This window comes from Miscanthus floridulus, chromosome 1 (assembly GCF_019320115.1).
Source record: "Miscanthus floridulus cultivar M001 chromosome 1, ASM1932011v1, whole genome shotgun sequence".
Classification (NCBI taxonomy): Eukaryota; Viridiplantae; Streptophyta; class Magnoliopsida; order Poales; family Poaceae; genus Miscanthus; species Miscanthus floridulus.
In genome coordinates, this window is record NC_089580.1 from 92476882 (window position 1) to 92548333 (window position 71452).

A 71452-nucleotide genomic window follows, 5' to 3' on the forward strand; every position below is an offset into this window, starting at 1 on the left:
CGTGCAGCATGGCATAGCTCTTGATTTTGAAGAAGACGACTAGCGCTCCTAGAAGCCAGCAGCAGGAAACACAGATGTATATGCTAATCCGATGTGCTCGGCTACAGATTTGCAAAGGAGCAATTTCAGAACGTCCAGGAGGAGACCAACACAGATAACAGAGGTGGTGAAGAGCTTGGGCGTGTGCTCACCGGCATTAGAAGAAGATCGGCGGCGTCGTGCGTCCAGGGAAGATGCATGTCCATGGAGCGGCCACGGTGGCACGGTAGCAACGTTGGCTCCCAGATACGTGGGGCGGCAACAATTCTCCGGTGGTGGCGTCGATCGGTTTGCTCTGGCGTTACCTGGCTTCCTGCAATTCGCGACGATGGCCGAGAAGCAGCGAGGATGACCGGGCTGGGCAGCGCGGCGGCGACGGCGACGGCGAGAGGAGAAAAATATAATTTACTACATTAGGGATTTTCCAAACTAGGGGCTCCCCTTACGGTAGTTTTGGTGTGCTTTGCCCAAGGAGTTGGTAGATATATATAGGAAGAAAAACTCACCACATCCACGTCAACTAGCGATATGGTACTAATTGACGTTGCACCATCCGCCTGCACTAATGGGCCTAAATAATCATTAAAGCCCATTAGTAAATAAATGCATGGGCCTTTATGATTTATTAGGAATATTGCACATGGGCTTTGAGCGTCGTGAAAAATGAGATTTATTATTTTCGGAATTAATTAATTTCATGGATAAAATAATTCTAGAAAAGTCCAGAATTGATATTTAAGCCACGAAAAATACTCAAGACCTCCAAAAATTTGGGGAAAATTCTCAGAGCCACTTTGGAACATGATGAACCCAAATAAAGTATTTGGAGCTCATAAAAATATTGTTGGGAACTTAGAACATAAAGATTAAAGTGAAGGAGGTAGGAATTAATTTCCAGAAAGAAGCTGAAAAATTCCTAGAGATAGATATACGTCTCCTAAACCTAAAAAACACATATTTTACACATAGAAACACGAGTTGCGACCGGCATGAATGCAACAAACATGTTTCTACCTTATGATAAATTTTAATTTAAAAAAAATCCTATGTTTTTATGTGCACAAAAATTCACAAATAAATCATTTTAACTCTATTTTTAAAAGTGGCAAATTTTAGGGTGTTACACGTGCACGCGTGGCCACACTTGGCCTGCTGCGGCCGGCACATGGCCCTACCCGCACCGTTGCCTTGCTGCATGTGGGGTTGCTCCCCTCGCTGTCGCTGCTACGCGCGCCCGCTGCACCATCATGTGGCCTGGCCGCTGTCGTCTTGTGAGTCAAAGCGATGCGGTCACACATCATCGTGCCGTTGTCCTCTTCCATTTAGTGACTACGCCACGCCATGCTCCTATCGCAGTCACCTTGAATGGCGTCGTGCCGGTCAGCTGAGCCGCGCTAAGGCCAACCCGCGTAGCCTAGGCCCATCCGTGTAATTGCGTACGCCTGGAGCTTGAATTAGAGCCAAGCTTCGTGCCAAGCCTACCACTGTTGTAGTCGTACGGTGTCGGGTTTCAATTTGAGGTTTCCCCCGTCGTCGACCACCTTAAGACCAAACGGCATCGTCCACCCAATTGGCCTCACACCGTCCACCTCCGTCCAATTGACCGTGCACCCAACTAGCCCTGGTGGTTAGCTCACGATTGGAGTCGACCCAACGAGCTTTCATCCTCTAGTGAGGTACTACAGAGCTTTTCCCTCGCGGTGGTCCGCCATGGCCGTCGGGGTGGGTGCTCGGCCAGGGCGTTGTTCCATGCCCCTTTGTCTCAATTAAGCGGTGCTTTTGTGACATGTTGACTTGGTTGCCTCGCCCATGTAGTAGTTTCGCCGATAGAGCAGCAGGTCGCCTGGGACGCCATCGTCGCGCTTGCCGTGAACCAAAGCAACCCCACGCTCATGGCCAACCACCTTGCCGAGCCTCATGATTTCGTCCAGGCCGTCCTCCATGTCTCTAGTGAGGCACCTCCACTCCTAGGGTAGACGGTTGAACCAGTTGAGGTCTAGGATTGCGCGGGACGTGTTCGCTGCCATCGGTGAACTAGGTTTGATGTCGTTCCCATGGCCAGTGCATTTGGGTGTAGTAGCGGTTCACATAGGGCTTCTATCTTGTTGCTCGTAGTCTATAGATGGATAAAAGGGTAGCGGTAGAGGCATTGGGCAAGGTGATTTCGCCGGTGTCAGTGTTGCCATGACCAGACCTCGCCGTGGCGCATGGCCACGTCTTCGTGCTACACCATTTGTGGTGTTTGATACCTCGATCGGTTGCGCTTTGCACGTAGAGTGTCATGGTGGTGCTGGTTGATGCTGGGGAGGTCCATGCTCGCCGGTGTTTGGCCGTAGATGCCACGGCCTTTCTTAGTTTTGGCTAGGGACCTTGAAAACAGGAATTGGATTAAGGATAGGGTGCTAGATGCAAATCCATGACTCAGATAAATAGTGTTTGAGTTAGCTTCGCAAATAGGAAAGAGAACGGGGGCTCTTTAGCAAAAGAGTCAGCTCGCGCGCGGGCTCCGCCGTGGGCCGTGCCGGTGGCTCGTAGTGCGCACGCGCAAGCACCGGTGTGGGCCGAGCCGCTCGCGCAGTGGGCCGCACGGGTGGATTCGGTTTCCCTTTTTCCAGTGAATTAACAAATGTTTATTCAATTTAGTTTTGAGCTAATCTTGGTAAAATTATAGTAAATTCTGTAGGTGTCCAAAAATAGTGAAACAAAATTTGTTAGGTTCACAAAAATGTTATCTATCTGTTGGTGTAGTTAGTTTATAATTAACTATGATAATGATAGACTCATAAATTTAATTTAGAAAGCTTAGTATTAGTTAGCTTAATATTTGTATGAATTTTTGTGGTAAATCGGTGATAGCTTTAGCCATAAAATTTTTACAGTAGACTCATTAGATTATTATATGCTCACTGTAATTTTTATATCCCTAGAGTAGGTTGATAAATAGAATAGCTAGTACTTCCTGTTTTATCTTATATAGAGTAAATCGATATTAAGAATAGGGATTCCTTTAGTTGCTAAGTTAATACATAAAATGTTGCATACCTGTTTAGTGGGAATGATAGGTAACGTAGCGTCTTAGTCGGTAGAGCTAGTTCAGTAGCTTGACGGATGTATTTTTATTTTAAGAGTTGTTGTTATCGTATTACTAAGTGTTGCATTATTATTTCATGCATGTAGATCACGAGTTGGTAGAGTTCGTGCTTGTGGACAAATAGTACTATGAGAAGATTATTGAGGAGTACGAGGAGTAGGTTCTCGTACAGGAGGAAGTCCCGGAGCCATTCGTTGTTGACTTTATTGACACACCGCCTGTCCAAGGCAAGCCCCGGTGCATAACCCTTATTTTGAATGATCACTGAATATATATATATATATATATATATATATGATGTGCATTTACGTACATGCATTTTATGGAAACTACATGCAAAGATATACTTACCTATGAGTCCTAATAGTATAGGTCGAGTAGTTGCTATTCTTAGGATTTCGGTAGCATGAGTAATCTGCCGTTACTCACAATAGGTGATAATTATGATCACTCATGATAAAATGGTGGAAAGGAAAAATGGTGATCAGACAGGGATATGGTTTGAGTATTGGTGGGTGTAAGAGGTTGTATCCTGCGGCCAACAGGGCATAGCTTGGTTACACTTTTTCCCTGTCTGTGTCGGTTAAGAATCGACCGTTGCAATAGACGCTAGGCAAGTCACAGATTTATTATCCCGAGCATATACTTGGGTATGGGCATAGGGAAAGCTTGTTGCTCTCTTGTCGTGGGTTCCGGCTCTTTCTAGACCGACTGATTGGAGGCGGGGATGGCGGAGGTCTAAGCACCGCACTGAGTCCAGAACTTAGGAGCAGGGGTTTGGAGTCCAAGTTGGACGAAGATCTAGACCCCGTGATAGGAGAGTGATGGGTTAGTCCTGCTTGTGCCTAGGATACAAGCGAAGAGTATGTTTTTGGGGTACCCAGCTGGGTACATTGATTCGCGAATCGCCGAGCAATCCGGTATGGCTTGTCTAAACTCTAGCATCGTAGAAAGAACTAAATGGTGAAAGGTGATGAAATAGAACTATTTGCTCAACCCTTGCTTGAAAATAGAACAGGTGCTTACATAGAATGGCTAGATAATAAATTAATCATGACTGCTAATAAGAACATAAATAAGGACTCACTATTAGAATTGCTTTCTGTCAAAAAGAAACTCAGCAAACTATAAAGCTTATCATATCCCTAGTCGGATAAGTCTTGCGGGTACATTGTGTACTTAGGGTTTATTTACCTCTGTTGTATGTACTGCTTGAGGAGTAGTCATTGTGTGAAGGATTCTTTTAGTGGGCACAGACAGATCCTTGTTCATTATCGATAGATGTTTATTTTCATTTCGCTGTTTAATATTCCACACTCTGAATTTGGTAATGTAATAATGTATTTCTAAGAACTCTGGATGTATGAATGGACTAAGTATTGTAACTCGTTCTCATTATTGGATCCTTAGGGAAAAATGTGGACTATTCGGGCTCTCCCTTAGCGTGGGCCTGATGGAACCCGCCCGCTGTAGCTTGCTTTCGGGGTGCTTAGTGTCTGGTGGAAGACGAGTGCCTCCGTAAGTGCGTTATTTTGGACAGTTCTGCCACATTCTTACATGTTGAACCGGATTGTTGGTTAACTTAATTGCACTCTCATTGTCACATAGCAATGGCACTTTCTTGAACTTGATTCCAAAGTCACTCAAAGTAGCCTTCATCCAAAGTAATTGAGCACAACAACTACCGGCTGAAATGTACTCCGCTTCAGCGATTGAAAGTGCTACACTATTTTGCTTCTTTGATGACCAAGACATAAGTAATCTTCCCAATAACTGACGTGTGTCTGATGTGCTCTTTCTCTCAACTTTGCATCCCGCATAATCTGAGTCCGAATATCCAATCAACTCAAATCTTGCTCTTTTGGGATACCACCAAGAGCAACAAGCGAATCCCACAGCGAAACACGAACACCAAGTGCATCTAGATGCAATCACTCAAGCAATGCACTTGGATTCTCTCCCAATCTCACAAAGATGATGAATCAATTATGGAGATGAGTGGGAGGGCTTTGGCTAAGCTCACAAGGTTGCTATGTCAATGCAAATGACCAAGAGAGTGAGCTTAAGCCGGCCATAGGGCTTAAATAGAAGCCCCCACGAAATAGAGCCGTTGGCTCCTCAGTCCACTGAAAAACGGGGTGACCGGACGTGCCGGTTAGATCGACCGGACGCTAGACCCCAGCGTCCGGTCGCACGATGCATGCCGCGTGGCACCTGCTTCAAGCGCTGATCGTCCGATCTTAACGGTCATCAGTACATTTAAGTTGTGACCAGACGCGCTGCTTTGAAGTGACCGGACGCACCAACACCAGTGTCCGATCGTTTCTAGTAAGGTTCCACTCACGACCGGACGCGTCTGGTCATGCCCGACCAGACGCAGGACCCCAGCGTCCGGTCACTTCTAATAAGATTCTAGAGGTGGAAATTCGTGACCGGACGCGTCTGGTCAGTCACGATCGGACACAGCATCAGCATCTGGACCTTTCTCCTCTTTTCTGTGCTGCCACGTCAGTGGGACCGGACGCACCCCGTCAGCGTCTGGTCATGAAGGGACCCAGCATTCGGTTGAAGACCGACACCAGCGTCTTCACTGCTTCCACTGACCGGACGCTCCGGTCCAGTTGAGGCCAGCATCCGGTGCGCTCTGTGAAACCCTGCCTTTTCTGTACATGGCACCGGTGGCACCATCGGACTGTCCGCACTCTACGGACGAACACTCCGTCGGTGAAGTTTTTTACCCTTGCTCCCAAGTGCTAAACACAATGTGTATTATCTTTGTGCATGTGTGTTAGCATATTTTCACAAATATTTTCAAGGGTGTTAGCACTCCACTAGATTTTAAATGCATATGCAATGAGTTAAAGCATCTAGTGGCACTTTGATAACCGCATTTTGATATGAGTTTCACCCCTCTTAATAGTACGACTATCGATCCTAAATGTGATCACACTCACTAAGTGTCTCGATCACTAGAACGAAAAGCTCATATCAAGTTTCACCTTTGCCTTGAGCTTTTTGTTTTTCTTTCTCCTTTTTCAAGTTCAAGCATTTGATCATCACCGTGGCATCATCATCATCATGTCATGATCTTCATTTGCTTCACCATTTGTAATGTACCACTTATCTCATAATCACTTTGATAAACTAGGTTAACACTTAGGGTTTTATCAATTTACCAAAACCAAACTAGAGCTCTCAGATGAGAGCATGGGCGGGCGGGCGGGCAGCGAGCTCGCGTGCGGAGGGAGGGAGGGAGGTCACGGAGGAGAGAGGGACGGAGAGACGAAGGGAGTGAGGGAGCTCGCGCGGCGACAGCGCGAAGAGTGGGCAGGAAAGCAGCGCGGATAGCGAGTGCAGAAGAGAGCGAGGGTGGGGGAACGGGCAGAGTGCGACTACGGGAGAGAGCGACTGCGGGGCAGCGGGGGGAGCGGGTGAAGTGCGAGTGCGGGGGGAGCGGCTGAAGTGAAGTGGCGTCGGGCGGGCGGATATGACGAGGCGCGGTCGGTGGAGTCGCGAATGGTAGTCTGACGCGCGTCCGGTGCGTGGGACGTACGCGTCATAGCATTTCCGCAAAAAAGAGCTAAAAAAGTGTGGCCCTGTAACTGTTTTGATGCGAAAAGAAAACAAAAGCTTATATTGATAAAATGTACCGTGGTCGTTGTTTTGATGCGTAAAGAAAACAAAAGTTTATATTGATAAAATGTACCGTGGTCGTCAGCAGGATTCTAACCTGCGCGGGCAAAGCCCACATGATTTCTAGTCATGCCCAATAACCACTCCGGCACGACCACTGCTTGACGCTCGAAGTTTCTGTTTTTCCTTACTAAACCACACCACGTATTACCAGCGATTTATACACATCGATATGACGATATGCAAATGCAATGGCATTGTCACTAGCAGAGCAACACATCCACAACACCAGAGATGAAAGCCAAGTGATCTGTCCAGCTCGCGTGCACACATGCAGTCCCATTCCAGCTTCTGCATTTGGGTGGGCTTTCGGAACGCTGGCAGCACGGTGGGCGGGTGACGGGCGGTTCTCGGTCTCGAGCTCAGCCCCAGCGTCTCCTATGAATTTTAGGCAAAATTCTATAGTGTATAGGATTGAGACTTAAGATCGAACATCAGTGTTGTTCAGCCCCCTAAAATATTTTCTGGGTCCGCCGTTGTTTGTAGCAAAATCGGCGGTGATAAGGCTTTTGGAACCGGACGCGAGGAGTACTCTATAGTAGTGTAATGAAACCAATCCAATTAAACTTTAAAAATTCACAGTCTACACTGTGGTTTGTCCACCTAAGCTCATTTACTTTGTTCAATATACTCAAACCTTTCACTTTTCTAAAACTATAATTGCTTGCGTATCTCCCTAGAATTGCAAACCTTGACTTAGATACATGATGTTCGTGCTTGTTTTTTTGGGGTTTAATTGTGTTTTAACGATTGTTTTGATTCTACACTTTTGTTAATTAAGTCTTGATAGAAACTTAAGACCATCTCTATAGTCGCCCTCTGTGATCCTATATAGTGGAAGATGAATTGTGGAATCGCCAAAATGAGAGAGAAAGAGAGATCATTAAAAGGTCGATTCTAAAAGTGAGCATGTTTAGATTATCTGAAGTTTTAGATTAAAAGCTACTTCCTCGAACCGTCATGTCTTGTTCAACTAAACTTTAACTGATTCAAATAACCCTTAAGTGTTAGCAACTTCTAGTCTTTATCTGAAACAAAAATTTCTACATGTTATTTCTTTGTACTTTTCTATTCTCATTTTTTTTACCTTTTGCTTAACTACTTTTGTCCTTTTTTTTGAAAATCAAACAAGTTTTTTTTTTTTTTTGAGGAGGGGACATGTGCCTATCCATTGTATACCTCACTATAGGAGCACGATCGCTTCAGCTGCCATTAACAAAGCCACAAAGCGACTGCACGAGAAAATAGATACGTAATAAAGAATTAGTATGGCGTAGAATTTTTGTTTTTGTTGTACTTATTTTGTATCGGTTTGTTAAATGGATGACACTGAAGAAAATGTTACTATTCTCATATTTCTTTGATTGTTTGTCCAGTATTTGAAGATTGCACTAATAATTAGACAACAAGGGAAAGAAACAACCTTAAACAGTCACCACACATTACTTTAAAATTTGTAAAAACAACTCCTTGTTATCGATGAGTTTTATTTCCTTTTTTGAGAAGTGTCTAATATAAGATCACTCGTTGTATCATGCAATTTTTTATCTCACGTCTCAACTACTAAGGATCCCTTTGGATGGGAAGATTGGCAAAAGAATTTTATAGGATTCAACTTCCAAAGGATTTTTTTCCTACACTTCCTTTTGGTTCACAGGAAAGGAAATGAAATATTTCATAGGATTGCATTCCTAAACAAGAGCCCACACCTCTTGGAAAGTTTCCCGGCGCCAAGAGAGAGCATTCGCACACTCTCACCATCTGTCTGTGCTGATCTTTATGGGTGTCTTGACCACAGCATTTTGCTTTGAATGCACCACACATAGCTTCAGATTTACAAAAGGAAGCATCAAGTTCCTTTGTTTCACCCGAGCAGCTACCAAAGGCTTCCTGATGTTTTCAATTTCTTGGGATTAGGAAAACATGCCAACTCAATTCCTGCATTTCTCCTATCCATATTCCAAAGAGGCCCTAAAAAGCTGAACCATAAATTATATGGGCCAATCTGACATGGCTTTTCTAGAGGCTTCTTGTGTGGTGTAACTTGGGGCTCCGAAAAAAATACTTGGAATCAACGGCCCATGATGAAGACAAAAAAAATAGAAACCTAGGTTATTTTAGTACCACGCACATCAAGCCACAAAAGTGTATGAACCGCTGAATATATTTTCGAATCAACTTATTCACAAATACAAATATTGTTAACAAGTTTTAAAAATTTATTTGAATTTAAAAAAATTAATCAGCACAAACTCTATAGCGAGGAAAGTATCTACGAACGAGTAAAATGAATAAGAGTACTATAGACATTTTGACCTTTTTCTCACATTCCTGAAAACACCAAAATTGTTTCGAGAAGACTCGGGCCTCTTTTGGCACAACTCAACTTAATCAGTGAGCTGTTTTTTTTTAAGAAATAGCTTCATAAGTAGCTTTCTCGGTGAAGTTGAGCTGATTTAGAAAAATCTATTCGACAAAACAGCTTCATCAATGACTTCGTTGAGAGAGAAATGAGGAGGACAGATGTAAAAAAACTACTCTTTTTAGCTTCACCTCTCTCCGTTCCTTTGTGAGAGTATAAAAAAGAAACTTCACCTCATAAGCTATTTAAAAAAAAGGATGTTTAACCAAAAAAAAAACTCATAAAGTTATCGGGGCGTGATTGGATGGCGCACACGGATAGACCAGGCTGCGCAGCAGAGCCAGACCAAGCGTGGCTAGGTTCGACGGACGCAAACGCCGGCCATTGTTTGGTTTGTGTCACCGTGCGGGCAAGGTTGAACGCAGCTGGTGATCGGTTGCCCATGCATACGCTTGTATACTATATACTATACACGCACGTGGCACCACGCGAGCCAGGCTCGCGGGAAACGGACCTCATTCCATTTCCGTAGAGCCTGGCTTGGGAGCCGCATTTGCACCAGCTGGACCAGGCTCAAGCCTGCATCCAGCTAACCAATCAGCGTGTCATGAGAACCGAACTGGCTAGCTGAGCCAGGTGCGCTCGCTGCCGGCGTGGGTTCGAATCCTGGATTCGACTCACGTCTCTCACCGGGATTTATTCCCAAACAATTCTACAGCCTCTATCATATGAAACTACAAAGCGATTGCGACGCGCTCGTCGCCTACGGAGCCGTAGATAGTTCTGGTGATCTCAAAAAGGACGCGGTCTTCATATTTGCGTGTAGTTGTAGATCTGTTTGTGTACGCATGGTGTGTGTAGTGTGTGTGGTGTGTGTGGGTGTGTGTTCGTACATGAACAGATTCTACAGCTGTACCCAGAGTAGAGGCTAAAAAAAATAAAAAATCAGCGTGTCATGCATCCCAGGAGCTAGGCTGTGGTTTCTTCTCGACCAATCATGTTCTTGATGAAGCTGTGCCAAACATGCCTTTTAAAAAAAACACACGAAATATTTTCGAGAAGCTACTACATCTCTAGAGAAAAGCTCGAGCGGAACGGCTACAGGAAGTCGGCGGCTTATCGCGGAAGCGCCTGAACGAAGTCCACGCATGCAACCGAGTCTGGCGATATAAACCCAGTTCATCAGTCCCGTCTGTACACCAGCGGATGCGACCCTCCGGCCCACGTTTATTGACCCCACATGTCAGTAACACGCACTCTCCCTGCAAGGCTGCAAGAGGCATACAACACAGCCGCGTCACCGTACGCACGAGCTCGTCGGCGGTGAAGGAAGTTGAGGGGAGAAAGCCTAGGTTGTCGCCGCGGGGCGGCGCCCCCTGTTGGGATGGGGATCTCGTTCAAGCTGTCGAAGGTCGGGGTCCGCGTGCAACCGGCCGCGCGCTCGGCGTCCGCGGCGCTGGCACAGGCGGCGGAGGCGGAAAAGCCGGGCGCGGGGGAGAAGGAGGGGTCCCTGTCTGAGTCGAGACGCGAGGTGAGGCGCTCGTGCTTTCTATCGCTTGCTCGCTTGGGTTTGTGTCTCGCTTCGAGATGGTCTGGGTAGCAACAGTGGGGGTGGGGATCTGGGAGCGGAAAGCAATTTGTGCGGGGAACTGATGAAAAATCTGATCTTTGTTTCGAATTTGGTGTTTTTCAGGCGAATTTCGTTAATTCGCTACAAGGTTTAATATATTTTGGGTGATTTCGGCTCGAAAGCTTGTGTTGGACACTCAATCGCGTTTTCGTTCGGAGTGGTCAAATCCTTCTGAGGGATTGAACATTCAAAGACTGAATTTTGGCGTGTGTGTTCTTCGTTGCCGATTGAACTCTGCAGGAGTTTGAGGCAGTTGGTGTTAGGCTCGGTTTTTTGGATGGCTGTGTGTGGCAGTTCGGCTATGGCAGCTGAATTAAGAGGATGGCCATTTGGGCTGCTTGAACTCAGTATCTACCGAAGAGCTTTTTATCTTGTGAAATACTCTAGCTAATTGCTTGTTGTCAATTACCTTAATTTTGATTGTCCGTTGGGTCTAGGGCATTTTGGGTGCGGTTTCCAAGGATTTTCCCAGACGTATTTGCCACGAAGCAAGGGCAATGCTCCTACCTTCCAATTAACATAAGAACACCAATACTGGAGATTCTTTTTGAGTTGTACTAGTATCTGTTGAGACCAGGGATGTTATCTTGTCCAGCTCTTTCTGTCGCACCATCCATGGATTGTTGCTCTAGTGTTCAAGTAGCTTCTAATTTTTGTTGGGAGACAAGCCATACCAATTGGAGTTCTTTGTGGTATAGCAATGTAAAATTACCAAGTATTGGCATGTATTGTACCTGGAATGTTAAACTTCAAGTGGACAGTAGATGGTCCAAACCTTCTTGCCAGATCTTCTGTTAGCTTAAAATGATTGGAGAGAAGATACTTACAACATGTTTAAAAAATTATATATTTTGTTTTTCTGGTTTTCTCTTTGTATTTGCTTTTATTAATTTGACTTTGACATGCAATTCTCTTTTCTTCATAATAACTTGGTTTGCTATGATGGAATGCTCATTTAATCTCTTTGTGCAGGACAACTTCGTTGAGAGAGGAAAAGATGTCAATGGCATCAAAATTTTACCAGCGTGCTCCAAGGAAATTTTGCCAGGTATTTTGAACAGTTGAAGATTTTTTATTTGTATCAGTTTTTGTATTTACACTGCTTTATATTATGCACTCAACATTGTATTGCAGATCATGAGGTTTCTTTCACATTTAGCCTCTATGAGAGAGGTTATCTCATTTCAAAGTCAGCATCTGTGAGTTTTTCATCTGGAAATTTATGTAGTGAATTTCAATTACTATTCTTGTTGGCATTGGTTTTTCTGGAACTCGAGAGAAAGGCATTCAACTATGAATATACTGCTGACATAAAATACATATATGTTCAGATGGATCCGAGTCAGATCTCAATTCAGGACGGCAAAACACTGCATCCCTATGATAGAGCATCGGAAAAGTTATTCTCTGTAAGTATGGTATCACTTGCTTGCAAGTTTTGTTTTAGTTGTGTCCTTGGATGACATTTCCATAGTGCATGCAATGTCATACCCAAAAATTGGAGCCAAATTAGGTGTGAAAACCAACCAATTTGGTTCATACCGCATTTACTATTTATGAACACAAATTGGAATTGCTTGAAATATGAATTATTGTATGTTGTAATATGGATAGAGTTGGGGCGATGTTTAAGGCCTGTTTGGAACGCAGGAATTTTGTAGGAGGAATAGGGAAAATTCTTGTGTTTGGAACACAGGAATTTCATAGGAGGAATAGGGAAAAATTCTTGTGTTCCAAACAGGGCCTTATACTTTCCAGTAAGATGCAAAAACTTGGGCAATTGTAAGATACCACTGAGATTCTATCCAATTATAGTCATTCCCATTTATCTATCTCATCGAAAGAAACTGGAGTTCACATTAAATTTGTTGAACACTTCAAAATAAGGCTTATAACACTGACAGTGAAATATGTATATTTCTTTACCAAATTCAAATATAAATAGCTGGGATAACCTAAAACTTTGGAGGGGAAAAAGTCTACATATTTGCATCAATATTATTTATGTATACTTGAAATAGTATCAGGTTGGTGCAAAATTATGAAATTGGGTTGGATTTGAATAAAAAAAAATCATTGCCAATATCCTATTGAGAAAGGTATAGTTTACGCATATTTCTTTTGCGATCTCAACCAAGAATGTCGAGTCCCATCTGAAAAAACAAAAACGAGAAGTTTTCAGATCAGCGCCTCTTACATAGTGATGAATTTCTATTCTTCTATAAGACCATATACGATTACAACATTGGTGTGACCCTATAGTTTGACCTTAGCAACCTGTAGCCCAAGAGCCCAAGTTTCCTGTGCATGATCATTTTCATATACTACCATATTATGAGTGGCAATTTTCTCTGAAATGTGCAGACGTTTTGAGTACAAGACAGTAGACAAATATTTTTGCTTTGCTTTTTTGAGCTTCCTAACTGATTGACCAGGTTTATCCATTTAGCTGGCTAAAAATAATATGTTAAATATTGATCTACATGACTCTAATCATAGTTAAATGAGTTTCCTCATGATCTCAAGGCCATTGAAGCTGGGAGGCTACCTGGCGATATTCTTGATGAGATACCAAGCAAGTACTATAATGGATCAGTTGTTTGTGAGGTAAGTTGTTTTATCATACTTAAGAAATGCTATCCATGCAATGCTATTGAACTGCAACATGCTGAAACCTTTCTGAAATCTATTCTCTTATAAGTAATAAGTTGTGCTTGGTTTCTCTGATACATGGTTCAAAAAGCATACTGTCACAATTTCTGTACTGAGGTTTTACGCTATATGGGAGAAATCCTTCTTTAAAAGAAAAAACTAAGTTTGGGAGCTTTACTGCCAACATGTTCTACAATATGCCAACCTACCAGTACTGTACCAACCTTTTTCCTAACACTTTTTTCAGAAACAATGGTTATGCATTATCGTGAACCATCATGCTGTGTCATGCACTCATGGTCATGTGTTACTGTACCTTATTGATAAGAGACCACTGAGTCTTTAGCAGTACTTCATACTTCATTGTCCTACATCGATATAAGTAATGAGATCTCTTTCTAGATACGTGACTACCGAAAGCATGTGTCCAACGAAGCGCCTGCATCATCTGCTGAGCTAGGATTACCTATTGTGAATAAAGTACGACTGCGAATGACCTTTGAGAATGTTGTAAAGGACATTACCCTTCTATCTGATGATTCCTGGACTTACAGGGATTTTGTGGTAAGTATGCTGTGGTAACATCTACTCTATTAGTTGGAATTTCAACATGGCTCATTTTGGCATCTGTACTTGCAGTTTTTATACTCTAGTATCTATAGGAAATTGTTTATTTGAGAATGTATTAACTGAATTTAATCATTTGTGTAGCTAATACTTAGCAATTGCAAGTTAGTTCTTCAATAACTGATTAGTAACACTGGAATAGCATGATACAGTAATAGAAATGTAAAATATATGTATGGTTGGATATCTAAATGAACTTCTGTAATAGAGTAACCTGAAATTTCAGTTAATGCAATTCAATTTGCTTTCCCGAACCATATGGGCTATTGTGATATGCATGTTTCTCTAGGAAGCTGAGGCTCGCATTGTGAGAGCTCTACAACCAGAACTTTGCTTAGACCCTACACCTAAACTGGATCGACTTTGTCAGGATCCTGTTCCGCATAAGGTATGGACACATGCTGAACAGAAAATATTATCATGATAGGTATATGTCTCAAGCTAAGCCTCTTATGTTACTTGCAGTTGAGCCTCGGTATAGGAAAAAAGAGGAGGCTGAGGCAAAATCCTGAAGTTGTTGTCACATCCAGTAACATGTCTCATGGTAAAAAGGTTTGCATTGATAGGTTACCTGAAAATGCCAAAGTTGATGAGATGGGCATCACTAGCAGTAATGCAGCTCAGCAGGTTGGTGATAACATTACCATCCAAAATATCTCGGTCTTGGGTGGTTCTCAGACACCTAGACCAAATAATTCTTCACAAGATGCCGCCAGAATGCATTTGTCCCAATCTGGTCTACAGCAAGCCTTAAGTTATTCTGCTGCTGGTAATGATCGTATGGCAGGACTGCCTGCGAATTTTTCTGGAATCAATTCAAGCATTTCATCTCCTCAGAGCATGATTGGTTACAATGACACTGTGGCTGCCAATGGCCTTCTATCTGTGAAGAGGGAAATGCAAGATGCCCCGCTTCAAGATCCTAAGAGAATAAAGCCAACTGGTGGCATTGATCATGTACAGCAGCAGCAGATAAGGCCTCAACCCCTTGGTGGGCAGGAGATGCAATGGAAGAACCATCAACTACATCCACAATTAGATGTCAAGGGGATGCAGTATGCATCTTCACTGAGTGGTCAGAGATATCCTTCTTCGATGATGAGCAACATGCAAGATCCAGGATCTTCCTTATATTTCAATCATCAGCATAATTTGAGATACGGTGCTAAGCAAGAGCAGATGGATGGTTCTGATAAGTCGAAAGACGCCTTGCAGTCTATGGCACCTGAAAGTTCCATGCTGGATCAGCAGCAATCCCAGGCTCAACATTTACCACAGCAATCAGCGGCAAGAAACAATGTTCCAAACATGGGACAGTGGCAAAATACTCGGTTCGCAGCTGAGAAGGACTTGAAAAAAGAAGAAATAATTCCAAGAAGAAAATTAGCACCTAGCTCTCGTGCCCCTTCTGGGCCTATGGTTCAGTCTCCAGTGTCCTCGAAATCTGGAGAGATATCAAGCAGTTCAATGGGTGGCCAGTTTGGTTCTGCTGTGACATCAGCTGTAATAGGGGTACAGAAAGATAAATTTGCTGCAAATTCCAATGCTGCAGTTGGATTTCCTTCTGTAGCTTCCAGTCCTAGTGATTCCATGCACCGAATACAACAGCCAGCTGTTGCTTCCTCCAAGAGGAAAACAAATTCTGTCCCCAAAACTCAACCGCCTGTGAGTGCTGTTGGGTCTCCAGCCAGTGTTTCAAACATGCATGCTCCGCTGAATGCGAGCAGCCCATCGATTGGAACCACACCTATGGGAGACCAAGCAATCCTTGATAAATTTGCAAAAATTGATAATATTTCCCATCGGTATGGCATAATTTCCACATCTGCTCTCTCCCTTCACGAAATTTTTTCCCCTTCTATTCTTAGTTTCTTTGGAAGTCTGTCATGGGAGGCACTTTTTTAGGAAGTTTTGGGTTGCACGTCGTGAATTTGACATGTAGGCTATTTTAAAGTTGAGATTCAGCTCTATTACTTCCTATGGTCACACAAAAAAGTGTCAGGCTAAAATGTGCAAATGAACTGTTTCAATTCTTTACCAAAGTTATCAACATTTTAACCTAAATAACTAGTCCCTCCATTCCAAATTGTAAGGTATTTTGGCTTCTTTAAACTATGTATCTAGATATAGCGCGTATCTAGGTACATAGCAAAAGCTATGTGCCTATAAAAGTCAAAACAACTTACAATTTGGAATTGAGGGAGTACCTAACAAAATGAAAGGGTAAAGAATTAAAACATCTTTTTTAGGACTGGAGTTTCTCAGCTAACTAAAATCCTGAAGAAAGCCTTGCGAGTCTAAAATGTTTTTGTAGTACTGAATCTCATGTACAAAGTGCATTGGTACCTTTTCAGCCTGTTCGTTTCGGCTTAAACGATCGTGGATTATTACTGCTGGCTGGTTTGGTGTGAGAGAAAAATACTATTCTGGCTTATAATCCACGATCGTTTACGACCAAGCGAATAGGCTGTTTATCAGTTGTTACAAGTGTGGACTATAATTTAGTCAATTTTTCCTGTATATATTTGCCCTTAAGTTTGTTTAAATATAGAATTCCGTGAAGTGAAGTCAGCAATGCATATACAACAGCAACAAAGCCTTTTAGTCCCAAGTAAGTTGGGGGTAGGCTAGAGCTAAAACCGAACTATGCATATATGTTCTTTTTTTTCAATATAGATCCCATTATAAAGTGGCACATAGCTGACCCTTGTGGACGATTTGAAATATTTCTCTTTGGCCATTGCATTGTGATAATATTTTTCTTTCTACATGTACTTATTGTTGTGTATCCTTTTCAGGTTCCAGCTTTTCAATAAGAAGAACAAGGTTGATAAAATATCTCAAAAGAAAACCATTACCAATCAAAGTCATCAAGATGTAGCTAGATGTCTCAATAGTTGTTTCCATTCTGAGAATTATAAAGATACAACAAGACCTCTTTGTAATTCTATGATTAGTGGAACTATAAACACGTGCAAGACTAGAGTGATAAACTTTGTGAGCACAAACCGCATGTACCAAGGTATGCTTTACAGACATTTTGCTGAAAAGGTCCCCCCAGGAAAGAAAAGCCACAGCACCTTCAGTTAATCTGATTCGCACTGTCCTACAGGTCATTCAAGGCCATTCCAGGTTATTTTCAAGGAAACGTCGGATGAAACTGTAAAAATGCAATATGGAGATCTAGAAGATTTTGATGGTCCAAATTCATATGATTGTGTATTCATATTACCGACAAAGGTTTGTTGTTATCTCTCAAGCTTTCACTGTTGCCCTTTGTAGCTTAAAGGCCCTGAAACACTAGGGCATACTATTTAATGCTCTATTTCTGCCCTAACTTTTCAATTTTTTGCTCTGCCAGTACTATGCCGACTTGCTTGCAGAGCAGCTTATTCCCCTTGTAAGTTCCATAACCCTAAAGCCCTAAATAGTAAGATGCTTAAGTCAATTTTCTCATTTTTCTTTACCTTTCTGTACTTTTTGCTCTAGATGTTGCAAGATGGGCATTCTAAAGCTGATGATAAAGTCTTGCGTGGCACCCCCCTTGCTAACCTCAGTACACTATCTGGAATTTTACCAGACAATTTAGTGAGTGATGTAAAGCAAGAGGGAGGTGTAAGCCAACAACTTAATGCTGCAGCCCATGCAAATGTGGCACCTGGAACACAGATGCAACAGCTTCCTGTCAATAGGATGCTATCATCTGCAAGTAGCAACCAGGTTCTAGCAATGCAGCAAGGTTATATGCAAGGGGCAGCCATGCCTCCAAGGAGCCAGCAGCTTGACCACAATTTGGTTCAGCAGCCGCAGCAGCAACAGTCACAGCAGCAACCACTGCAGCAAACTGCTCAAGCCCAGATGCAGCAACCATCCTCTCTTCCACTGAACCAGATGCAAAGACCTCAGCTTCTCCCCACGAGCCCATTATCTCAGATGTTGGGGCCTGGCTCAAATCTCCCAATGGGCTCAAGTCAGATAGGTAACAATAAGGCTCCTCCTACATCCTTGCAGCTTCAAATGCTACAGGCACAACAGCAACAACCTATGTCTAGGAAAGTGATGATGGGGCTTGGCTCAGCCATGAACATGGGCAATATGGTTAACAATGTTGGTCTTGGCGGCCTTGGTAATGTTATGGGAATGGGCAACGTGCGTCCCATATCCTCCCCCATGGGAACAATGTCAGGCTTAGGTAACAATTCAAATCCAATGAACATGGGAATGGCATCCAACCTTGCTGGACTTCGGCCAGGTATGAACCCTGCTACTTTTGCCAAGATGCGTATGGGGTTGGCACAACAAAGGGCAGCAGGCATGTATCCTGGAATGGTTGGAATGCCTGGAAGCAGCTCTCCAATCCTTCCTAGTTCAGCTGGCTTATCTATGATGGGCCAGCCGCTAAACAGAAGCAACCTTGGTCCCCTGCAGAGGGCCATGTTGTCGTCTATGGGCCCTCCAAAAATGCCAGGAGGTAACTTTCAGCTGAACCCTCAACAGCAAATGCAGCTCCAGCAGCAGTTGCAGCAGCAGCAGCTCCAACAGAACCCCCAGCAACAGCAGCAGCTCCATCAGAACCCGCAGCAGCAGCAGCAACAAATGCAGCAGCTACAGCAACAGCAACAAATACAGCAACAACTGCAGCAGCAGCAGCTCCAACAACAACTGCAGCAGCAGCAACAGCAAATGGGATCTCCGTTAAAGCAGGCACAGGTGGGCTCACCTGCTGGCTCGCAGCAGTCGCTGATGATGCAGCAGCAGATAAGCCCACAGCAAATGGGACAGCAGGCTGCAATGAGCCCCCAGTTGAGCTCAGGAACTCTGCAGCAAATGAGCAATATCGTGGCCAACCCTGTAGCCACTCCAGGCCCTCCCCCAAGCCCGCAGCTGAGCTCCCAGACCCATGGGTCAGTCAACAGCATAGCTAACTCCCCGATGGAGCAGCTGCAAGGCGCCAATAAGGGAGGTCCTGGTAGCATGTAACCACAAATAATTGGTTCACTTCTTTGCCTATATATACAACGTAGGAAGGTGTAAACACTGGCCAAGATCACTGTTTTCTTGTTTGTTGTGGTAAATGAGGTTAAATTAGGTGTGTTATAAGTTATAGACCATAGATGATAGCCTGTTAAGGACCAGCTTTATGCATGGATTTTTATGCTGTAGAATGTGGTTATTAGTAGGAATGGTGTGTGTAGGAGCTTGGTAGTCAGTTCTGGGCAAACATTATTCAATTGGACAGTTTTCTATTTTTCTCGCTTCATGTTTAAATTAAATTCTTCAAAATTATGAACTTGTTATGTGACCATTGTGTTACTGATACGTATCTTCATTTGTTCGCCAACAATTTTGTAACATGTTAGAGATTCGTCAAATTCAATTTTGGATGTGTTTATGGGGCTGATTAGTTAATTGTAACATGTTAGAGATTCGTCAAATTAAATTTTAGATGTGTATATGGGCCTGATTAGTGCTGTGTTATTCTATATGTAGACTTGTATAAAATGCAGGTTACGTGAATCTGGTTGTCCGTGAAGATTTTTATGCAGTCTTCGAAAGTGCTCAAAGCAGGTTCAACGCAGCATTAAGTAATACCCTAGATTATTTAAAAAAACTAATACCCTAGATTCAATTGTATATTAGATAATGCAGATTTGACACAGCCAATGGGCCAGCTTGCGTGCGCATAGCAACCGAAGTACCAAGACGTTACGTGTACACATGCCGATTTAGATTATGCTACATAACGACTGTGCAAACAGCCACTGAAACCCTACACACACCATCCCTGGTTACACTGTTTGCACATTAACATCATTTACTCTGTTCTTTTGATGGAAAATTGCAGCATTTACATTCTTGACAGCTAATTCACCCTCCACTATTTCGGATAGTATTTATGGTTCTACCTTTTTCTTAGCAGCCAGGGAAGCGTTAGCTTCACCCTTTGAACGTCTCGAATCTTTGCAAAATTGACTTTGAGCAATTTCTAATTATTGTCTAAAATGCTTCAAAGGATGCCCACGATGCGGAGGTTCCCAGTGCAACAGCAAATCACCGTTGCAAGATACTTTATGCTGAAACTTATATCACGAGATAACCATCAACTATCTACCGAATGTGGGTATCGATGAATGGCTACTGTAACGATTGCATTTTCACTCAGGACATAAAACGTGCATGTACGTGTAAAAGTTTCGATCTGCCATTTTGAACTCTGTAATTCCTTTCAGAGAAACAGATGCATGTAAGTTGCCCACGCAATAGTAGTCTACAAGACTACAACAGCTCTTCAAAATAACAGGGAAAATGTTCACCCGCTGCTCAAATGTTTAAGTATATTTTGTACATCTTCAACCAAAAAAACAATAAGAGCTGGCTTTTCACTTGGACAAGTTTCTCGTGATATTTTTAGCTGCCGTCTTTCCAGGTATATTTGGGTACCAGTTCAAAATTCCTGAGGGACCAAGGGTCCCCCCCCCACCCCCCTGTTATCTTTCAGCATTAACCCTCTTCCCACACATTATCATCTTCATCATCGCCAGATTCTTGGGCCTCCGCATTCAAATCTGCCAACTTGTATGTTTCGATTGCATTCCCTACACATTTTTAAACAGATTAGGCAGAATAGTGGATGCAAAATCTATATGGGTATATTAATTGCACAAGTGGAGGTTGAAACATTATAACTGAAACAGATTATGAAATTAAAAAATTCACCAGAGGTTAAAGTAGTTGTAAAATAATTATGGCACAGACCCAAGGTAGTCTCTGTCAAGGTCTGGTATCATAATTATTAGGGTAGCTGATAATCACACTTCGACACCCTTCATAAAACTGTTATAGTTACTCCCTCCTTCCAAGAATGATATCATATTTTGATCAACAGAAGTCATACAAAATATATTTTGACCCTTAATTTCTTACAATATGTTATTTGCTGAAGTATCATATCATCTTAGAGGCACTTTAAATACAAATGTATTGATACAAGTTTTATGTCCTAAACTTTTATATAATTCGAACAACTGTGGTTACAGTTTGTAAATTTTGACTTTTCCCTATACAACATGCTTATCATGCACTTTAAATACTTGTATGTTCAATATCAATGAGATCTCAAAGAGATGGTGATGAGGGATCAGAAGCTATGAGAAAACATGTCTCAATTGTTGATTAGAGGAACTCCAAGAGCCTCTTTATATCCATCCATATTGATAGGAACAGAGATTTCGGTGAAAAAATGCCCTCCGACTTCTCTAATTAAACATCCAGATATTGACATTCTCTATTCCTGATTTCTCACTAGCCAAAGATGGAGAACTGGGTTAGCTCTCTAGAGTGCACACAAGAGCTATTTTTATTGGAATGACTCCAAATGAGGACTTAGAGTGAGTTTAAGAAAGACTCTTGGAGATACTCTTAGACCAGTATTTAAGTAAGGCTTATAATAGGAAGAAAAGAAAAGAAAAATACCTCAAATACATGTACAAACTTTATTCAAGGAAAGTCAAAAAGGTTAGTCAGTGATTGTACCATGTCCACATATTAAATACATGGATTTCCATGTACACTATTGTCAATTCGCTATTTATTAGACAATAATTCAGGTATAGTTTGAAGATAGGTTGAAAGACCAATTTTTACTGATACAAGCATTTCAGATACAGAATACAGAAAACTTAAAATGTTTGAAGCTAAAAGATATGAGTAAGCAAAAGATACATGTACCTGTAGGTTGATGCTCTTCCCATTCAATACCTTCATCATCATAATCCCGCTTGTATTTCTTGCCCACTTGGCGTTCAGTTTGAGAATCTGGGACAAAAATCTTGCCTTCCTGCTGCATTCTCCTTTTTGCTTCTTCCTCTTCCTGCTTTTTCCTCAAGGCCTCATAATAAGCCTTTATGTATTCTTCCTACAGGATAAAAATAAAAAATAATATAAAATTTTCTGAATGGTAGATTCTTTACTCTAAAGTCCAGTATATGTCCATTCCTGAGCTGACCTTTACACTTTGATCATCTTTCGAGTCCTGTTTCTTGTCATCTTTGGCTACAGATATTTCAAGTTTTTGTGACTCAATTTTTTCTCCTCTTTGTTCCTTTGTAAGATTCATGCCATCTTTGATCATCCATGGAGGTAACACTTTCAGTTCAGAACCATTTTTACCTGATTCAGCACCTTCTTCTTTCACACCATCAATCACAACTTCAACCTGAAAAATGAAATAGATGTCTCACCGATCGAGCTAAGGTATGGCCGTAAAGTGCAACAACTATATGCGACACAAGCTAAGCACACGTGTGGTGACTCCATATTAAACACATAAATGCATTGGTGAGAATTTTTTTATGGAGATATCGTAACATCATTCAACAAAAGGTGTGAAAACATCTAATTTGATTAAAGGAGTTTTTCTTATTTTGATGGATAGTAGGGAAAAGAAGGGTGGACTTCTGTGCAGACGATGGACTAATATGATTCAGAAGTTCATTGGGATATTTGCAAGAGTTGAATGTAAGACATAATCTGTTGCTGACCTCTCACTCTTTGTTTGCTGCACAGCAGATTTGGCAATAGGTCATTCTCTGTTGTCCTAGTTGTTGTAGCAGTAGGGCAATAGGCCACCACTAGTATATTAGTTGGTAGCTAATACATCAACCATGTCTTGGTAGTGGACTGAGGTATGAATTGTACTGCTAGTACTAGGAGTAGTTGGGGCTGTACTCAGCTATGCTCATATGTACCTTATAGTTAGTACATGAGTTATATATACTCTACCTCTATGCAATGAAAATAGGCAGTTCAATTGCCACAACCAAAGGGCAGAGCCTGGCCAATGCTGTGTGTGTGCTGTGCTCACCCCTTCTACCTCTAGCCATAGTGAGTGAGTGTATGTACTGGTAAGCTTAATGCTTACCTATGCAGGACAACAAGGGACCAACAAGTGGCATCGGAGCCGTACAGGTTCACCTACGTCGCCGGACTAATCGCCGGTGATGGCACCTGGCTCGGAGACGGGCGACAGCAGCGGAGCTGCGGGAGGCAGCAGTGCTGCTGGGGCTGCCCAGCCACGACAGGTGATCGTCGTGCGCACGGTGTGGGAGGTCAGCGGCACTACTTGGCCACAGCTGACTCGCACCAACTATGGCGAGTGGACGGTGACCATAAAGGTCAAGCTCAGAGCCCAACGGCTCTGAAACGCCATCGACAAGGGCACCGACGTAGAAGAAGATGACATGTCAGCGCTGGAGGACATCCTCTCTGCGGTGCCTGCGGAGTACTGTGAGCCGTTGGGGGCGAAGAAGTCTGCTAAGGAGGCGTGGGAGGCCATGGCAGCGATGCGCATCGGCTCTGATCGTGCAAAGAAGGCGACGGCCCAGCTGTCGAACCGGGAGTACACCAACCTTAAGTTCAAGGATGGTGAGTCGGTGGAGGACTTCTCCCTCCGCCTGCAATCGCTTATCAACAACCTGGGGAGCCACGACGTCACCATCGACGAAGAAGAGGCGGTCTCCAAGTACCTCCACTCCGTGCCGGTGAAGCACATCCAATCGTTCTCTCCATAGAGACTATGCTGGACCTGTTCACCCTCACCATCGAGGATGTGACAGGCCGTCTGCGGGCGGTGGACGAGCGCATGGAGCTGGCCACAACAACGACGGACAGCGACAAGCTGCTGCTGTCAAAGGAGAAGTGGGCTGCCCGGATGAAGGAGAAGTCCGAGAAAGCCTCCTCCAACCGCGGTGGCGATGGCAAGCGCCACGGCAAGGTTTCTTCAGACAAGAAGAAGAAGGTCGACCCCAACGCCTACCGACGCTGCGGGAAAACAGGCCATTGGGTAAAGGAGTGCCCAAACCGTAAGCAGGAGAAGAAGGTCGAGGCTCATTTGACATAGGCTTATGATGATGATGAAGCCTATGGGGGGTACCACCCCGGATACCCACGACAGACTACATGGGTTGCGCCCCCAGGGGTGGTCCAGCCCACAAGACAAAGACTTACGGTGCACGGTACTGTTCGGCGTGTACCGCAAGACGTCAAGGGCGATATCCCAAAGATGCTACGAGATCTGTTAGGATATGCTCGATTCTGTGATTCCTGTAATCTGTTATTACTTACCGGTTATCTCCGGGATCTAACCGACTTGTAACCCTACCTCCAGCTATATAAGGCGGGTAGGAGACCCCCTCAAAACACACGCATTATCATACGATAGCCAATACAAACTAACAGACCACAAGAGTAGGGTATTACGTCGTGCTGACGGGCCCGAACCTATCTAACTCTTGTGTCTATGTTGCCTTATTCTTGATTACGCGCACCACTACCGATTAATCTACATTCGTGGGATACCCCTCGAAGGACTGCTGACGATATTCTATCAACAGTTGGCGCGCCAGGTAGAGGTGTGCGTGCTGTTTCTATGACGAACAAAATGGTACTTTTTGCAGGCTCTTCGTCCTCCCCAAAGCCCGAGCAGATCTTTACGATCGGATCGATCTCCTGGGTCATCAATGCTGACGGAGACGGAGAGATCATCGAGCTGGTGAAGATCGATTCTGCGCCGACCACACCAACACCCGCAACAGCAGACCCGATCTCGGAACCGCCTCCGAGGTCGTCTTCACCAACAACTCGTCGCCTGCTCCCCTGTTACCCGACGAAGCAGATCAGCAACGACGATCTGATCGCATCCATCGATCAGGCCGGCCAGAAGCTTGCCGATTGCCTCTCCATCGCGGAATTGACTCTGGTTCAGCGTCGTCCACCCTCCGATTCCAATCTATCGGAGGCTGATCAGGAAACCCCAGAGGTTACGGCCGCCATCCATCAAGATGCCCTACGAGGCAAATTTGCCGACCAGGTGGGGGACATCTATCCTCTCGTCGACCCGATCGCCGACCAGCTCTCGCCGACTGTCAATATGCTGCAAATCAGCCGACGTCTCGAAGCATCCCTCCACACCATCCTGGAGAAAAATCCAGACTCCAAGTCCCAAGGCTCTATGGAGACTGTCGCCGAAACCGCCGCCGTCCAACCTCCTTTCCCACCCTTCCGTGGAGGTGGGATTTTTAATGTCAGCGTCGACAGCCCGCCACGGGATGGAGAAACCGATGAAGATCGCGCAGTTCGCGTCAACAGAAACGCCAAGGTCACCGCAATGCTTAAAGTTGGACACTGTCAGGTCAACGAGATCTGCCAGGATCAGGGACCCTCCTACTCGACAAGCTCGAATCGCCAATCCACCGCGCCAAGATCCGATCGTTGCCCCGGTAGAAGCCGTTTCGCCGACCAGCGTCGTGATGATGGACGACCCCTCCAGGGGGGATCTAGGGGGAACCGTATCGACTACCCCTCGCCAACATGACCAAGAAGTCGACCAAGATGTCCGAGCGCACATCAACAATCTCCGGGATGCGCGACGTCATATCGACGGGCGCCGTTTCTCTCGTCATGAAGAGGAAGTACGCCGACGTCAAGAATACGAGCAAGAATTCGGTAATCCAGATGCAGCCCTCCAGCCACTTAACGTCGGCAACGCTGCGGATCCCGCAACGACAAACGCCCCGACGAACGACGCCACACTGACCGCCGTTACGACGACCACGGCCACCATCAGGACAGTGGCCGTGATCGGCCGGAAGGGTCTAAAGCTGGTCAGCATCGCCGTCGCCACCGTTGACGAACCTCGCGCCAAACGTAACTACGACGAGCATTACAAGAAAATCCTCGAAGGCCCGTGCCCCCTCCACAAGAACAGCAAACACAAGATGAAGGACTGTCTTGGCTTGGCTAAGGAGTTCCAGACCAAAAAGAAGAACGACGACAACGACAACGGAGCCAGAGATCGCCGACCACCTGGGGACAACAACGCCTTCTAGAATCATGAAAAAGTGGTCGCCACTATCTTCGGGGGCCTCGCCGCCGCCGAGAGCAGAAGAGATCGAAAGCTCACCGCCCGCCAGGTGCTCGCCGTCAACACAGAAGACGCTATCGCCAACCCCAGCTATCGCCCCTGGTCTGGGATCCCCATCACCTTCAGCAGGACCGACCAGTGGGCGGACATCCCTTACACAGGGCGTTTCCCCCTCGTTCTCGATGCAACCGTCAAGAAAGTACTCTTCAGGAAAGTACTCGTCTACGACAGAATTGCTCTGAACCTCCTCTTCGCCGGAGCCCTGAAGGAGCTGGGCCTTGGAATAGAAGACCTCGCTCCCTCCGACTCCTTCTGGGGTGTGGTGCCTGACAGGGCATCCAAACCGCTTGGAGAGATCACCCTCCCGGTACAATTCGGCACGGCTAGCAACTTCCGCGTCGAGCACATCAACTTTTACGTCGCCGACTTCAACACCGCCTACCACGCCATACTTGGTCGGCCAGCTCTAGCCAAGTTCATCGCCATACCACACTACGCCTATCTGATGTTGAAGATGCCTTCGCCTACAGGAGTTCTGGCCCTATGGGCCAACCTTTCCATCGTCTACGACTGCGAAACAGAAAGTCTCTCCCTCACCGAAGCCACCGACCTCTCCATCCAGATGGCCAGCATGGTCAACAACGCCAAGACGGTGCCCGCCGACGACTTGGAGATCCCAGCGCTGGAGTCTCCTCGTGCCTCAGCCAAGTCTAAGAAAACGAAGGAGGTCGACCTCGGCCTCGACGACCCCACCAAGACCATCAAGATTGGGGCTCACCTCGACCCCAAATAGGAAAACGCGCTCGTCTCCTTCCTACGTGCCAACGCCGACGTGTTTGCTTGAAAACCTACAGACATGCAGGGGGTACCACGGGAGAAGATCGAGCACTCCTTGAATGTCTCGCCGATCGCCAAACTAATCAAACAGAAGCTCCGACGATTCGCGCCAGACAAGGAGGCCATTAGGGTAGAAATAAAACGGCTCCTTGCAGCCGGATTTATTAAAGAAATGTATCATCCTGAGTGGCTGGCAAACCCAGTCCTTGTTCAAAAGAAGAATAAAGAATGAAGAACGTGCGTTGATTACACCGATCCCAACAAACACTGCCCTAAAGACCCCTTCGGTCTGCCTCGGATAGACAAGGTTGTAGACTCCACCGCCGGCAGCGAACTCCTCTCCTTCCTCGACTGTTACTCCGGCTATCACCAGATATCCCTCAAAGAGGACGACCAGATCAAAACGTCGTTCATCACGCCTTTCGGTGCATATTGCTATACCACCATGTCCTTCGAACTCAAAAACACAGGGGTGACCTACCAAAGGGCCATCCAGATGTGCCTTGAACAACAGATAGGCCACAACATCGAAGCTTACATCAACGATGTGGTCGTCAAATCCAAAATCGTCGACAGTCTCATCGCCGGCCTCTAAGAAACGTCCGTCAACCTGAAAAGATACAGATAGATGTTGAACCCTTCAAAGTGCATCTTTGGAGTTCCATCCGGCATACTCCTGGGCTACATCGTCAGCGCCCGCGGTATTGAACCCAACCCCGACAAGGTCTCCGCCATTACCAATATGAAACGGCTAACCTGCGTAAAGGATATACAGAAGCTCACAAGGTGCATAGCTGCTCTCAGCCGCTTTATATCACACCTCGGCGAAAAGGGACTATATTTCTTCAAACTACTCATGGCCTCCGAGCGCTTCTCCTGGTCGGAGGAAGATGATAAGGCCTTTGAGCAACTCAAGTTGTTTTTAACGAAACCTCCGATCATGACGGCACCTCAACTAGACGAAACCCTACTGATCTACATCGCCGCCAGTTCTCGCGTCGTTAGCACAACTATCGTCATCGAGCGCGAGGAAGTTGGACACGCCTATAAGGTACAACGTCCGGTCTACTTCATCAGTGAGGTTCTTAATGAGTCCAAAGCTCGTTACCTTCAGGTTCAGAAGCTGTTATACGCCATTCTAGTCACGTCGCGCAAGCTCCGCCATTACTTCGAGTACTACAAGATCGCCATGGTCACCGAGTTCCCTCTAGGGGACATCCTCCGTAACAAAGAGGCCAATGGCCGCATCACCAAGTGGGCAGTCGAGCTCGACACTTATTCCATAGAATTCAGAAGCAGGCCTACCATTAAGTCGTAGGCGCTGGCTGACTTCGTCGCTGAGTGGACTGAGATCCAAGAGCCCATCCCTGCTGCTTGCCCCGAGCACTGGGTGATGTATTTCGACGACGCCCTCAACATCAACGGTGCTGGTGCTGGCATTTTATTCATTACTCCAACTAAGGACAAGCTCAGGGACTCTGGGACGGAGTCCGTCCGCAATGTCTCTACCCTAGGACAGCCCCTGGTTGCTCGTCAGTATGGCCTGATGGATTCAGATCCTCCGCGCGCCCCATTCTGCATCAGATTAGCTCATCGGTCACTGCAACTATAAAAATCAGATAGCTACTGATCCTAAGGCAAAGATACTTACACGTCAGCTTCCCGATAAACGGTTATGAACCGGCACTGCCTCCCCGAGCACCCAGGCACTGCTTTGGGGTCAACCCGCATGTCCTAGGTTGGAGGTCTTCCATCCCTCGTTGTCGACGTCTCCTCCACCTGCTGCTCAGGGACTCCTTCCCCTCCCTCCGATTGCACCTCCGCGCGCGTGTTGCGCGATGACGCTTTAGTGCTCGGAGGAGGAGCTGCTCGAGCCTCGTCGTCGTCCGACCATTCGAACATCGCCGCACTCTGCGTCCGAGTAGTCTGATCGCCACCAAGTGAGATGCCGACCGGCTTGCAGGGAGCTACATCCGCCGTTCTTCTCTTCTTTCGGGCCAGCTCATCTTTCGCCGCCCTTTTCCCCAGAACTTTCTCCGATACCGGGGGGGAACTTTTCTTCCAACTAGCATCTTCGCCTCCAGATTCGGACGAGGTGCTGAAGGCACCTTCCTCCGGCTGAGTGGTCGGCCTGGCATCCACTACCTTTGGCCAATCGCTACTCGGCACGTCCGAGAAGTACGCCGTCCGTTCCAGCCAATGGATCTTTCCACAAGCGAATCAGTCCACTGCTCAGCGCCGGCACGGGACAAAAGCACCAGGAACAACAGTCGAGATTTTTACCTGAGGAGGTGGGTTCGTGCAGTTGAAGGGTTTCAGTTGCCCCGGCACGGTGTACGACATGTTTGGAGCAAACAGTTCGGTGGCCCGGTGTAGCACAGCCTCCTTCGCCAGATTCTCCGTCCTCTCCCGGGTGCCGTCAGTAACTCCTTTGAAGTCAAAGCAAGCATGAGCCCTCTCCTTACAGGGCTGGACGCGGCGTAGTATGAAGTTCACCGCCACCACCACTCCGCTCATCTTCATGCCCCTTATTAGCTCAAGGAGCTCCTTCACCTGTTCCATATCGGCACTGGTCGGTTTCTCCGACCAGCTCCTTTGATTCTCCGGAATCTGGTCGACATCGCATCGGATGGCAGGATAACTTTGCTTCATATAAAACCACCCGGTATTCCACCCCTTCAGCGAGGTATTCAGCGGCACAGTAATGTATTCGCCCGCCATCCCGTCGCAGAGTTGCAGATACACACCGCCGACCACTTTGGAACCCCCTCTTTCTTCTTGAGCCAGAAAAAGTGTCGGAAGAGATTGAAATGGGGAAGAATGCCAAGATAGACCTCACAGAAGTGGATAATCACATAAATGTGCAAAATAGTGTTCGGATGGAGATTACACAAGCTCACTCAATACTCCAACAGATCCCGCAAGAAAGGATGTACCGGAAGTCCTAATCCACGCTAGAAGTAATCTTTGAAGACAACAAGTTCGTCGGTGGGTGGCATCGGATAGGGCTCACCGTCGACTGGACGCCATCCGGCGGTGACATGGTCAGGAAGAACGTCCGCCTCCACCATCTCGTTGAGCTTCGTCTTCCCCATGAGTGACTGTACCCATTCCTTGTCACAACTAGTCCCGGCGGCCGCCTTCTTCGTGTTACCACCTCCCCTCTCCGGCACCATCCCTCAGATCTGGATCAGAACTGGTCCCTTTACGCAAGATTTTTAGCCCTAGCGGCGAAGCGCATGTGAATGCGAATGGGGGAGTATAAAGACACTCAATCTACTTTTCGCATTCAAGGGTTTTTGGGAAACTGCACCATGCTGATTTGCGCCCTTCCGAATTCCCCAAAGCGGCGTGCTGGGCCGTTATCTGGGCTTCCGCGCAACTACGGCCCATATCGCCTATTTTTCGACGCAACTTGGTACTGCACACCGAATATTCGCCGAACTCTCCGCAATACCATCGAGGCTCAGTAATTTCTACTGTAAAGTCATTACTCCGGCTTTTTCTCCACGATTTGAGTAATCGGCACTTCTTGATTTATCCGAGATTTTCACTTGTGGTTCGGGGACTACGTCATCATTATGATTCGATTTCTCACCATATTGGGGATTGTTGTTTCTGACCCTGGCACCACGTGACCACATCACCTACTGACAGGCTCGGGGACTAAGTGGGCATACTTCACCTTGCGGTGAATGTGCGCTTTTCATTTCAGGGCTCAGCCCGTGGATTGGTTGCCTGCTCGGCTAATTATCTGTCTTTCTTCTACTTTCTGGACCCTAGCACCACGTGACCACGTCACCTACTGCCAGGCTCGGAGACTAAGTGGGCACACTTCACCTTGCGGTGAGTGTTTTCTTTAATCTGGAAGACTCCGTGCCTCCTGAAGTTGAAGAAGATTATCTCCCTTTTTAGTTGTCGGACTCTAAGTGGGCACACTTGGTCCACTGCAAGGAAATTTTCGATTTTGAAATTGAGCTCCTTACATCATTTTGACAAGCCTTACTTCAGTAAGGCCGTGCCCAGCCGAACAGTTAAGCTGGTTGGTTACGGTTCACAACTGCTCGGCGACTCATTAGGGTGGTCGGACTATGAGTCTGACTGCTCGGCTTTGTTCACACCTGCTCGGACAAGCTCAAGACGGCGTTGCACAGCGGATACAAGGTGCTCGGAGACTACCTGTGGGGGGTACGACCCCAAATACCCACGGCAGACTACATGGGCTGCGCCCCTAGGAGTGGTCTAGCCCACAAAACGAAGACTTACGGTGCACGGTACTGCTCGGCGTGCACCGCAAGACGTCAAGGGCGATATCCCGAAGATGCTATCAGATCTGTTAGGATATTCTCATTCCCGGGATTCCTGTAATCTGTTATTACTTACCAGTTATCTCCTGAATCTAACCGACTTGTAACCCTACCCCCGACTATATAAGGCGGGTAGAGGACCCCCTCAAAACACACGTATTATCATACGATAGCCAATACAAACCACAGGAGTAGAGTATTACGTCGTGCCGACGGCCCGAACCTGTCTAACTCTTGTGTCTCTGTTGCCTTTTTGTTCTTGATTACGCGCATCACTGCCGATCAATCTACCTTCGTGGGATACACCTCAGAGAACTGTCGACGATATTCTGTCAACAAGACCACTCTCCTGATGGCGACGTTATGTGCACTGCACGACGTTGAGGCCAAGAAGAAGGGAGAGGTGATGGCAGTGGAGGAGCACTGGAAGGCTCTGAAGGCTGTCAACATCGACGAACCACGCGCCCAAGTCCACCTCGGACGTGTGAGCGGCAAGCAGGAGCAGCGGTCGTACCTAGACTCCGGCGCCAGCAACCACATGACAGGCTCCAAGGCAGCCTTCTTCGAGCTCGACGGCAACGTGACCGGCACGGTGAAGTTCGGTGACGGCTCAAGGGAGGCGATCCGAGGGTGCGGCACCATCATCTTCAGGTGTCAAAACGGCGAGCACCGCGTGCTGACGGATGTATATTACATCCCGCAGCTACGTTCAAGCATCATCAACATTGGCCAGCTGGATGAGCGCGGCAGCGAGGTGCTAATCAAGGACGGCATCCTCAGGATCAGGGACCGGGAGCAGCAGCTTCTTGCCAAGGTGAAGAGGTCCCGGAACCGGCTGTACCTACTCGACTTGAAGGTGGAGAAGCCCATCTGCTTGGCTGCGCAGCGCACGGAGGAGTTGTGGCTGTGGCACGCCCGCTATGGCCATCTCAGCTTTGACGCCCTCGGCAAGCTGGAAAAGATGGTATGGGGGCTGCCTCACATCAAGCACGCAGGCGAGCTGTGTGACAACTGTCTGGTCGAGAAGCAAAGAAGGTTGTCGTTCCCGAAGACGGTGAAGTACCGCGTGGCAAAGGCCCTCGAGCTGGTCCATGGTGACCTCTGCGGGCCGATCACGCCGGCTGGTGGATGACTGGAGCCGGTTCATGTGGTTGCAGCTTCTGACCAGCAAGACCGAGGCAGCGGAAGCGGTCAAGAAGTTCAAGGCGCGCTCCGCGGCGGAGAGCGGCAAGAAGTTGCGTGTGCTGCGAACTAATCGCGGCGGCGAATTCACCTCTGTAGAGTTTGCAGCGTACTGCGCGGATCAAGCTGTGGTGCGCCACCACACCACGCCGTACACGCCGCAGCAGAATGGCGTGGTGGAAAGGCGCAACCAGACGGTGGTCGGCATGGCGAGGTCGATGATGAAGGCTAAGAAGATGCCGGCATAGTTCTGGGGAGAGGCGGTGACCACGGCGGTGTACATCCTCAACCGCGCGCCCACCAAGGCCCTAAAGGGCAAGACGTCGTTCGAGGCTTGGCATGGACGCAAGCTGAATATGTCCTTCCTCAGGACATTTGGCTACGTTGGCCATGTCAAGAACACAAAGCCCCACCTCGACAAGCTGGAGGACAAAAGCACACCCATGGTGTTGTTGGGCTATGAGGAGGGCAGCAAGGCCTATCGGCTCTATAATCCCAAGGGAGGCAGGGTGATGGTCTCTAGGGATGTAGTGTTCGACGAGATGGCTGCTTAGGATTGGGAGGATCAAGGCGCCGGGGAAGCTACTAGTGTCAGCAGCACATTTGTTGTTGAGCACCTAGTGATCGAAGGAGGAGGAGATGATGGCGCTGGAGAGCAGGCTGCTGCTGGAGAACATGCTGCTGCTGGAGAGCAGTCTCCACCAGCAGCGGCGCATTTACATCCACCACAGTCCCCTACGACGGCAGCACAGGGGACACCCCCACTAGAGTTCGCATCACCACCCACCGACATCGACGAGTTCGTGGATGCTTTCCATGACGGCGAGGAGGTTCGGTTCAGGCAGGTGAACAACCCTGTTGGCAAAGGGGGACCTGGGCTGGCTAACCGGCTTCTGGATGACCCAGAACTACTCCTTGTCAGCGCAGAGGAGCCGCCGATGTTCACAGTGGCTGAACGCAACGCCAATTGGCGCCGGGCGATGTTGGAGGAGATGAGGGCGATCGAGGACAATGGGACATGGGAGCTGGTGGATCCACCGGTGGACTGCAGTACGATCGGGTGGAAGTGGGTCTACAAGGTGAAGCGGGACGAGCGCGGCGCCATTGTCAAGTATAAGGCTCAGCTCGTCGCCCGCGGCTTCGTGCAACGTGAGGGCATCGACTTCGAGGAAGTCTTTGCTCCGGTGGCGCGAACGGAGTCCGTTCGCTTGCTGTTGGCCATGGCAGCAGCGAAGGATTGGCGCGTCCACCACCTCAACGTCAAGTCTGCGTTCCTCAACGGCGAACTCGCAGAGACGGTCTTCGTCAAGCAAGCTCCGGGCTTCGCCGTCAAGGGCGCTGAGCACAAGGTGCTCAAGCTGAGCAAGGAGCTCTACGGGCTGCGGCAGGCCCCTCGGGCGTGGAACGCCAAACTCGACGCCACCTTGGGCGAGCTTGGGTTCACTAGCTGCGCCACAGAGCACACGTTGTACACGCGGCGACGGGGGAAGGAGGAGCTCGCCGTCGGCGTGTATGTAGACGACTTGATCGTCACTGGAGCGCGGGCGGAGGACATTGACGGCTTCAAGAGCGAGATGGTTGCTCGTTTCAAAATGAGCGATCTCAGCGCGCTCTCCTACTACCTCAGCATTGAGGTGAGGCAGGGGAAGGAGCACATCTCCCTAGGCCAGCGCTCCTATGCGGAGAAGCTGCTGGAGCGCAGCGGCATGGCGGAGTGCAAGTCGTGCGCAACTCCAATGGAGGAGCGGCTAAAGCTGTCCAAGCACAACACGGCGGCGAAGGTGGACGCGACTCGCTACCGGAGCATCGTCGACGGGCTGCGCTACCTCATGCATACTCGGCCGGACATCGCATTCGCGGTTGGTTATGTTTGTCAGTAGTTAGCCTAGTGTTGATGTTTTCCATTTACCTACTATAGCTATTTACTATTCACTGTCATGTAAGGTTTCAGGTTCCTTGGCAACCAAGTTGATCATGGTGCCTTGGCAACCAAGTAGGAATCATAGCATCTGCTTTATGCAGTTAGAATATGCTAAGGAGTAGGTACACCACTTGCTTATATATGCAGTGGTTAGCATCTTCTTGTATCTGAGTCATTTTTGCAATACAATCCAAGCGGCCTGTTGGCCAAGCTGCCCTCTGGCAGCCAACAATGTTAATCGGTTCATGGAGGAACCGCGTGAGGATCACTGGACGGCGGTGAAAAGGTTGCTGCGCTACATCAAGGGGACGCTCGATCAAGCGATCATCTTCCCCAAGGGTGGCGGCAAGGGTGGGCTGCGGCTCACGGTCTTCAGTGAGCCACCCCTCAAGGCAAAGGAAGGTGAGTCGGAGCTCACTGTTTTCAGCGACGCAGACATGGCGGGCGACAGAGCACCTCTGGTGGGCTTGTCTTCCTTGGAGCAGCCCCCATCGCCTGGCAATCGCTGAAGCAGAAGATTGTGGCGCTGTCGACGTGTGAGGCGGAGTACGTCGCAACAGCCACGGCGGTGTGCCATGCTGTCTGGTTGCGCCGGCTGCTAGCCGAGCTGACCGACGAGGAAGCTCACCCGCCAGCTCACCCGTCATCGCCCTTGCCAAGAATCTTGTCCACGACCGGAGCAAGCACATCTACATCAAGTTCACTTCCTCTGAGACTGCGTCGATGGAGGGCAGATCGTCATCGAGTTTGTCGAGACCGGCAGACAGCTCGCTGACATCCTCACCAAGTCACTCGGGCACCTGCGGTTCATGGAGCTAAGGAAGATGATTGGCATGGATGAGGTCAAGGCTTTAGGTTAGCAGCAGGATTAGAGGAAGAATTGTAAGACATAATCTGCTGCTGATCTATCACTCTTTGTTTGCTGCACAGCAGATTTGGCAATAGGTCATTCTCTGTTGTCCTAGTAGTTGTAGGAGTAGGGCAATAGGCCACCACTAGTACATTAGTTGGTAGCTAATACATCAGCCATGTCTTGGTAGTGGATTGAGGTAGGAATTGTACTGCTATTACTAGGAGTAGTTGGAGCTATACTCAGCCATGCTCATGTGTACCTTATAGTTGGTACATGAGTTGTATATACTCTACCTCTATGCAATGAAAACAGGCAGTTCAGTTGCCACAACCAAAGAGCAGAGCCTGACCAACGCTGGTGCTTGTGTTGTGTGTGTACTGTGCTCACCTCTTCTTCTACCTCTAGCCATAGTGAGTGAGTGTGTGTGCTGGTAAGCTTACTGCTTACCTATGCAAGGCAGCAAGGGACCAACATTGAAATCTAACTTAATTATGTCGAATATACAACCAAGAAGATCCAGTAGCACTCGGAGCAATATGAAAGTGGAAAGTCTTACCTTTGTCTCTCCAATGAATGGCATTGGTGTACCATACTGCCCTTGTGAATTCCTAGAAGAATCAGCTGCAGCAGGGTCACCAATTGCAAAAGCACCAATATTTGCTCTTTCCCATGTTTGTAGACTCCCAAACTCAAGTGCAGGCAGATTCTTCACTCTATCAAGTTGTGCAACCAATGGCTTCAATTGCTCCTAATGTAATAGAAAAACAATATAAAGAACATACCTCAGTCAGATTCTTAAATACCAAGAACAAGATTCTAAGACACTTGTTGATAGATCGGTATACATGCAATCACCTCCAATATGTTGCATATAGAACAGGATTCATTCTTTTCCCAATAATCTTTCTTTTTACCAAAGAGACTAATATTCTCAATTTCTCATCCAAGCACTTGTAGTGGTATGAGTCAAACTATTTCCTGACTCTATGCAAACAGATTATATAAATTATAAAAAACTGTAAGCACACAGTCAAGGACATGAAATGATTGGTTTTAGGGCCTGTTTGGATACACATGGTTAGTCACTAGTCGGAGCTAAAAATTAGCCCAAATTAGCTGAAGTTGGCTAACAACGCTTGGCTCAAAAATCAGCCCACCTATTAGCCCTCTTGTTTGGATGCACTAGGGCTAATTTTTAGCTAGCTAACAATTAGCCCTTGGTATCCAAACAGGCCCTTATACCGGTGGGATAATTGTTATTTACAATATCAAAAAATGTGTAATCTCTAAAGGCTATAGCAAAGTTGGTGACTAACACTGCTGCCCCCCCCCCCCCCCCCCCCCCCAACATTCAAAAAATTAACTTCCTGGCTCCGCCCCTGGTGGTAATGGGCCATTCCTGTCACAGGTGGATGTTCGTATCAGTTTTACAATATTACATCAGTGCAGCTATATATGTGTTCTTGTTTTCTTCCAAACTGTTTGGTTGACTTCCCCAATCAAGAACAAAAGTATTTCCTTTGTCAACCAGCTATTCTCAGAAGTTGTGCTGGAATGCTGAAAACACCTTACATTTTTTGTTTCCTTCCATAATATTTAGACTGAGCACGTAAATTTTGGCATTAAAACTTAGAAGAGTTCCAAAGATAACCGAATACTAACTTCAATTCTTTGCTGCATGTCCTTTAATTTCTCACGCCTGCGCTTTCTAACATTGTCATCACCATCTCCCATTTCCTCAGAAGCAAGCTTGTCACTCTCTGCAACCAGTTCACCATTGCAAGTTTCACAATGGAAGTACTCATCCGTGTAGCTTACCAGTTGTAATGCATCAAAGGCGGAGTATCTGCAGATCAGAAGAAAAAGTTACCAGAGCGCACCAGTTTTCTGCCTAGCATGAATAAACTAGACGAACACCTATTACCTTTTATTACAGCTAGGACATATATAGTGTTGAATTGTATTTCTGCTGTCCAATTCATCCTTCAATTTTTTCTTCATGCGGTGAATCCGGTACCTTACAACATCACAGATCTGTGTTTTGGGAGGACAAACATCCATTATAATTTGTATTGGATTACAGAACAAGAGACAGAGGAAAGATGAATGGGGACATAATGCTCTTAGTATAATGGTGAATTTCATACACAATAAATATCAACAAACTGATGAAAATGTAAATGATAACTAAACTCGAGCAAACGACCAGTGATTTTTTTGCGTTGATCCAAATACAAGTGTTTTGAGCTAAAGAGAACAGAACAAGAGAAATGCCCGCAATATAACCAGAACTAGAAGGATTCCCCGCGCGTTGCTGCGGGAATTAGCAATGACTCTCATACTATTATTATGGAGCATGGACTATTTCGAATTTTTAGGTATAATTGGAAAACATAAGCAGCTAACTGAAAATTACAAAAGCACTCTTTGTTATGGTGCAAAAATGCCACATGTATTAAATGTAAGATCTAATTTTTCTAAGGTTATGCATGACACTTTTTTAAGTAACTGATAAACATGGGAGATGAAATGGAGAAGTAGAAATTAAACTAATTGGAACAAAGCAATGCATAATACATGTGAAGCATCGATGAAGACAAATAATGATGATATTACAGGAAAGAGCCCTCATCCACCAGTGATTGAACATGGAAAAAGGTTTTTAGGATGCGTGTCTGTGGCAACCACACGGTGGGCCCCAAGCAGAATTAACCATATCTATTTAACAAATCTGTCCCGTGATTCTCTCCCCATCTCTATTTCTCCATTCGCTTTTTCACGCTTCCTCTGCTCTTAGATCCAGAGCAGCCTGCTGGAGCTCGTGCGCAGCCTACAGTTCGCGTGGATGGCGAGCTACCATCAAAGGTCATGCGAGGCTGCATGCATGGCGGGGTTATTGCACCAGCCATTGCGTGTGGGTGTGGCGAGGAGATCGCGGCGGCAAGCCAGCGCAATGGGGAGCGCATGTGGCAAATATCCTGCGGCATTGTGGAGCTGATGAAGCAGATTCCTGCTCCCTCCGGAAGGCTAGAACTAGAATCCTATATCTTCTGATCCGATGGCAACAGAGGATCTAGGCATGGCGCATGGACGCTGCTACTTGCAACAGTGGGAAGGTGGAGCTGCGGAGGTGAATGAATAGATGAGGCGGAAGAGGAGAATTTAAAGGAAGCTGATGGGAAGGAGAAGCGATTGCTATTGCAATCTGTAGTGGTGAATCGGCGCCTCAAATGCTCCATTCGGTGGGTGTCTCCATGTGGGATGTGATGATGGATGGAAGTTTCTCAATCTATTAAAACTGAGAATGGGACTGTAAAGGCCAGCCATGATGTGCTGCTGTTTGGTTAGTGGATGACGTGGAGAGCTCTGGTGTTAGATAAAACCTCTAATGGGGTTTTGCTTTATAAGAGATAAAGATACATGTTCAGAAGATGATACTAAAGCCCATTAATGCTATGTACTCCCTCCATCCCAAAATAAATAACTTTCTGGAAATTCAGACAGGCAGATTAAGGACACTGGCAAAAGACGCATGTACCCTCATCTCCTTTCTCTTCCCGGAGGATATCTCCTGTATTTGGCAATTATCATTTGCATCCACCTGTGATTAGCTTCCGCATTAAGAGGCAGTGTCCCATGTTTTTTTAGAATGTTATTTTTTGGGGATAAATTCTAAACCTCAAAAATTATTTGTTTGGGATGGAGGGAGTATAGATGAGAAGTTTCATCTGCATGCCATTGAGAGAACATACAGGATTGTCAACAGAATTTTTTTAATACAGGAAGTTCTAGAGTTCTAGCTGAGAACAAAGCAGTTGATAAGATGCTTTTTGCCGCATGTCTGTGCACGCGTGAAATGGGCATTTTGAAATGTCGGTTGAACATGGGGCCTGTTAGTCTGAGAGTCGGTGTCAATTACACGACATAAGTGGCAATAATCCCTCCAAAAACAGCACGTCAGGGGTGTGTCAGGTGAACACCTCCACAGCGGGACGCCCCCTTTGAATTGCAGGATGCAAGACACAAGAAAATCGACAAGCTACCACGACGCGACGTGCAGTTGCCAGAAACCAAAACAAAAAGGTCCATGGGTTGATGTTATAAGCGGCTTAAAATTGAAGACTTGTATTGCTTGAAAGCAAACAAAGAGTGAGCTATAAATCCAAATTCAAAGCAGGTGCTCTGTATGCTAGTATATATATCAAGTTAAAGAAGCTTTTGTACATGTATTACTCTTTAATATCACTTTTGCACTCACACCCTAGAACCCAGCATGGACTACTAAGACTAGGCCCAACTAAAGCTTCGTTTGAAAGGGAAATGTTACAAATAATGGAGGTCAAATATTTTTCCTACAAGGCTAAAATTATCAAACAGAAAGAAGGATTAACTCATGATAATACAGTACTAATAAAATTTCTCCCTCTTTGCAATCAAGGCCAATTCATTAAGAAACATAACAGGAGAATCCCAAAGCATTAGTAGTCTATAAAATAAATGTACTTCATCATTGCTCAGGGAAATTTAAAAAAAGTACTTCCTGCAAGTAACTAAAGGCAACATACAAATATTTGTTCTTTTTCTAAAAAAACACACTTATCTATAAAAACAATAACAACTTAATGGCATAGGTTTTAGAAGACTAACCTGAGCATAATCCAAGCAACAGTATGAATGCGTGTGCATCTTTACTTTCTCTTCTCCCTCCTTAGCAACTGGTTGACCATCATTAGCAGTTGCAGCAGCAGCATTATGTGCTTTTGTGTTTTTTGCTGACTGCAGCAACAAAGATCAAAGGAAATACAAAATCAGATCAGATAAGAAGACAAGGAACCACACCCAAAGGAAACACGGGTCATGAAATCATAAGATATTCACTGGCACACTTTAAGATAGCGAGAAATGTAACTATTCAAGTAATTGTCAGAATACAAATTTCTGCAGCCAGCAACCAACTTCATGATGGAGAATTATAGATGAATAAATTTCTGTCCACCTACATACCTAGTTACTTCATAAACGTCACACACATTTTCAAGGCTTGAAAATTTTGAATTATCTTCCTTACAGCTTAACACCATTTAGGGACAACAAGGACATTTTGTCACCGGTTGGCAGTTGGAACTTGCTCATATCTACAAAAGGGAATCGCAGCTATGCATGTTCAACAACAGATCAACATACATAAATAAAACTAACCTCCTTCCGATGATCCCTCGTGACAAGTTTCTCCTCTTCAAAGAAACGGAGAATGCGACGCAGCTGTTTTGAGTGGAGCTTCAATGCTTTAGCCAAATCTTCCTCCCGGACCCACTGCCGTCTGAGGTGGAAGTAGAGTAATTTTTGCATAAATCAAACAGACCAAAAAAATCAAATAGGTGGTTAGGTTACACCACAGAAAACCTATGTTGCATGGATACATGGGTGTGGGTGAGGCCTCGTATCGCGTACCAGATGCGTATGCGATACAGATACGCGGACGATACATATCAGTGTTATTAAGTCGTCCAACTAATTGCAATTCGTCGGCCTTATCGGTCCCCCGGCAATGATTATGCCCACCTATTCGACTAGAGCAACTAGAAACCAAGTCGTCCAATTAGTCAGCGACTAATCACGACTAATCGGACGATTTGGGCATGGACGACTAGCAGGCGGATTTCATTTTCATCATGGGTTGACATCTGGTCTGTTAGCCCGTTAGGCTCTTTTTTTTTGGCCTGATAGGGAGCATTCCTGCACTGCAGCCACCGCCTGCCTCAGCGGCAGGTCTCGCCGTCTCGGCGGCACACCCTCTCTAGCCACAGGCGCCTCCTCGCTCTCCAGCCACAGGCACCTCCTGCTGAAAGGGACTTGAAAGATAAGCTCCTCGGCTTACTGTTAGTGTACATCCTCCTTCTCCACTTCTTGCTGTTAGCTCTTGTTCTTCTTGCTTTCTAGATCTATTTTGGCCACTCTTTGCTTGCCTTAAAACTTGAATATGGAGTTTTGGACACTTCAGAAATCAAACCTCAACAGTAAGTGATCAAGTAACCATACATTCTATCTTAAAACTTGGTTCATATAGCCTTTATACTACATGCTATATAGTATATCGGTCCTGGTACATAGAGGACAACTAGGGTCGGCTAGACTCGACTAATCGAGCTTATCAACGACTGATCACCTTATCGGTGCCATGGCAAATAGGGTTGATTAAACGATTTGAAAACATAGATACATATCTTCCGAGTATCTGGTTTTTTATTAATAGATATAGCATGAGTGCGGTGTCACTGGACCAGCAGGTGGGGTGTGTTGATGGCATATGAAGGCAAGGTGCTCGTGCAAACTTGAAGGCTAGCAGCAAATTATTTGTTCAAGGCAACCATCCACCACTCCAACCTTATTGTAACCGAGCTTCTCATGTACACAACCATTTTTTTTCATTGAGAAGACAGACGGTTCAACAGAAATAGTTCGCATCCAGTACCTGGTGAGCGCGTCCAGGACGACGACGGCCATGCCGCGGTTGTCCCCGCGGGAAGTCTTGGGCTGGTTGTCGCCCTTCATGGAGACGTCGTCGTAGAAGGCGCGGGCCGCCAGCCTCACCAGCCTGCCAGAAAACCAACCAACCCGATCCCGCGCCAAGTTCAACAACGGCTGCGGCTAGGGTTTCGAGAATGGAGTAGGGTCGGGGCTCACCGGTTGAAGGGCTCGATGGAGTTCATGGTGGCGAAGACGACACCGGCGCGCCGGCGTGCGGGTGTTCGGGGTTCTGATTGCCCGCTTACGGCATAGGGGGACCGGGAGGAGGGGTGATGTATCGCGCCGGCCGCAGCTCACACCGGTCGGATCGGAGGGGAAAGGGCGAGCGAGAGATATGGCCCTGTTTGGAGGCCGTCTCCCAGATCGACAAGGACGGCGAGGTGCGGAGGGAGGAGGCTCGACGGCTGCAAGCAGGAGAGGGGCGGGACCGCGGGGCGGAGGAGGCCCGGGAGGAAGAGGAACGCGGGGAGGAAGAGGATCGATGGGATTTGTCCCGCTGCTCGCCCCCGAGCCGCTTCGGCCTTCGTGTGTTAACGGCGCGGGGAGGAGAAGTCGATCCCTTTGGCTAGAAAAATTTCAATATTTGATTTGACGTTAAGCCCTTGTTTAGTTCGCGAAATTTGGATTTTGGGCTACTGTAGCACATTCGTTTTTATTTGGTAAATAGTGTCCAAACATTGACTAATTAGGCTTAAAACGTTCATCTCGTAATTTCCCACCAAACTATGCAATTAGTTTTTCTTTTCGTCTACATTTAATGCTCCATGTACGGGCTGCAAACATTCGATGTGACAAGTACTGTAGCAACTTTTTAGATTTTGAGGTCCAACTAAACGAGGGCTAAGGCTCTATTTGATACAAGTAAAAAAAAAAGTATATTTGATATTTTTGAATTATTAGAGAAATACTATGGTTTCAAAAGCTACTAGGTGTTCGGATGCCACCTCTCTAAAACCACGATTTTGTTAAAACTATAGTTTTTTTTAGTTTTAGAAACTCCACTCATGGCCTTTTTTTCTAAATATAAATCACGATCTTATTTCTCTTTGGCTTATAAAATCATAGTTTTGTGATACTATAGTTTTTTAAAACCGATCATTCAAACAGGCCATAAATATGCACAAACTCTAAAGCACAACGAGGCTTGAAAGTCTTCCTCGGCTCTAGATCCTGGTTGCAAGTTGGCTCGACAGTGGGTGGTGGTGGGTGGACAGGGCGGTGAGGTGGCGGAGCATCGCCGACCATGCTGGTAGAGGCGTCGGTTAGAATGGGGCAGGGTGGGGGAGGCTCGTCGGCAACCGTTGGCGACTGGTTGATGGAGACGACAGATTAGCAGAGGGCGGGGTCAACAGGCGGGGGCGGACGGCAGGTGGGATGGTGAGGCGGCGGAGCGCCGTCGGGCATGGGCGGTGGTGGGAGGAGACGGTGGGCGGGGTCACGCACTCGCGTGAGAGCGTGACCCATCGCATGATAACTGCCTTGTTAAGGGCCTGTTTGGAAGGGCTCTGACAGCCTTGACTTCGGGTACACTGTAACAGTACCGTGGAGGATACGCCGGCTCCTCTTTGCATGTTGCTTTGTGCTGGAGACAGAGCTGACAGGCTCCTTGCTACAGGGTAGCACAGTGCAGCAGAGCCGGAGCCGGCAGGAGCGATGCCAAGCACTGCCTAAATATGCACGACTCTTCAGATTTAACACTTAATTCCCACGTCTTTAAAAAATTAACTCAGAACATGCAACTTTTGAATACGGATTTCTCTCTTTTCCTCTCAATTATCTATTTCCAATATATTCTCCTCCTTACTCAGACTACATGAAAAGACTAAAATGCCCCTCCATCTAAACAAGGATGCACTATAACAAATCCCTCAAAACTATTAGATCGGTTGAATTGAAACTATTGAATCCAAATTGCGTACTATTGAATCTCATTTTGAACTTATTGAATCCTAATTTAGAAATATTGAATCGAAAGTACAGAATTGAAATATGGAAGCATGAGCACCTTGGTCCAGATGGTGGGTCGACGGTGTGCTTGCAGCTTTGCGATGGCGGGTTTGCGGGTGCGTGGTTGACAGATGCGGCGGCCATCACGGTGGGAATCCGTTAGCGGGCGTCAGGGGGATGAGAGCAGTCGAATAGTGAGCGGCCGTTGGCAGACGGCAGCTGCACGCGGTGGCAAGGGGATGGAAATGGTTTTTTCGTGAGTCGCGACCACCAAGGGGGAGGGGTAAGCGGGTAAATAATGGTTTCGCGTGAACATAACGTGACACGAACCCTAAAAAGGGATCCTACGATCGTTGGAGCTTACAAACAATGAACAATATTGTTTGCATGTAGACTTTTCCAACACCGTTTCTAACTACCACAGACGCATGTTGGTATTTCTTAACACATACAGAAATTATCCGCAAGCGCACGGAATTCCCGTTGTAGTATTTCACCCGGAAGTATTCAGGGTATCGTATTTCCATAGGAAACGGAGATACTCTTCTAGCTAGTTCATCCACGGATAACACAAGGGTAGAGTTGGTAGAGGGTAGAGAAGGATTCCTATGGTTCTAGGGTCTAAAGATAGATAAACTCTACTTCTACTTGCTTACTTCGAGCACCGAGTAGCACCTGGTCTGCCAAGTGAGCCCGGCCTGTAGCTCTACGCCGTACCTGGACGTGGGGGTGTAAGGGACCATGACGCCTAAGAGGGGGGTGAATTAGGCAACTTAAAACTCTAACTCTAAACTATGGCCTCTTTTTCTAATCTTAGCAAAACCTATGCAAAGAGATAAACTATCTAAATATGCAACTACGATTTTGCTAGAGTGTTGCTATCTCTATTGTAAAAGAATTTATGCAAACAATGTAAATGCGAAAGCTAAAGAGTAAGGTAGAGATATGCTAACTCCCGTCGACGACTCCGATTTTTTTACCGATGTATCGAGAAGCGCGCAAGCTTCCCCTAGTCCTCGTTGCAGCCCCTCGCAAGGAATTCCTCATAAGGGCTAAGCTCCTGGTCGGGTAACTCCGTGGATAGCCCCGGGCCTTCCCCACGCGCAAGTGGGTCTCCAGTGTGCCTTCCGGCAAGCCTCTCCCGGACCGCTCTCCGTCGTCTTCACTATCAAACTTTCAGCTGAACCGTCGCGGGCCTTGTTCCCTTCGGTACACGGTGACGGTCACACCACAAACGTGGTTGGTGTGATCTCGTAAAACTACAAGCCTCCGATATACAACAATAGTGCGCGCAAGCACCGAGTGGTAAGAGGTGTGCAAACCTTACTAAATACTAGGCCTAAACCTAGAACAAGCGCATAAACGGTGGTCTAAGCAATCTAAGCACTTCGCAAAGCACCAATACTAATCACCTAATGAATCACTAAACACTATACAAGTGGAGATCACTAAAATGGTGTATCAATACCCTTGGTATGTTTTCTCAACTCTCCGCATCTCAAATGGCAGGTTGGGGGTCTATTTATAAGCCCCATAGAGAAACTAGCCGTTGGAGGCGAAATCCAGCTTTCTGCTACTGATCGGACGCTGTTGTCGTCCTGACCGGACGTGTCCGGTCGTAATTCCGATGCTCTGGAACCTCTCTGGACATGATCGGATGCTGCACTTTGTGTGTTCGGTCATCCAGTGCCGCTGCGTCCGGTCACGCTGAAAACATTGCTGTGATGAAGAACAGTGTCATCGGTGTGTCCGGTCACTACTTCGCTCAGCGTCCGGTCACAGCTGTTGATGCCTGCTATTGCCGAGCAATTGATCATACGCGTTCGGTCCTTATAGGGCCGTGTCCGGTCACCTCTATTGAGGTCGTTTTTTCGTGATCTTGCATCCGGCTTGGTTCCCATCTTCGTGTTTGGACTTTACTAGATATCTTGGGTCTTCTCTTGTGCTTCTAGGGTCTTGCTTATGGTGTTGATCGTAGGATCATCATGTCACCTTCGTCCAAGTCATGTCTTGCACCCTATTGAACTACAAAACAATTACTTATAAATTGCTTAGTCCAATTTGGTTGTGTTGGTCATCAAATATCAAAATCCAAAGCAAATGGGCCTAGGGTCAATTTTCCTTATAGGGAGATTACAAGGGACGGACAGGGCTGTCACCACCTGCCGTCTGCCCCTCAACCGTGGAGTACGAGGCAAACGAAGGTAGCCTCTAGCCTAGACACCATGTCTACGCTATCGACTACTACTCTAGTGTCGTATAGGGATCCGTCTTTATCGGGAGCCCTCTACTAGAGTATCCGCCACGGGGACGGACGACGAACCCGCAAACAAGTAAGAGTAAAGTTTAACTAATCAATGACTTTATAACCAAAAGAACCATGAACACTCACTTAGCGGGAGAACCCGACGAAGTATAGCGCAGGTGTTCGTTGAGGTATAGAGAGACACCGACAAGTCCAGCGCTTCCCCAAGCTCTTCCTCATATCTCTCCAACTACTTGCTCTAGCTAGCTATCTAGGGCCTAAACCCTTGGATTGGTGATCTTGGTGTTGCTCTTGAGGTGCCGTTGAATGAGGACTTTTTATAGGTGGAGAGGAGGAATGATCCCATGGAATATGCTTTGATTCCCTCATTAATGCACCAAACCGACCTCAAACCGACGTCCTAGATACGTTGAACCTGGGCCAACCCTATGGAACCGTCATTGCAAAGGCGATATCTAACAACACGCCAAAGATGGGCCGAGAGGCGCCAGAAGTGGTGCAACCGCACTTGGGGTGCAGCCGCACCCCAACTGGGCCCAAACGAGCCCAGCTTTGGTGGGTTGTCTTCTTTGGGCCTCTGGATGGATCCTGCAAAGTTTGACGCCATTTGGAGTTGATTTGATATGGGTTTTGATCTTTTTTCTCCACCTGACTGGACCCTGATTTGCCTGGTAAGTGGGTCTTCTCCTCTTGGGCTCATGTCGAGTGATGTTACGCCTTGTCTTATTGCGCATTTTGGGCGTGTTGTCCTTGTTATTCAAGCATGTGCCCTTCAAAATATGTAAATACCAAAACTCGTGGAACTTGTTAGTTATAAGTCCTAATTCTAAGTTCGGTGTCCATATTAATTCATTTTATGTGATAGTTGGCGGTTAATAAAAGGAGTTAAGGACCGCCAACAACGCATTAATCGCACAGTTTGATTTAGTACAATTGGTTCATTTCGTTAAATATTGTCATTGTTACCTGTTACTTCAGTTTGCCCCTGAAATTGACTTAAGTGATGTTCTCCTTTTGCATTAAAACCTCGAACCTAATTAAGCTGCTACTATTTTTTGTTTCCAAGGTTCGACGATGCAGATTAGTGTACAATATTTTTAATTTTAATTCCTTTACCTCCATGAAAACTCAGTGTTACTCATGCTAAGCTTTTCTGCATCACCCATCTACGCTTTGTAGTTTGCACCATCCTCCACTGCCTTCAAATCACCCGTTGCTCCTCCTGGTGTTGATACAGGCTCTAGGAGGCTGTGTTCCAAGATAGGAGAGGGTGCAAGTCGCCTTCAGTTTTGTATTTGTGCACGCTCATTTCCTATATGTGCTTCGTCATGTAAATGTTCCTACTTGGGCTTATTTAGCTGTAGTTTGCAGTTGATGCTTTAAGTTATGATGAGTAGATTTATTATTCTGTTTATTGAGCCCATCTTCTATGATTCACAGGCTAAGGAAACTGGGCAGAATGGATTATCTAGACCTCAAGTTCATAGCAGCGTCAAATATGAATACATTTTTTCAATCCAGCAATCTCAGGGACTTCCTCTTTATACCAACTAGGTACATCATTTTTATTTGATTTATACATTTGGTCAGATTTAAGACATGGTCTATTCGTGTCTGATGGAAACATTGTCATATTTGCTAACCGTCGTTGTTATCCTTTGCAAAACTGCATACTGAGATTCTTTAAATGTTGCCCCAAAAATATGTTTCACGCATTTCTTCCTTATTTCTTTGCAGTTCGTTGCATCTATCTGCCTGTGCCCACCAAACCTAAATTTGTATATGCCCTTTAGTGCTACTTTGCATGCTTCAGAACTTTGAACTTGAAGCTACTTTGTATGCACACTGGATAAAAAACATATTGTAACATTTTTGCAGGTGTTATTTTACATGTGCGCGATTCAGCCTGTATAAATATTTAAAAGGTAAGCGACCACCTTTCTGTTCAAATATTCTTTTTGGACCTGCTCGTACTACCTGTTTCGTTGTGTTCACTCAAGTCATGATGAGGCGTTCTGCATAAATTGTAAGTTCTTCACATGATTTTCTAATTTGAAACGAGACAGAGCCTTAGCATCTTTGATTATGGGTTTAAAAAAATTGTAAGCCCTTATGTTAGTCCGTCTCCGGTGATTATCATATTCAGTGGACAAGTTGGCTTACAGAGTTTATATTACTTTTACGAGGATAGCATCCAACACTGGGTAATACAATTTATCGCTTTTTTACAATACCTTTGCTGGTGGTTAACTTACCAGCTGTCACACATGCATCAAGAGTAGGGCACTGAATTTCGTGGTCAATTCCTTCGTGTTCTAGGGAACTTGCAAGTATGGAGGTTCATGTACAAACTTCCATTTGAAGCTAGATGGTGTTAATCTAGCATCAGTTGCACCAGGCAAGTGTTCGTTTTTTCCTTAATGAAAGGTGTGCAGTTTGTTTGACTGGTCTCTGCTAATTAGCTCTCAAGTTTGTTTGGCTTAAATGAAAACATTCACCTATAGTTCATTCCTATGTGTTTATTCTTCGATGATTGTCTGCATGCTATCCATTCTAAAGGCAAAGGGCAAAGCTAATTTCCCTCCTCACCGCCACCATCTAAATTCTTTAGCCACAATAATCTCTTGGCTATCTATTTTAGTCAATAAATGGGATTCAGTTTTGTCCCAGAGATCTCAAATGGCTAAGTTTTGTGGGAAGGCTATTTATACCCCTTTGCACACCCCTTTTGTGTGTTTGTTGATGCTTTACAAAGTTGTCTAACTTCCTCTTGTGAGAGCTCTCAATCCACTCTGTGTGGGATTTGTGTAAAAAGTGAGATATACTTTGGATTGGAAAGTGATATTTGAATGTTTTGAGCTTGTGCGAGCACTTGTGTAAGAAACATGGACCCTAGCAAGAGCCCACTTATTTTGGTGGTTGAATGACAACATAACCATTAGGACTAACAATGTTTGGTAGTATACAAGGTACACTAGTCCTAAGGATGCAAAGATGAACTTGAGCTAGGCTACACGAAGATCGAGGAATCAACACCTCAAAAAAAGGGCCAGACCCAGTGCCGGAGGCTCCCACATGAGTGGGGTCTGGGGAAGGAAAAAACCGAGGCAAGCCTTCCTCCACAAAATCAACCGTTGAAGATAAAAAAATAGCCATGAAGATCACAAGAGGCAAGCAAGAAGCTCACAACAACAACAACAACAACAACAACAAAGCCTTTAAGTCCCAAACAAGTTGGGGTAGGCTAGAGTTGAAACCCAGCAGAAGCAATCAAGGTTCAGGCACGTGAATAGTTGTCTTCCAAACACTCCTATCTAAGGCTAAGTCTTTGGGTATATTCCATCCTTTCAAGTCTCCTTTTATTGCCTCTACCCAAGTCAACTTCGGTCTTCCTCTGCCTCTCTTCACGTTACTATCCTGACTTAGGATTCCACTATGCACCGGTGCCTCTGGAGGTCTCCGTTGGACATGTCCAAACCATCTCAACCGATGTTGGGCAAGCTTTTCTTCAATTGGTGCTACCCCTAATCTATCACGTATATCATCATTCCAAACTCGATCCCTTCTTGTATGACCGCAAATCCAACGCAACATATACATTTCCGTGACACTTATCTGTTGAACATGTCGTCTTTTCGTAGGGCAACATTCTGCACCATACAACATAGCAGGTCTAATCGCCGTCCTATAAAACTTGCCTTTTAGCTTCTGTGGTACCCTTTTGTCACATAGGACACCAGATGCTTGCCGTCACTTCAACCACCCTGCTTTGATTCTATGGCTAACATCTTCATCAATATCCCCATCTTTCTGTAGCATTGATCCTAAATATTGAAAGGTATCATTCCTAGACACTACTTGATCTTCCAAACTAATATCTTCCTCCTCTCGAGTAGTAGTGCCGAAGTCACATCTCATATACTCAGTTTTAGTTCTACTGAGTCTAAAACCTTTGGATTCCAAAGTCTCCTGCCATAACTCCTGTTTCTGATTCACTCCTGTCCGACTTTCATCAACTAGCACTACATCGTTCGCGAAAAGCATACACTAACGGATGTCCCCTTGTATGTCCCTTGTGACCTCATCTATCACTAAGGCAAACAAATAAGGGCTCAAAACTGACTCTTGATGTAGTCCTATCCTAATCGGGAAGTCATCCGTGTCTCCATCACTTGTTCGAACTCTAGTCACAACATTGTTGTACATGTCCTTAATGAGCCCGACGTACTTCGTTGGGACTTTATGTTTGTTCAAAGCCCACCACATAACATTCCTTGGTATTTTATCATAAGCCTTCTCCAAGTCAATAAAAACCATGTGTAGGTCCTTCTTCTTCTCCCTATACCGCTCCATAACTTGTCTTATTAAGAAAATGGCTTCCATGGTTGACCTTCCGGGCATGAAACCAAATTGGTTCATAGAGACCCGCGTTATTGCTCTCAAGCGATGCTCGATAACTCTCTCCCATAGCTTTATAGTATGGCTCATCAACTTAATTCCCCGGTAATTAGTACAACTTTGAATATCCCCTTTATTCTTATAGATCAATACCAATATACTTCTCCTCCACTCATCAGGCATCTTGTTCGATCGAAAAATATGGTTGAACAGCTTAGTTAGCCATACTATAGCTATGTCTCCGCGGCATCTCCACACCTCGATTGGGATACCATCCGGTCCCATCGCCTTACCTCCTTTCATCCTTTTCAACGCCTCTCTGACCTCAGATTCTTAGATTCTCCGCACAAAGCGCCTATTGGTGTCATCAAAAGAGTCATCCAACTGAAAGGTTATGTCTATATTCTCACCATTGAATAATTTGTCAAAATACTCTTGCCATCGATGTCGGATCTCATCCTCCTTCACCAAGAGATGCTCTCTTTCATCCTTAATGCACTTAACTTGGTTGAAGTCCCTTGTCTTTCTCTCACGAATCCTAGCCATCCTATAAATATCCTTCTCTCATTCTTTCGTACTCAAATGTTAATAAAGATCCTCGTACACTCTACCCTTTGCTACACTTACAGCTCGCTTTGCAGTCTTCTTTGCCACCTTGTACTTCTCTATGTTGTCAACACTCCTGTCATGGTACAAGCGTCTATAGCATTCTTTCTTCTCCTTAATAGCCCTTTGGACTGCCTCGTTCCACCACCAAGTATCTTTAGCCTCGCCTCCACTTCCTTTGGTTACTCCACACACCTCTGAAGCCACCTTCCTAATGTTGGTTGCCATCTTCTCCCACATGTTGTTTATGTCATCTTCTTCCTTTCAAGAGCCCTCTTTGATAACCCTTTCTCTGAATACCTCTGACGTCTCCCCTTTCAGTTTCCACCACTTTATTCTTTCAATCTTAGCTTGTTTATCCCTACGGGCACGCACCTGAAAATAAAAGTCTACCACCAAAAGCTTATGTTGAGAAACAACACACTCCCCTGATATCACCTTGCAACCCAAGCATGCTCGTTTGTCCTTTCTTCTTGCGAGGACAAAGTCAATCTGGCAAGCAAGAAGCTCAAGACATAAAAAAAGAGAAGCTCAAATTATTGGACGTGAAGGAACACATTTAGAGGAGCACCAGAGTGGTGCACATAGTGTTTTCCGGTGGAACTGAAGCTCTCGGGCGGGGTCACCGGACTTTACAGATGGACCCGAGTTCAAATTAGAGTTAGAAGCTAGGCATGACATTTTTCTAGTGCTATCACCAGAGTTTTGCACTAGAGTTATAGTACATACTTGATGCACAAGTGGTTGAGACTTGAGAAGAGAAGAGAGCGCCAGAGCTCTTTGATGTGTGCACCGAAGAATAAGGGTGCATTCCAGAGAGCGAGGCCAACCCTGGATAAAGCACCGAATTTGTTTGGTGATGCACTGGAGAAAACACTAGATAAAGAGACTTTCAATGGTCAGCAATGTCTAGTACACATGTCAGGATTTGTAGGGTTTGTTTGGATGCACTCATTTTATCTCAATGTATGTGTGATGGAGTGGATTGTGGTAGAAATTAGTTAATTTTTCACCCCAATATATATGGATTGAAGTAGATACAGGTGCAGCCAAACAAGGCCATATTTGTGATTTTTTATTCTTACCCACATCTTGATTCCTTTGTCCATGTAGCCGTTAATGTTTGGTGCTTCATCAAACAAATGAGCTTGACTGTTCTTACATATTCGCTCACGATTGTAGTTGCCCCCAAACATGGTACTTGCTAGCAAACGCATTTCAAGCAGTATTCCTGTTGGTCAAGGATTCAAATCGTTATTTCAGTGCAAGAGCATGAACCAATTCATTCGTATAAATCAAGTATCAACAAACGAATTTGATACTCATGTGTGCGATATGTAAGATATCGTAACAGTGCAAAATATTGCTGAACTGCTAATACAAGAGCGTGACACAAGAAAAGAAAGAAACAGATCCATATGGCTCTGTTCGCTTATCTTATAATCCGTCTTTTTTAGCTTGTTTTTTCAGCCGGAACAGTGTTTCGGCTTGTTTTTTCAGCGAAGCGAACGAGACCTATGGCTGAAGTCTCACATGACAGCTAAAAGTGAACTTTCCACATTAGTCGCACAAAAGTTGGAATTACACCTGCCACTTCAAAGTTTCAAGTTAGCTGAGGCCACAGCAGGGCTGCACCAGCGTGTTGCCTTATGATTTAACACTCAGACGTCATGGGAATACCAGCAGCCTTCCCCATAGCGACACCATCCCTGTTGATAGTAGTAGTGGCAAGGCCGTGGTTGCAGTCGCTGTTCTGGAAACTGCTGATTAGGTTGGTTCTGTCTAGAATTATACTGGTTTTGGGTCATTTTCCTGCGACCATTGTAGTTCTGATGATGGTTCTGTTGGGTCCCTTGGCCTTGAGTCATGGGCCTGCAGCCGTAATAATTTTGATGCCGACTCTGTTGAGGATGATACTGGCCACGAGTCATTCCACTGTAATCATGGTAACCTTGGTGGTAATCCTGGCCAAAAAATTGGTCGCTTGAATTGAAATCCTGATTTCTTGGTCTGAAGGGTTCATGCACTTGGTGATGAGCTTGGGCATTTTTATGAGAATTGGAGTGACGCTGGTATGCATTTGCATGCTGATTAAACTCTCCTCTGTGCTGGAACGAGGGGTCAATATATTCTGTGTCACAGTAAGTACTATTCTGATCCTGATTTTTTGGTCTGTAGGGTTGATGTGCCTGACGACCACCATGGGCATTCTGGTGATAATTGGAGCCATGCTGGTGTACACTTGCATGCTGAGCGAACTTACCTTGAGGTTGGAATGGAGAGTCATCATATTCTGTGGCATGGCAAGTGTTACTCTGATGATCAAACAATTGTTCTCTGCAAGTTTTTCTCAAACCATCCTCTTCATTCTCGCCTTGATGTTTGGGGACCTGTTGTGGCTTGAAAATTGGAGTGGGCTTTGAAGATATTTGGTGATGGCTTGTGTTCCCTGATCCTTTATTGTGTTGGGAAGGGACATGATGATCTATGAATGCTTTCCTGGAAGTTCTAATTGCACCCTCCTGTGTCAGGGCATCATCTCGTTGTTGAAAACTTTGGTGAGGACTTGAGTTCTTGAACAATTGCTGAGTATGAGTGGGATTTGAAAGTAGTTTTTGCTGCATTCCTCCATATTGAATGGAAGAGACCTGATAATCGATGAGCTCTGGCTTCAAAGTTCTTGCCGAACCCTTCTGTGGGAGCAATTCAGTGTGATGTGTAGAAGTAGCCTTTGAAGATACATGTTGCTGCCTTGTATTCCCAGGTTCACCATTTTGGAAGGAAGGGCCTTTCCTCCCATTAACCCTAACAGATGAAAGAAAAGCTATATAAGCACATAGATATTAATTCCCAATAACTCTATAAATGATACAGTAAGATGCCACTTTCTTTTATTAAGTATTTACCATATATATTAGATGCAAATGGACTATATCTATTGAAGCAGTACTGCTTAATGTAAACAGGTCCAGCAATAGAAAAGCAAGATCACTATTGTAACAGGAGAGAATGATAGTATTAAGAGACAGTATTTTCTTTTACTAACTATATCTACAACATATTAGAAGCACATGGGCGTGCTATTCAACAGCTCTGCTTAATGTAAGTATGCTAAGTGGTGATAGTAAGATAACATTTTTCATGAGTACCATGATAGGAATCGCAGCATTAGGAAGCAGTTGACGTACCTTTGCTTAACATTATTCGTGGACTCAACCTTTTGTTGTGGCTCTTGTGGCTGTTTTTGGTTCATGTTCCACTGTTTTTTTATCTTATTGTCCTTCATCCTGTTCCCAAAACAATATATTAGCATGTGTTACAGTACAACTGACTACAATTCTCATCATGGGCATTATCGCAAAATATCACATCAAAATCAACACCATCATTGTCCCTAGAAATACCTATGTCACAGTACTAGAGCTTACCTATTTAATCTTGCCAACCTTTCAGTCTCTTTTTCATGAATCCTGGCTGCTCTTGACTTGCGTGCCAAGAACCCTCTTTCATGTTTTTCTTGGATGACCCTATTTCTTTCTTCTTCATCAGGCCATGGCTGTGAATGTTGAAAAATATCAGTGCAGCTCAATAAATAATAAGGTTTTTTTCTTCATACGCAAAAGAACTTTGCTAGAGAATGCACCTGTCTCCTAGTCCTATCCTTGTAAAGATTTCTTCCCTTGATGAGGAGCGGATGAAGGGGAGGCCACGGTTTGTATCCTTTACTCCATAAAATCTCAATCTACATTTTTTATGCATATGACTTCAAAGAACATTGTTTTCGCAATACTGTAATTGAAGGAAATTAAAATGCATGCTCATAAAAGAACCAAAGCCTTACAGTGAACGTATGCTGTTGCTTTGCTGTGCCATAGCTTTCCTTTATTATTCTACCGGCATTGGTCCTTTGTCCACATAAGCGACCCTTAACTTCACGAGGAGCTCCCTTTTCCCTACAACAATACTCAACAGATACAAAAAATGAAAATAAACATAATGCTTCAAGATTCATGATTTGTAATGAAAACCATCAGAACAAATGCTTAATTTGAATTACCTTTTGTAAATGTTCTGCTCAAACATCACAACATCTCCTTTGCATGCATCACCTACATCAATTATATATGATACATAAGAGAGAAAATTCACAGAAATGGCGCAGGAAGGCAAAAATTGTCCTTGCAACATCAGTATTATATTTTTTTATATAACAGAAAATCCTAAATTAAGGCCATGTAGACACCTGGATCCCTACAGAGCTCTAAAGCTCACTATCCATAAGCACTTGAACTATAAGATCATCCCTTTGGTATTATAAAGCTTTTTTTTTTCCACAACAGGCAACCTGAATTTCATTACCAAAAAGAAACGAAAATACAGAGAGTTCTATTCAAGCAAAGTTTAACCAAAGCAAGCAAGTTAATCACTTATCTGCCAGTGCCACTGAACAAAGGGTTCAGCAGGCTAGGCCAAGCACCAACAGAAAATCTATGCTGAGACTAGCACGCCTAGTGATAACTCTCTTTGGTATTGTAAAGTTGACAAATCTGTTCACATTCTTCTCATCCATATTAAAATGTGTATTTCTGTGCAGAAATAGCTTGTTTCACCTTTACAGTTCAGAACAAAGCTTGACACTGGATACTTCACCTCTCCATCATTTTTCACCCTGAATGTTTGTGAAGAAAGTGTAAGTACATCAATGGGCATGGAACATGCTCTGACAAAGCCAATAGCCTGCTTGCATTATGGATTATCAACAACAAAAATTCAAGATTAAGATTTTAAAATAGGAGATCACAGTTGGATTACACAGTTCATACTCTATATGCTCTCTTATTCGATTTAGGAGCACTTCCTTCTTGCCTGTCAACCTTAATTTGTGCATCCGCAAATATGCTTTACATTCATAAACCTTCAATTTTTCCAGCTGACCATCTGTACATTGCAAGAATGTTCATATGAGAAACTAAATTATGCACTAAATAAAAAGAAAAAACTTGCACTATTGATCCATGGAACTGTAGCATATCTTAAACAGGTCCAGGCATCCAGCATGGTCTCATGACCTCGTTCTTTGCTTGTACTTAAAAGTTAAAACTACAATGATTAAAGCAAAATTCAAATGTTTTTTGTGTGTATGTCAATCAAACTTCGCACACTAGTTTCTAAACTTCATATGAACACAACAAAGTTCATTTGCTGCATCAAGGTATCAAATGAATGAAGTAATGCAAAACAAGTTGTATTTCAAGTTTCCGTACATGCTGTTACGAACAGTGGTGGACCTTGAGCCTAAATCTAGAAGGGACCAATCATAAAAGAACAAGGCTATTTTTTTTTTAATTTTTTACCAAGCTAAATGGCAAAAACTAATGGAGTTTACACAAGTTCAGGGTTGCAATAGCCCCTATTGGCCTGTGGGAAGCTCCACCGCTGGTTATGAAACACAATTTTCTTTAGCCAAGTTGGTAGTAGGTTCTCATGTCATTTCCACCAAATTTCCACTGGCAGTGGCAAGGCATGCATTATCACCTTTCCGTCCCATCACATTATTAGAAGGAAATAAGAACTCACCCTGCATGAGCTTGTCCACCATGGCCAGAAGGTCAGTCTCCTCCTTTCCCATCTTCGGCACCGCTGACCCTTTCCTGAAATCGTGAAATTTTTCATAGAAATAAGGGATAAGGAATCGTGAACAGTTCGGCACTGCTGAACCCAAGGCCCGAACAAACGGGATTAATGAATAAATGGCAAGAATCGCAGACCGAGTTCCCATCTCCGATCTACCACACGATCGCACAAATTGTATCGAGATACAGATACCCAATCAGAGAAGGGAAGAAGCGGAGACAAACCCCGCTGCCTAACCTGCCCTTGCGCGCCGAGGCCGAGATGGACATCCTGCTCATCCTGGCCCGCAGCACAGCCTCGACCTCCAGGTCCCCGTCGGCGCCCGGGTCGAAGGTGGGGTCCTCGTCGGAGCCCGCGTCGAGGTCGCAGAGGCCCGCGAGGCTGTCGACATCCGACTCCTCACCATCGTCGCTCTCCACCTCCTCTTCCTCCGATTCATCCGATCCCTCCTCCTCCTTACGCCGATCTTCCTGCGACCGGGAGAGATGTCCAGGGCGGGGATCACCGCCGGCTGGGGTGGGGGCGTCGGCGGCGGCGTCGGCCATGGCGGGTTAACGGGTCGACCGTTGGGGGGAGGTCGGGAGGGGGAATGGACGGAACAAGAACGTTTCCTCCTTTCGCGTTTCGGTTTGGGCCCGGTTGACTTGGCGATTTTTTTTTTTTTTTTGTGAAATAGTATCGTAGCACTTTCTTTGTTATTTGATAATTAATGTCCAATCATAGTTTAATTAGACTTAAAAGATTCGTCTCATGAATTTCGTCTAAACTGTGTAATTAGTTTTATTTTTTATTTATATTTAATACTTCATGCATGGGTCCAAAGATTCGATGTGATGAAAAATCTTGAAAAATTTTGCAAAATTTTGGGAACTAAACACTACCTTGAAAAAAATGTGTTTTAGGGCTATGTTTGGACAAAAGATTTTTATATACGAAAAAAAAGTGAAGGAAATCAAAGCTGTAACACCCTAGTGTTACGATCTTATTTAGCGCCGTGATTTAGGCCTAAGAAAATTTCCGTAACGAGTTTTCTCGGGTTTTTAATTTAAAACATACTTGAGGTGATAAGCGAATCTTGTGTGTCTTAGTTTCGCGGACTCAAATTAAACGCTCAAGTTTTGTATTTAGTATTTGAGTAAATCGGGAGCGTAAGTTTAATTGAGGAAAATGCAACTCTTGATTTGGTAAGTAAAAGTGATTCGGTAGTATATATATATATATATATATATATATATATATATATATATATATATATATATATATATATATATATATATATATATATATATATATATATATATATATATATATATATATGATAGCTCAAAAATCGCATTTAAAATTTAAAAACTATCCAATTCCTTTGTATCGCACCGTGTTGCGCTGCCGGCCACGCTGCACTGTCCTTTATGTCCTATTCGTCTGACTGTGGTAGTTGACCAGCGCCTCTCCTTTGCTTTACCTCTGTCTACCCCGGTCTTATCTGTGTCTGTCCTCTGTGCCGTGTCATGCACTTTCTCTTCTCTCTTGATAGCGATGCAGGTAGCAGGTGGTCTTGTCCGTTTTTTTTAATGGGGGCACCCGCAACCGTGCATGTGCTCTGAGATTGGCCTGGAGGCTACCGTCTCATCCGTGCATGTCAAAATTCAAGTCCCAAGTGCTCAGAGCTGGTGAGGCCGGGTCACCGTCCTTGTCGGCAGCATGCTTCTCTCTTTCCTCCTTTCTTTTTCTACAGCCGTGAGGAGGCATCCCTGCTCCAGTCCGCCACAGCGCCTCCACCTCGCTTCCAGCGCTGCACCACCGCAACGCTCCAGCGTCGGTGCTCCCTGCTGCCATTCGGTTGCCGAGCCGCGCCTCCGTGCTACCACCAAGGCAAAGCCACCGCCGTGCACCCTGGCTCGCTTGGCCAGAGGGCCACAGGCTGTTGTGGGCCACGCTGCGGGTGTCTACATGTGCGCCTCGCCTCCGCACCACTCCTTCTCGGTGCTCGGCCTTCGCTGCAATCACCGAGCGCACCGGTCCGTGCACCTCCCTGCGACCGGCTGCTCTCGCCTGCACCACCGCGCTGGACCGCTCCATCTCCGGCCGCCCACGCCCCGTGCCTTCTTGCCTTCTCACCCACGCCGCTGCGGACCGGGCCGCCGTCCTTTTTCCCTCTCCGCGGCACGCACTGAACTCGGTACTGCCTTGCCTCGTGCTGAGCCTGCTGCACCTCGACGTCGTCTCGGCCGCTGCCGCACCGTCACCACCCATGCCCCGCAGCACCGCCGCATTCTCCGTGCAGCGCGCCCGAGCCTCCAGCGCCACCGCACGCACGTCGCAGAAGCACTGCGCGCCATCCGGTTGCCGCGCCCCTATCCTCGTCGAGCCGCTCGACCCACGCCGGTTCGGCTGCTCCACGGCGCAGCTCCTCCAGCGCCGGTGCTCCCTGTTGTTCCATGGCCGTCTCGCCGTCGCTCGACCGCAGCACGCGAGCATGCCTTGCCGCCGGTGCCGTGGAGCTTGCTGCGCCGTGGTCGCCACCGCTCGGCCATGCACTCCTTCCCCGCGCACTCGCGCCGCCGTTGCGCGGCCACACGCATGGCTGCGCTGTCCCGCCGCCGGCGGATGATTTTCCCGTCCGTGCTCTGCTCGTGGGAAGGTGAGGAAGGGTAAGAGTGCAAGAAGAAGCATTATACATGGTCTTATTTGCAAAATACACGACTCCATTGAATAGTGCCTAGGGATCTTGCGTCAATTAGAGGTTAACACAGGGGCGTTTTTGCAAAAAGGGGCCGCCACCACGCCGTGCTGGGCCGGCCTGCCATCGTGCCTGGGCCGCGCCTGCGCCGCGCTTAGGCCTACTGGCTGGGCAGTTTCGGCCGCGCCTGTGGGCCACGGCCTGGGCCGTCGGTCGCGTGCTGCCTGGGCCGCGCACCGCGCATGGGCCGCCCGCACCTGCCGCCGGGCTGCCTCACCGCTGGGCCTGGCTGAACGGGCCGTTGGGCCGGCTGATGGCCGTTGGCCTTTTTGATTTCTAAAACGATTAGCTAATTTAGCTCGGGAACAAATTGGTAAAATCAATATAAAATTATGTAGCTGTCCTTAAATAGTGAAACCAGTTTTGTTAGTCTCCTAAAATTAGGATCTACCTATTAGTATATTTTGTTCACATGGTTCGCTGATATTTTGGGAGCCATATAATTAATCTAGATACTTAATATTGCAAAATATAAACTTGTAGGAACTTTCATGGTAAATTGGTAATAGTAGTGGATCTGAAATCTTTACAGTAGGTTCCTAGCAAAATTAGCTGCTCACCGTAATTTTGTAGCTCTAGAATAACTAGTTGCTAGATAAATAATGATGTCCTATTGCGAATAAAGAAACACCGTTGGTTTATATAACTAAAATAGTTATTAGGAAATAACGCCTTATCCGACAACGTGTTTATGTAGCCTAAGTACGGTCATCGTTAGGACTAGCCATTAACTCGAGTGGCGTACGTCATATTTTATGAGTCACGATTGCAGTTGATTAATTACATCTTTGCATTGCATCGCATGCATCTCATATAGGTACGATGATGGATCGATTGAAGGATGATTGGAAATCCGAAGGTGATGCAATGGACTTTCTATCCAGATGATGTGGATGATCTGAGGATGCAGATACTAACTTTTTAATATATATCTTACCCAGGCAAGCCCCGGTGCATAACCCCTACTTTCTGCAGTTTAAATTATATATGTGCATTAAGTTTTAAGGAGTTGAATGAAACCCACTTGCATATATATCTTTATCCTATGAGTCTTACTAGTATGACAGGATCGTGTAGATTGCTATGCTACAGGACTCCGGTAGAAGTCGAGTGATTGCCTGTCACTCGCGAGAGATAGGAAATATATTATTGGATTACTATCACTTGAAAAAAAAGGAAAATGGTGACCGGGCAGGGATATGGTTTGGGTATTGGTGGGTGTAAGAAGTTGTGTCGCCGCGGAGGCGGGTCATAGCTTGGTTACACCGTTTCTCCCTGTCTGGTCGATTAAGGACCGATCGTGCATATGACTCTAGGCAGGTCACAGACTTATTATCCCGAGCACATACTTGTGTATGGGCGCTTGGAAAGCTTGTTGCTCTCTTGTCGCGGATCCGGCTCTTTCCGGACCGACTGTCAGGGTTTTATTTTGGTGGAGGAGGTCCTTGCACCGCACTGAGTCCGGGACTCAGGGGCGGGGGCTTGGAGTCCCAGTTTGGACGGGGACCTGGACACCCGGGATAGGAGAGTGATGGGTTGGTCCTGCATGTGCCTGGGGTGCAAGCAGGGCGTGTGTTTTCGGGGTACCCAGCTGGGGGCATTGATTCACGAATCGCCGGGCTATCCGGTACGGCTTGTCTACGGTTTAGCATCGTAGTAAGAACTGAAAGATGAAAGATGGAAGATGGACAAAGGAAATCTGATTGCTTACCACTTGCTTGAAAGTAGCACAGGTGCTTACATAGAATGGTTAGTTAATGAACCAATGAGGCTTTTATTAAAAAAATCAAAAATAAGGACGCACGCTTAGTAATGCTTCCTGCAATGCAATGAACTCACAAGCCAGATCACCCTGCATATCCTTGGAGTCTTTTCTTTTCTTCTGTCGGGTAAGTCTTGCTGAGTACAATTGAGTACTCAGGGTTTTTTTTCCCTGTTGCAGGTAACAGGTGGAGGCTTGAGCTGACCTTTGTGTGTGGATTCCTCCTGGTGGGCTCAGAGAGGATTTCCTTTACGCTGCGATCGTAGTTGTTATTTATAACTCTCACCAAACACTTTTATAAACGAAAGTTTCATAATCTGTTGTCGTAGTCTATATATCAATACTTCACCATGTCATTAATAGATGTTTATTTCCGCTGTAACTCTGTTCACATATTTCTATTCCGCTGTTCAATTAAATTATTTATAACTCTGATAACATGATATCATTCCGCTGTTACATTAATAAATATTATACTCTGATGTTGTAATAAAAGTGACGTAAGAAATGGTTACGAATGATGTAAGCTTTATTCTCTCATTTGTGATTCTGGTGGCAAAAATGTGGATTTTCGGGTTCTCCCCTGGGGTGTGCCCGACGGAACCAAGTAATCTAGTGTTCTCCCCTGAGTGCTTAGTGTCTAATGGAAGACAAGCACTCCTGTGAGGCATTAGATTAGGCGGTTCTGCCACAAAAGCCGAGTTTGGAAGAAACGAAATGAACTATCCGTTTCATACGAAGTACTGTAGCTACAATCAGATTTTGCAGGAACGAATCCACTATTAACTCAAGTTTTCTCTAGTGTTGTGTTGTGTGCATATGTAGCTCGATGGATAAAGATACACAAATTAATAGAATATTGGTCCCTTGCGCAATGCAGTAATTTATGTTGTCACTAAAATCTAATGTGTATTTTTATTATCGCTTCTTGAGCTTTTCCTTCTGTATTTTATAATCCCATAGTTTTTTCACGTTTTACACCGTACCACATTTCTATGTTTTTTTCCATTGCTTTATCTTGGATTTCTGTATTCTAAATAGGCCCTTACTTCTTGGGTTCATAGTCGCTGATTTTTAGTGGGTGTTTGATCACACGACCAAGATTTGTCCTAACTCATGATATAATAAATTCAATGTTGATTAAGGACCTGTTTGGAAGTCTGGTATTTAGACTAAAATCCTTGTAAATTACAGGTCCTAAAAATTTTCCAACCTAAACTAAAATTAATTGTTTGGATGGCCGGTGAGCCTAATACTATTACACTAGAAAAATTGGCACGGGGTTGCCGCGCCTTGGACTGTGACAGTGAATGACTTGTGCTTTTATTGGTCTGGTGGTGTACCTTGATTTTGTATTTCAGTGATGTTATTTTATATAAGGTCAAATTCACAGGTCATAATACCATAACCAGCATTTTGTTGTTCTGTGACTGGCAGTTATAAACCAAGATTTTTGCATATTGTCTCTGGGTAGAAGTGCAGCATTTGAGAATTGTCAGTGCCTACTTACTGGTGTTTGATTGTGGTAGAAAATATAATAGGATGCTAAAAAAAATTAAGGTCCTAAGATTCAGCTAGTATGCATGCTATGCGCATGATTTCTGCAATATCCCTTGATAACTTTTGTGGCTAAGTACTCATCAGCACATGACAGGTTGATCTTTTGATCTTTTTTTTTTGGTTATCCTTGTAAATATGTTGTAGATCCAACTATCCAAGTTAAGAACCGGTAGGAGAATAAAAATGATATGGAAGAGCGTGCAAGCACAAACATGATCAAAGGACTACCCTGTTTGCTTGGCTGAAAGTATTGTTGGCTGATTTGTTGTGAGAGAAAAATATTATTCGTTGGCTGAAAAAGTACGGCTTATAAGCCAAATGAACATGACATTATATGTAAAGAGACACTGAGGCTGAGCATATACACATGAATATAGATGGTAAATGAGAATATATAGACTACAGATAATTATGAATGAAGACAAATGCAGTTTAGTATAAGAGTAGAGAGTATACAAGAGTAGAGACTACAACCGCAAGCAAAATTTGTCAATGCATAGCATGGATAATAGATAAATGTAATTTGCTTTTAAATGATATCGCAATTCTATTAAAAAAGAGATATATATATATATATATTACATATGGTTCCTATACATTCAATCGAGAAGATGACCTGACTGACACCTATTAGTCTGTTACGACCTTTTCTTCGTATTTTCCATATATATGAAAATGGAAATGAAGCAAGAAAAGGGCATACATTTATTATCCGAAACTAAAAGATCTCATCAGATGACAAAAGGCATTGGAATTGTGCAATTGCTTAGGGGAAGAACTTTCTGGTAATCGGTGTTGGCCCATGTGTCTCTGATTATGTCTCCCGGCAGAGATTTTTTTTTCAACCAGGCAATTGTTCACAAGATCATCCTCTGATAAATGTGGATACCTGATTCAGATATACCAAAACATCAAAAGTGGAAATCTTAATATGAAACCATAAATGCGATTTGGAATATTAATTAGATATCATAGAAACAAAAAATCATCGTTATTTAAAAGCAGGCTGTTAGATACAATTTCAGGTTAATCGCACAAATCCGTTTAGAAAGGCACAAACAGGCACTTCATGCACTTCAGATAGTATTTGTACCTCAGTTTGTTTGGTGCTGCCCTGGCACTAATCATGCCATATTTTTAATCTCCAACGGCACGCTCGGCTTACCTTAAAAGCCGGTTTGTTCGGCTTCTTTTTTCAGCCGAAACAATATTTTTCTCTCACAGTAATTTAGATTTGGCTTATTTTTTCATCCAATTTCAGCCAAGCGAACGGGGCAACATATCTAGGGAACAGCAGAAAAAGTACAAGTGTAGGTGTATACATATCGAATTTATGTGAGCTAAGTAGAATGATGTTTTCTGATCATTAAAAGTTGGATGAAAATAGTATGCCTCACAAAATTAACTGCATGATTTGGGCGCAGTATTTAGCAAGCACACTATGTTCCGACTTCAGGATGCATGTCAGACCAGAACTATAGGCACACACAAACAAACAACACAACCACTGGTATACAGTTGTGCTTCAATCGTGGTTGAAAACTGGCTTTAGCCCTGGTTTCCCAACCGGGACCGTGGATCCAAGACTAAATGTCCGCAACCGGGACTAAAGCCCATCCACGAAACTAAAAAAATAGTTTAAATCCTGAGAGACTTCTCTTGCGGTACTTGAGTTTCGAACCCGGTCGTAGTATTTAGCAAGCACACTATGTTCTGACTTCAGGATGCATGTCAGGCCAGAACTATAGGCACACAGAAACAAACAACACAGCCACTGGTATACAATTGGGCTTCAATCTGCAGAACACATGTGACAAAGTTCTAGACGCCACTTTTGTATTCACCCGTGGGGGACCTTTATTTCCGGATGGGAGACCTTTAGTCCAGGTTGGTGACACCAACCAAGACTAAAAGTTACCCTTTAGTCCCGGTTAGTGTTAGCAATAGGGATAAAAGGGCTTTCGGTGCCTCTAAAAATTAGACCCAGGACTAATCTCTTATTATCAAAGCAGGGAGCTTTGGCCGCCGTCCAGGCTATCCACGTCACCAGAATTACTTCTGCCGTTGGATTCGTAGATCAAAGGTCGTGGTTGCTCCCGTCGCCTTCTACAGCGCCCGCCTTGCGATATCTGCTCCCACCACGTCCGCTGCCTCTTGAAGCCTCTCGTCGTCCCGATAGAACAAAGAAACCAAACCCCGTCTCCCTTCGCCTCGCCGCCACGCTCGCCACTCCCCACGCGCGACGCGCCTCAGCCGACGGCGCGGGACGACCTCGCCGGTACTTGGCCCTCCCAGCGGCGCCGGCCTCCCTCCTCCTCCTCCTCCACCGCCGCCACCCCACGCCACTTCCTCGTCACGACGCAAGCCAGCGGGTCGCGCGGCCTAGGGTTTCGCCTCTCCGTCACCGGTCGTCCCCACGCCCGTGCCGCCAGCCAGCAGAGGCCCTGACGCGCCGGAGGGCTCTGGTGGCGGAGGAACCGCCGTGCTGGCCGTGGATGATGATGGGGAGGTCACGTCAGCAACCTCGCCGGTGGATCTGGAGCGGCCGCCCGCGGGGCCCATCCCGGCGGTGGATCTGAAGCTGGAGCACGACGTGGAGCTCGCGCACGCAACGAAGGCGGTGGATCTGCGGCCAGCAGGCGGATCCAGCGCGAGCCCTCCCCGTCTCCACTACGGCTGGCTGCATGGCCTCCACCGATGCCCGCCGAGGTAGGAAAGGAGATGAAGGTGATTTTTTTCTCAGCCCCCTTCCCGCGCTGCCTGAATTTGCTCTGCCCTAAAATAGAACCTTGTTCTATTTACATGGATAATGATCTCTGTGACTTTCACATGTCTAAATGCAATCCTAGACTCATCCTATTGTGTGCCTTTAGTTATATGCCGCCACCAGTAGTAGGTGTTTCCAAAGCCTGTCCTTTTAGCGCTAGCTTCTCATATAAGAGCTGGTGCCGGCCTTAACTTCTTGTGTGTTCATATGTGGATCATGTGCTGCATAGGTGAGTTCTACCTTTCATAGGTGTGTTCATATGTGGATCATGTGATTTTATTGAAAGATAGGTGGTACATCAACTCGCCAAATAACATTGTAGTGCCATCAAGAATTTCCTCTATATTTTTTTGAGTACCACTAAGCTAATATTAGTTGCTATGCCGTTTGTATGTATATAGGTTGCGGCAGCAATGTAGTGCCTCATGGTTTGCTTTGCTTTGTAATGATAGCTTCTAAAAAGCGATCAGCTTAGCGATATAGGCTTATGCCTTGCTGCCTATGGTGCCTTTTAGCGAAGTGATCACCTTATCAATTTAGCCCTGCATCTTACTGCCTATATTTTACAGGAAATAACTGCTTCTTTCCGCGCCTAATATGCCTGGCCAGCATTAGATGCATCAGAAAAGAGATGTTTGACTCAATATAGATCCATGATGAGAGTCCTTGCTATACACTGATGTCGTTTGCGGTGATTGTGTGTTGACGCTGGTTGAGTCATTATCAAGGTACACTTTGCCAAGCTATATTCTTTCCTGTTTTGTAGTGCGTTGGCATTTATATTGGCTTCTGTTGTTCAAAATGTAAACTTCCGTTTTCGCTTTACGACAATTCTATTCGTAAGATCGGTATGTGATGCCTCTGTTTGCCTCATGCAGTTAATTGCCTTAGGTAAACTCACAGAATTTAGGAGAGGAGTTCTCTAGCTTTGAGAAAATCTGCCAGCTGATGTTGATGCTCAGATTAATCTTTTGGAGGTAATGCTATATCATTCTTTACAGTAGTACACACAAGATTTCGACAGTCAGATCACCTCTGCTTTTTTCCATTGTTTTTTGGATATTTAGTGTAACATAGAATTGTCCTTTCCCCTGAGCAATTTTTCTCTGTGTGTAACTTGTAGAGAGTGAAGCTTATTGGTCATGGGACTCTATTTGAATCAATCATCTGTTGTATAAACATTCAGACCCTGTGTTGACATCTCTCTGTAACTTAATACAGTGTATTGGGATGCTAGTGGGTACCCGATGGTGCTTGGTCTATTTTTGGTTCATTCCTATACCACCGTTTTTTTTTTCTGGATTGATTTGATTAATGAGTTTTGAGATAAGCCACTAACATAGAGACAACTGTTGCGTTCCTAATCAACAACATAAATCAAGTATTTATCACTTTTATCGAATCCCCCTATTGTACATTTATAAGATTATTTTGTGTCTATCGTAAGAAGCTCAAACACTTTGCTAACTTGGAAATACACAGACCTTGTGCTCTTATGTATTCTGAGTGTGCAGGAACCCAATATTAACATATCAAACTTTTGCCAGGCTGCAAAAGGTGTCGGAGTGCCTGTTATCATGGACGCTGGTGGAATGGATGCCCCTATGCCTGAAGAACTACTCAATCTAGTGGATATTTTCAATCCAAATAAAACAGAGCTAGCGCGTTTGACTGGGATGCCTACTGAGACGTTTGAACAGATCAGCCAGGCTGCAGGAGAATGCCATAAAATGGTGAGATATCTAAATTGGATTGCTTTTATAACATTCACAATATTTCCGCCTTGTTCTGCTTTACCTTATAGTTTAACTGACTTCTGCATTGCTTTGGGTTAACCATGATTGTGTGTTTGGATTTAATTGTTTGACGCATTTCCATCAATGATATTGCATAGTGATGTTATCTGGTAATAAATCTATAAGGAACATGGTCCTATTTTTGTTAACCTTATATGCATATTTTGATGTACATGCAGTTAGACTGGTACCATATCTCCTTTCTTTTTTAGTTCTTGTTGTATGCATGTTTGCAAGGGTGTCAATTGTAGTCTGGATGAATGAAATTGCAAGGTTAGGCTGTGAACATATATAGGGATCTCTTGTGAATCTTTATTTGATAGCTTTAGTTATTTCCTGCAATAATGCTCCTAGTGATAATAAACAATCATGATTCAGTAAGATCCACTAATCTTTTAGGTTGTCCAATTGGTGCTTCAAGTGGCCCTAGAGCTTTGATGTATACTCCTGCTTTGCTTAGTATTGCCATTATATAGGCTTCTTCCATATCAAATGGGCAGGCTATAGTAAGACTGCCAGATCTTCGTATCCAAATTTGGAACTCAGAATGTATGTGATTCATGACTGGAGATTGTCTAGTCAGATATGCTGTGTAAATAGAATGATTCGCATCTGATGTGCATGCAATCAGATATATGGTAAACAGTGTCGCTCAAAGGTTGCCGCTTGTGCTCTCGTGACCTGCTGTTGTCATTAAGTACCTAGTTTCATGGGTATTAGTCTTTCCACTTTGATATGCCATTCGTAGATTTGGTTATTCAACCAAAGGAAAAAGTCTACTTAACCCCCACACCTTTTATATTTGGTCTACTTCACCCCCAATTATGAAACCGTCTGTTTTACCCCTGAACTTTCCAAAACGTCTATTTTACCCCCCGGGCGGCTTTCAGCGGCGGTTTGCTACAGTAACAGTGGGTTTGCTACAGTACGATGGGTTTGCTACAGTGCCATTGGTTTTAATTTGTTTTGTATTTATTTTTGGTGAATTTTTGAAAAATCATAGTAAATCGTAGAAAAATCATAAAATGAAAAATCTAATTTTATTGGACTCCACATGAGTAGATCTACACAGTGAATATAGAATACGGTATGCTTTAGTACAATTTTTTTGTAGCTTTAGATTAATTGGAAAATCCAATTTTGTCTGTAATTAATTAGAATTTATCTATAACTAAGTTATACATAGTCCAATGAGTACAAAATTTTTACTATAGTTCAAGCATAAAATAATTAGCGTACCATAAAAATTTCACCACAATTGGACCATAGAAGCTGCAGCTATGAATTATTTCAATTAATTACAGACAAAATTAGATTTTCCAATTAATCTAAGGCTACAGTAAAAATTTTGTACTAAAGCATACCGTATTATATATTTACTGTGTAGATCTACTCATGTGGAGTCTAATAAAATTAGATTTTTTATTTTATGATTTTTCTATGATTTACTATGATTTTTCAAAAATTCACCGAAAATAAAAAAAAAGAAATTCAAAACCACCGACACTGTAGCAAACCATCGTTACTTTAGCAACCGCTGACACTGTAGCAGAACCGCCGCTGAAAACCGCCCGGGGGGGTAGAATAGACGGTTTTGGAAAGTTCAGGGGGTAAAACAGACGGTTTCATAGTTGGGGGTGAAGTAGACCAAGTATGAAAGGTGGGGGGTTAAGTAGACTTTTTTCCTTCAACCAAATGCTTTCCTGTTCATTGTTTTAGTGTAACTGGTTTCAATCAATTCTCTTCATGACTCCATAGGTGTGCCCCCCTTTTCTTTAGCTTTAATCATTCTGTCACGATCATAAGTTTTTACAGGGATTATGTTCAACTGCACAACCCGTGATTGCTTTAAGAAAATTAAGACATCCCTTCATCTTTTCCTTGTGCAGGGTGTCAAACAAGTATTAGTTAAACTTGGATCACAAGGATCTGCTTTGTTTGCTGAGGGAGAGCAGCCAATCAGACAGCCGATAATCCTGCCACAGAGGTTATTGATACCACCGGGGCTGGTGACACTTTCACCTCAGCTTTTGCTGTAGTCAAAGAAAGATTTAGTTGCCTCTTTTTTCCCTTCCAGATTTTTATGTACCTTTACGAAATAAATGGCTTTGTCTGTATAACCTTCAGTTTTATATGCCACACCAATGCGCGTGATTTGCCGGCGCGCGCGATGGCGCGCGTGATGCACTAGTGCTCATATTAATCCTGAACTTCAACACAATCGTGATTAAAAGTGAGAACCAAAGTTCGTTTATCTGCTGGTGAGCATGAACGGCAAGGACGGGATCCGAGTTAATTACTGCACATGTCCACAGTGGCATGGTGCATGAGAGGCCATCAGCACACATGGGGTTCACTGATAATCTGTAATAAATTTTTACGATTTTTTTAATAAAAATTTCCAAGAAACCATAGTTAGAATTGTATAATCAAGCAAAAGGCATGTCAAAGAGCAAGAATAAGTGATGCCAAATAACATTTCTAAACTAAGCATAAGAGGCATTGCATCGTGGCAAATGAATTGAGAATTTATTACATGGTAATGAATCAAAGAACTAAGTTTTGTGTAAGTCCTGCATATGCAAAGTATAACTGTCCATTGGAGGGACACAAACTTTGTAGGCATTTTATCGAGCATGTGTTGGACGTCGCCCGCAGGTGCTGGGGCGCTAGCTGATTCGTTCTGCAGCGCTGAAACAGAGCTAAGGGGATCGAGAGAGTGGAGTGCTTGCGTGCATGGAGGAGGAGCTGAGGAAGGCGGGGTGGGTCCGGCGACACGTGCACGGTCTCCATCTCCATCATCGGTGCTCCATCCAAGTCGCGCCGAGTCTCCATCTACGCCCTTCGCATTGCTAGCGCGACTCGAAATACGGAAACATGGGGAGAGGCAGCCGCATGCACTCGCCGTGGACGGGCGCCGTGCGGGTATGAGCTGGAGGAGAAGGGTCACTGCCGCTAGTTTGAGGCTTCGAGCTGGCGTTGTACGAATGGAGGAGTCGCGAAGGGTCAGGAGAAGCCAGTGCAGAGGCTTGATTCGACGGTCCGTTGAAATTGCTACTCCAGGATCCGACAATGTGCAAGATGCTATGGTGCAGGTTTTGTCTTGTAAAAGATTCGGTTTGGACCAAAACCATCGGATAAAAATAATCGTCTCCTGAGCTTCGAAAAAAGAGAAGACGACAACTATCGGTGCCTTCTCCCGTCCGCTCGCTTGGAAGTCTGCCACGGCGGCAGTGGCAGCATCAAGCTCTCCCCATTCGCGCCTCTGATCTCTCTCTCATGGAGACGCTGTGACGCCTCTCTGACTTTCTTCAGCGGGCTCTGGGTCTGGGGGCTCGGCGGCGCCAATGGCTCCTCTCGAGGAGCGGCCGGGCTCTCATGCCTCGCCGAGCTCTCCTCCGACCCCGGCGGCCATAGTGGCATGGTCATAGCTGTTGAGCCCTCCGGCGACCCTTCTATCTCCTTTGCCCAGGTTCGTAGCCTAGGATCCATTCTTCGTCTCACGTGCTTTGCAAAGTCAAATCTTCTTGCTAGTTGTGATTTGCGAATACCAATCGTTTGATGAAATGCGTCATCCGTCCAGATGCACAGACCACGGTCGCCGACGAAGACAGATACGCTGGCCTCCGATCCACCGTCTAGCTGAAGCTGAGCTCTATGGGGTGAGGTGGCCGACAGCCCAAACACTAGTACAGCAACGATTTCTCTCGACGGTGGCTATTTTTTTTCCGTGGCAATTCGTAATGTATAGGCTCCAATACAAACAAAACTGTGGGTCCATACCTTGAACCGTCAGTGTAAATTCATTTTCACTTGTTGTTTTCTTAAATTTATCGTCAATAAAAATACATGATTTCTACTGACGGTAGCCTTAAGAAAACAGTCAGTAAAAATATATTTATAGTGGCGGTTTTATAACCTAACGCCACTACAAATAATTTGAAACAAGCGCCGACCATAAAAAAAAATTAAGTACTAAAATTCGATTTTTTCAAATGACCTTGGATGAAGAAATGACTAAAATAAACGTTGTAGATCTCGTAAAGTTATAGAACTTTGTTGTTTACAACTTTTTTATTTGAAATCATTTTATGTTTCAAAAAATTATTTAAAATTTATTTTTTAAATAGTTAAGAACTCTGATATCCTTTTTAATCTCTAGCTAAAACTTGTAATTAGTCTTTCTCTCTCATATTAACTTTAAATTACTTGATTTTTTCCTAAAATTTTATAAAATCATGCTCTATCAATTTATTGTGTTCTTACGTCTAATATTTCGATCATCTTTTCTTTTTAACATTTCAAAATTTGAGTTTCAAAAATAACAACTTCAA

The 71452-nt window shown here is 45.1% G+C and overlaps 3 protein-coding genes and 1 non-coding gene across 4 annotated transcripts; 1 reads left to right on the plus strand and 3 right to left on the minus strand.

Moving 5' to 3' along the window:
* Nucleotides 1–6836: 6836 nt before the first annotated feature.
* On the minus strand, nt 6837–6921 carry TRNAS-AGA (transfer RNA serine (anticodon AGA)). Its single transcript has one exon. It is a non-coding gene; the product is annotated as a tRNA-Ser (tRNA).
* Nucleotides 6922–10400: 3479 nt separating this feature from the next.
* LOC136537793 (protein PHYTOCHROME-DEPENDENT LATE-FLOWERING-like) lies at nt 10401–19577 on the plus strand. Its single transcript, XM_066529762.1, has 12 exons — nt 10401–10716; nt 11788–11863; nt 11950–12014; nt 12147–12224; nt 13342–13422; nt 13870–14031; nt 14384–14482; nt 14560–15899; nt 16893–17116; nt 17207–17334; nt 17456–17494; nt 17584–19577. The coding sequence occupies exons 1-12, from the start codon at nt 10570–10572 to the stop codon at nt 19072–19074; spliced, it is 3930 nt and encodes a 1309-aa protein (XP_066385859.1). The 5' UTR covers nt 10401–10569; the 3' UTR covers nt 19075–19577.
* Nucleotides 19578–20274: 697 nt separating this feature from the next.
* LOC136537804 (transcription initiation factor IIE subunit alpha-like) lies at nt 20275–42198 on the minus strand. Its single transcript, XM_066529771.1, has 10 exons — nt 41799–42198; nt 41587–41709; nt 40314–40434; nt 39762–39890; nt 37039–37148; nt 36777–36960; nt 35671–35862; nt 22100–22309; nt 21823–22009; nt 20275–20690 (listed from the first exon to the last, which is right to left on the minus strand). Exons 1-10 carry the CDS (start codon nt 41822–41824, stop codon nt 20596–20598), a joined length of 1377 nt encoding a protein of 458 aa, XP_066385868.1. The 5' UTR covers nt 41825–42198; the 3' UTR covers nt 20275–20595.
* A 9997-nt stretch (nt 42199–52195) lies between these two features.
* LOC136489643 (zinc finger CCCH domain-containing protein 62-like) lies at nt 52196–57082 on the minus strand. Its single transcript, XM_066486224.1, has 10 exons — nt 56731–57082; nt 56437–56510; nt 55683–55797; nt 55470–55528; nt 54917–54968; nt 54701–54812; nt 54503–54601; nt 54288–54415; nt 54048–54146; nt 52196–53664 (listed from the first exon to the last, which is right to left on the minus strand). The coding sequence occupies exons 1-10, from the start codon at nt 57036–57038 to the stop codon at nt 52521–52523; spliced, it is 2190 nt and encodes a 729-aa protein (XP_066342321.1). The 5' UTR covers nt 57039–57082; the 3' UTR covers nt 52196–52520.
* Between the last annotated feature and the right edge of the window lie 14370 nt (nt 57083–71452).

Excerpts from the sequence above, each read along its gene's own strand:
- LOC136537793 (XM_066529762.1), top strand. The coding sequence starts at position 10,570 with ATGGGGATCTCGTTCAAGCTGTCGAAGGTCGGGGTCCGCGTGCAACCG. Across the intron at positions 11,864-11,949 it reads CTCCAAGGAAATTTTGCCAG|ATCATGAGGTTTCTTTCACA; the intron begins GTATTTTGAACA and ends ATTGTATTGCAG. Across the intron at positions 14,483-14,559 it reads AGGATCCTGTTCCGCATAAG|TTGAGCCTCGGTATAGGAAA; the intron begins GTATGGACACAT and ends TGTTACTTGCAG.
- LOC136537804 (XM_066529771.1), bottom strand. The coding sequence starts at position 41,824 with ATGAACTCCATCGAGCCCTTCAACCG. Across the intron at positions 35,863-36,776 it reads ACATGCAGCAAAGAATTGAA|GAGCAATTGAAGCCATTGGT; the intron begins GTTAGTATTCGG and ends CTATTACATTAG. Across the intron at positions 22,010-22,099 it reads AAGATGATCAAAGTGTAAAG|GAAGAATACATAAAGGCTTA; the intron begins GTCAGCTCAGGA and ends TTTATCCTGTAG.
- LOC136489643 (XM_066486224.1), bottom strand. The coding sequence starts at position 57,038 with ATGGCCGACGCCGCCGCCGACGCCCCCACCCCAGCCGGCGGTGATCCC. Across the intron at positions 56,511-56,730 it reads GCCTCGGCGCGCAAGGGCAG|GAAAGGGTCAGCGGTGCCGA; the intron begins GTTAGGCAGCGG and ends TCACGATTTCAG. Across the intron at positions 54,416-54,502 it reads AGGATAGGACTAGGAGACAG|CCATGGCCTGATGAAGAAGA; the intron begins GTGCATTCTCTA and ends CAACATTCACAG.